The 72,089-nt window shown below is 38.2% G+C and overlaps 3 protein-coding genes across 3 annotated transcripts; 1 reads left to right on the plus strand and 2 right to left on the minus strand.

The window, feature by feature from the left end:
• Positions 1-29,428: 29,428 nt before the first annotated feature.
• On the minus strand, positions 29,429-30,382 carry LOC130861399 (olfactory receptor 8A1). The gene has a single exon (XM_057750237.1). It carries the CDS (start codon positions 30,356-30,358, stop codon positions 29,429-29,431), a length of 930 nt encoding a protein of 309 aa, XP_057606220.1. The 5' UTR covers positions 30,359-30,382.
• A 14,055-nt stretch (positions 30,383-44,437) lies between these two features.
• On the minus strand, positions 44,438-45,391 carry LOC130861606 (olfactory receptor 8A1-like). Its single transcript, XM_057750651.1, has one exon. The coding sequence runs from the start codon at positions 45,365-45,367 to the stop codon at positions 44,438-44,440; it is 930 nt and encodes a 309-aa protein (XP_057606634.1). The 5' UTR covers positions 45,368-45,391.
• Positions 45,392-61,766: 16,375 nt separating this feature from the next.
• LOC130861638 (olfactory receptor 8B12) lies at positions 61,767-62,708 on the plus strand. The gene has a single exon (XM_057750685.1). It carries the CDS (start codon positions 61,776-61,778, stop codon positions 62,706-62,708), a length of 933 nt encoding a protein of 310 aa, XP_057606668.1. The 5' UTR covers positions 61,767-61,775.
• The last annotated feature ends 9,381 nt before the right edge of the window (positions 62,709-72,089 follow it).

Raw genomic sequence — 72,089 nt, forward strand, 5'->3', positions numbered from 1 at the left:
TTTCTGTCTTTGGCCTGTGGTATCCTCTTCAGTTTGTCTCTTGAGTATTTTGGACAGTGCTATTAATCTCTAATATTAATTGCTATCTGAAATGAAATGATATTCTGAGCTCCTCTCATATGTTCCATTTTTCAGACCAGGAATCAACTGTTTCTTCAAGAAACTTGTTTTCTTTTAGTGGTGAAATGGGGTTTCAAGGCCAAAAATTAGGTACTAAAGGACTCATTGCTTCAGAGTTAGTTAATTATTTCAAAATGGATTCAGAACTTTGTACTACATGGTTCTCTAAAATTTTATGAGGACATGTTTTGATATTCATTCTTCAGCACTTTTCTTAGGTGTGATGATTCTTTTCAATATGTTACTTCAAATATCTCTATCTCTATCTCTATCTCTATCTCTATCTATCTCTGTCTATTTCTATCTTTGTTATCTCTATGTACCACTGGGAAAAGTTCCTTGAATTATAATCTTTATTGTTTGTTCTGTCCTGTGCTTTGGTTCTCTCTTTGTGGCTCCTGCTCACCATAGATTAGATCTTCTTTGCTTTGTATCTACATTTGTTACTTCATATAAATTTCTTCATTTCTTTTTTCTATTTCTTTTCACCCCCTTTTTTTCACCTTCTGTTTCTCCTAAAGAATTATATGTTGTGTTTCTGGGCTCTTCTACTACTTCTAATTCAGTTTAATTTCCTAAATTATTTTTTCTTTTATTTCTAGTAATATCCTGAGTTATTATGTAATTATTGTTTTTCAAATTCTGAATTTTGTTGTTCTTTCATAACTTATATCATTTCAAAAATGTGTCAGCTCATTTTGATAGAATGTAATAGTATTCATTCACTTGTGGGCATGTGGTATGGACTGAATTGTTTTCTCTCCATAAGCCATCCACCATATACTATTACAAACTGGAAAAAAAATACAATCGTTTTTAGACACTGGACACAGGGTGGTGCTGAATTATGACCTAAGACAGAAAAGGAACAAATGAGGAGAGCTTTGTATTCACCCTGACTCTGTGTCTGGGGACACTTTCTAGATCATGGCCCAAAGAAGATGTATAGAAACAAAGTACAGCCATCTTGGTGAGTTGAGAAGAGCAGACCAGAATGTTGGGAGGCTGAAGTAGCTAGAATGGGCAGTGAAGCATATGAGGCCACAGACAAAGAAGTCTAGAAATCTCCACATATGTCTCCTTGTGTCTTTGTCTGAGCTTTGTCTAGGTTATGCATTTCTAATATAAAACTCCATGAAGCAGAGCAAATAATAAATACCTGGAAATTTTAAGCTAAATAATTGATTATCAGAGCTACACAGGACTGTGTAATGGTTGTCTTCCAACTAGCCAGTAAGGAGAGCTCCTTGAAAACCTGTAGCATTCTCTAGAGAGACAAGAAACTTTATGTCTTAACATTAATGCTAAATTAGTTCTAGAATAAAAGCTATACTAACAAAATCTAGATAGAGCCTCAAGAACATCAAGACAATCTGCGAGTAGTTTAACTGGCAGCCAGAATAAACTTTAAGGCATTTTAAAGGAACAGGAAACAATTAAGAGAATTGACAAATATCCAGCATCCTATCAAAAATTACTAGACATTCAGATAAGCTGGAAAATGTGTAAGAAAAGCAGGAGAAAATATGTGTAAATAGAAATATCAGTCTGATCATATCAAGACAAGAATTTAAAACCAGGTATTATTAATTTACCCAAGATTTACATGAAGATGTCAACAAAATGATAAGAAAAATGGAAAATATGAAAAATGAAATTGTTCTTTTAGAGATGAAAAATATGAAATAAAAATTTATTGAGTGGACTTAATACCAGATTAGATATTGAAGAAGAAAAGATCAATGATAGAGCAATAGAAACTATTGAAATAAACCACAGAGAAAAATGAACTAACACAATAACTTGTAGAACAGTATCAAGTAGTCTAATAACTGTGTAATTAGAGTCCCAGAAGGAAGAGAGGAAACAAAAAAATATTTGAAGATACAATGGATAAAACATATTATATTTGATGGGTGGAGATAGAGATAATTAAAGAAGTACAAAATGTTGATAATTGTTGAGCTGGGTGTTGGGTACATGGGTGTTTAGCAAACTATTCTCTTTACTTTGTATGTGTTTAAAAATTTTCATATTAAAAAGTTGTAACTAAGCAGATAATAGATTTAAGAGTAAAAGCAGACTTTAACGCTTCTAGAAGAAAAACCAAAATTTGCATGATGTTGGTATAGGCTGAGAGATTTTAGAATAAGCACAAAAGTACCCACCATAAAAGAGAAAACAATGACAACTGGACTTAAGAATAAAAGCTTCTATTCTTTGAAACAGACTCAAAGTAAAGAAAAGAGAAGACACAGACTGGGGGAAGATATTCCATGTTCAAGGACTTGCATTCAGAACATACAAGAGCTTTCATAACTCACTAATTAAGAAGACAAATAACTAATGAAAATTGAACCAATAATTTGGATATACACTTCATAAAAAAAGAATTTCAAATAGTCAGGAAACACATGAGAAAATTTGCTCACTATCATTAGGCATTAGGTAAATGCAAATTGAAAACACAATGACATAACACTATGTACCCACTAGAGATGTTAACCTGACAATATAAAGTTTTGTTAAGAATGTAGAGCAAGTGAACTTCTCATAACTGCTGTTGGAAAATAAAATTAAACCACCTCTTTTAAAATCGTTTGGAAGTTTCATATAAACTTGTCTATCACAAACAATTCCACTCTTAAATATTTATCCAAGGTAAATGAAAACATATTCACAAAGAGTTCTGTACATAAATGCTCACATTACTTTATTTTTAATAACCCAAACTGGAAACAACCAACTGTCCATCAACAGGTGGGAAAACAAATTTGTGGATATATTCAGGCAATGCATTGCTACTAATCAAAAACAAATATATTGGGAGGGGAGATGGCAGCAAAGTAGAAGGATGTGGAATGCATCCCTCTCCACAGATGCATCAGGAATACACCAAAAGATGCAATAATCTGGCTGAACACTAGCAGAAGACCTTGGACACCAGAAAGGACTGCAAAGATCCTGACATAACTGGGTAGGACAGAGTGGGGGAGAAAAGGAGAAAGAGGAGGAGAAGAAAGCAAAGGGATGGGTCCTATACCCTGGAGCGGGGGGAGCTGAAACTTAGGAGAGATTGCTGAATTCTGGGAAACCTCCCTTATCTGACAGGTAAATCCCCTCTCCAATGGGTAATTTGATTGGGTCAGAAGGGAGGTATTTTGGACTGTCCAAAGAGGGTGAAGTGGCTGATCTATGGCAGATGGGAAAGAATGAGAAACACACAGAGGGTCTGTACCATGGCTCTGTGTGTCCTGGACTGAGACGTGGGTTCACAGCTGTACAGGTGGTCTGGGAGCTGGAATGTGGGAACTGGAGAACTGGTTCAGGGTGAGAAACATTGTTGTCTGTGGGGAGGTGGTTTGAGGGGACAGGAGGGAAGAAAACCACAGTGGATAATGCCTACTGTGGAAAGCTGGGTGGCCATGGTGGTGGGGTGCTACTGCTGACTCACAAGCGGGGGGAGGAGCCATTGTTGTAGGCTCTCTTTCAGTACCAGCAATGAACAAAGGGAGGCCCCCTCTGGGCCCATCTGTTGCAGTCAACAAGTGATAGAAAAAGCCCCCGACAGGGTTGGCTGGTGTGCCTGTGGCCGAGAGCCAGAAGAAGTCCGCAGAGTGACCCAGCTCTGGAGATAGTCTGCTTACACTCAAGCCCACCAGCTTCCCTCTGCAATAGGCACCACCACCACTGCCAGGGCTCCTGCAACTCAGGCAGGGCACTACTGCTGACTCAAATGCAGGGGAAAGGGCATTTGAGGATGGCGGCGAAGTAGAGAGACGTGGAGTGCATCCCTCTCCACAGATGCATTGGGAATGCACGGAAGGACGCAGTCATTCCCACAGAGAACCAGCTGAACACCAGCAGACGGCCTCGGACACTGGAAAGGGCTGCGGAGAACCTGACATAGCCGGTAGGGAGGCATCTACGAGGGCTCAAAGAGGGTGAAGCGGCGGAGCTGTGGCAGATGGGAGGGAGTGAGAAACATACGGAGGGTCCGCAGCGCAGCTCAGCGTTCCCGGACCGAGACATCGATCCGCGGCTGAACGGAGGATCCAGGAGCAGGAGCGTGGGAACCGGAGAGCTGGTTCAGGGGGAGAAACACTGTTGCCGGTAGGGTGACGGACCGAGAGGACAGGAGGGAGGAGGTCCGCGGAGAGGAGTGCGGATCCCTGAGAGCTGCCCGGCCATGATGGCGGCTGGAGGCTGCAGGCTCCCGGGCGGGGGGGAGGAGCTGCGCGCATAGCCTCTCTCTCTCTTTCTGCACCTCTGCAACAGGCAGCGGAGAGACGCCCTGCGGGCCACCTAAGGCGCTCAGGGATAACAAGCACCCTCAGGCGCTCGGGCGGGGCTAGATTAAAACTCCTTGCAACGCCAGCAGCAGGGAGGCTGCCGAGAGAAAAAAAAAAAAAAAAAAAAACCAGCATCAAAAAGAAAAAACCCCGAGAGAGGCCCAACTCTAAGACTTTCTGTGTACGCCTGAGCCACCAGCGCTCTCTGCAACAGGCACCTCCAAGCCTGACTGAAGCAACAGTACGCCACTGCTCACTCCCTCCCAGGAGAAGGAGCCACTATTGCACCCTCTCCCTCCCCACACACCGAGGCTTACAGACGAACAATAAAGGAACCTCTGCTGGTCACAGAATAACGCAAAAAAAAAAAAAAACCCAAGGCAAGGAAAAGGACACTTACAGCTGAGACGCTAAGGAAACAGAAATAGTAGTATCAATACCTATTGAACTGGTCCATTCGGGGATCAGTTCTGGATTTTTTTTTTTTTTTCTTTCTCTTTTTTTTTTTTTTTTTTTTTGATTTATTAAATACGATCTTAGCCCTAAGGGATCTACAAGTTTTACAACATAATTTTATAAGGATATTTTTTACTCTTTTTTTTTTTTTTTTTGCCTTTTAAAATACTTCTATATCTAGCTAAGTTTTTGGTAGTACGGACAAAATATCTTTCATACTTTCCTTTCATCCCTTTCTTTTATACACTTCTATTCCTTTCTTTTTCTTTGCATATTTCCAACCACATTACACTCTTCTGTTCCCCTTTCTTCCAGCCATTTTAAGTGTATTTTATCTTAACATACTTATAAGCAACACTATCGGTCTGCTCAGACTCCTTGCTCTATTCTCCAGATGATGCACTGCCTTGGTATTAATATTAGGCTTTTGTCTTTATCTTAGTTCTTAGTACAGTTGTCTAATGACATTCTGAGAATCTCCATTCTCTCTGGTGGTACTCCAGCTCATTTCTATATTTGATCCTAGCTTACAAAATCTCCCTGGATTGATGTTTGTATGTGTAGGGTGTTATTTGTTGTTTGTTTGCTTTTGCTTTAGTCTCTGATTTGTTCTGTTTCAGTTGTCAATTTCTGCTGGGTTTCTTTCTGAATATCTGATAGCACACTGGGGTTCTGTCAGGTCTTTCTAGAGCCTTATGTCCTAACGGATTCAATAATTGTGTGTCTTATACATGTATGTGTTTCCTAGACTGAATATTCGTTTAATCCAATACTTGGACATTAGTCTGAGGCTTGGACAGTCTTCTATAAACACCTCTATCACCAGGACAAGCAACCCCAAAAGCTTGGACAACCATGAGGGAACAAAGAAACACCATGCAGGCAAAGGAGCAGGAAAAAAACCCACAAGACCAAATAAATGAGGAGGAAATAGGAAAAATGCCTGAAAAAGAATTTAGAGTAATGATAGTAAAAATGATACAAAATCTCGATAACAAATTAGAGAAAGTACAAGAAACAGTTCATAAGAACTCAGAAAAACAAACAGCAATGGATAACAAAATAACTGAAATTAAAAATACTCTAGATGCTCTAACCAGCAGAATGACTGAGGCAGAAGAACGAATAAGTGAGTTGGAAGATAGAATGGAAGAAATAAACGCCACAGAGCAGGAAAAAGATAAAAAAATAAAAAGACTAGAAGACAGCCTCAGAGACCTCAGTGATAACCTTAAACGTACCAACATTCGAATTATAGGCATCCCAGAAGAAGAAGAAAACAAGAAAGGGTCTGTGAAAATATTTGAAGAGGTTCTAGTGGAAAACTTCCCCAACATGGGAAAGGAAATAATGAACCAAGTCCAAGAAGCACAGAGAGTCCCATACAGAATAAACAAAAGGAGAAATACACCAAGACACATATTAATCAAACTAACGACAATTAAACACAAAGAAAAAATATTAAAAGCAGCAAGAGAAAAGCAACAAACAACATATAAGGGAAAACCCATCAGGATAACAGCTGACCTTTCTACAGAAACTCTGCAGGCCAGAAGGGAATGGCAGGATATACTGAAAGTCCTGAAAGAGAGAAACCTACAGCCAAGAATACTCTACCCAGCAAGAATCTCATTCAGATTTGAGGGAGAAATCAAAAGCTTTCCAGACAAGCAAAAGTTAAGAGAATTCAGCACCACCAAACCAGCCTTACAACAAGTGCTAAAGGAACTTCTCTAAGTAGGAAACACAAGAAAAGGAAAACACCTACAAATATAAACCCAAACAATTAAGAAAATGGTAATTGGAACACACATGTCAATAATCACTTTAAATGTAAATGGATTAAATGCTCCAACCAAAAGACACAGACTGGCTGAATGGATACAAAAACAAGACCCTTCTATATGCTGCCTACAAGAAACCCACTTCAGACCAAGGGATACATATAGACTGAAAGTGAAGGGATGGAAAAAGATATTCCATGCAAATGGAAGTCAAAAGAAAGCTGGAGTAGCAATACTCATATCAGACAAATTAGACTTGAAAGTAAAGACTATTAAAAGAGACAAGGAAGGGCACTACATAATGATCAAGGGATCCATCCAAGAAGAACATATCACAATGGTAAATATCTATGCCCCCAATATAGGAGCACCTCAATACATAAGGCAAATGCTAACAGCTATAAAAGGGGACATCGACAGTAACACAATTATAGTGGGAGACTTGAACACCCCACTTACATCAATGGACAGATCATCCAAACAGAAAATAAATAAAGACACACAAGCTTTAAATGACACATTAGACCATCTCGACTTAATTGATATTTATAGGACATTCCATCCAAAAACGACAGACTACACTTTCTTCTCAAGTGCACACGGAACATTTTCCAGGATAGATCACATCTTGGGTCACAAATCAAACCTCAGCAAATTCAAGAAAATTGAAATCATATCAAGCATCTTCTCAGACCACAACGCCATGAGACTAGATATCAATTACAGGAAAAAAACTGCAAAAAATACAAACACATGGAGGCTAAACAATTCACTATTAAACAACCAAGGAATCACTACAGAAATCAAAGAGGAAATCAAAAAGTATCTAGAAACAAATGACAATGAAAACACAACAACCCAAAACCTATGGGACGCAGCAAAAGCAGTTCTAAGAGGGAAGTTTATAGCAATACAGTCCTACCTTAAGAAACAAGAAAATGATCGAATAAACAACCTAACCTTACACCTCAAACAACTAGAGAAAGAAGAACAAAGAAACCCCAAAATGAGCAGAAGGAAAGAAATCGTAAAGATCAGAGCAGAAATAAATGAAAAAGAAAGGAAAGAAACCATAAGAAAAATAAATAAAACTAAAAGCTGGTTCTTTGAGAAGATTAACAAAATTGATAAACCATTAGCCAGACACATCAAGAAAAAAAGGGAGAAGATGCAAATCAACAGAATTAGAAATGAAAAAGGAGAAGTCACAACGGACACCTCAGAAATACAAAACATCATGAGAGACTACTACAAGCAACTATATGCCAATCAATTGGATAACCTGGAAGAAATGGATACATTCTTAGAAAAATACAATCTTCCAAGACTGAACCAGGAAGAAATAGAAACCATGAACAGACCAATCACAAGTACAGAAATTGAGGCAGTGATTAAAAATCTCCCAACACACAAAAGCCCAGGACCAGATGGATTCACAGGCGAATTCTATCAAACATTTCGAGAAGAGTTAACACCTATCCTTCTCAAACTCTTCCAAAATATTGCAGAAGGCGGAGCACTCCCAAACTCATTCTATGAGGCTACCATCACCCTGATACCAAAACCAGGCAAAGATGTCACAAAAAAAGAAAACTACAGACCAATATCACTGATGAATATAGATGCAAAAATCCTCAACAAAATACTAGCTAACAGACTGCAACAGCACATTAAAAAAAATCATACACCACGATCAAGTGGGGTTTATCCCTGGGATGCAAGGATTCTTCAATATACGCAAATCAATCAACGTGGTACATCATATCAACAAATTGAAGGATAAAAACCATATGATCATTTCAATAGATGCAGAAAAAGCTTTTGACAAAGTTCAACATCCATTTATGATAAAAGCTCTCCAGAAAATGGGCATAGAAGGAAATTACCCCAACATCATAAAAGCCATATATGACAAACCAAAAGCCAACATTATTCTCAATGGAGAAAAACTGGAAGAATTCCCTCTAAGAACAGGAACAAGAGAAGGGTGTCCACTCTCACCACTGTTATTCAACATAGTTTTGGAAGTGTTAGCCACAGCAATCAGAGAAGAAAAAGAAATTAAAGGAATCCAAATTGGAAAAGAAGAAGTAAAATTATCACTCTTTGCAGATGACATGATACTATATATAGAAAACCCTAAACTCTACCAGAAAACTGCTAGTACTCATTGATGAGTTTAGTAAAGTAGCAGGATACAAAATTAATGCACAGAAATCTCTTGCATTCCTATACACTAACAACGGAAGAGCAGAAAGAGAAATTAAGGAAACTCTCCCATTCACCATTGCAACCAAAAGAATAAAATACCTAGGAATAAACCTGCCTAAGGAGGCAAAAGATCTGTATGCAGAAAACTTTAAGACATTGATGAAAGAAATCAAAGATGACATAAACAGATGGAGGGATATACCATGTTCCTGGATTGGAAGAATCAACATCGTGAAAATGATTGTACTACCCAAAGCAATTTACAGATTTAATGCAATCCCGATCAGATTACCAATGGCATTTTTCACAGAACTAGAGCAAGAAATCTTACGATTTGTATGGAAACGCAAAAGACCCCGAATAGCCAAAGCAATCTTGAGAAGGAAAAATGGAGTTGGTGGAATCAGGCTTCCTGACTTCAAACTATACTACAAGGCCATAGTGATCAAGACAGTATGGTACTGGCACAAAAATAGAAAGGAAGATCAATGGAACAGAATAGAGAACTCAGAAGTAAGCCCAAACACATATGGGCACCTTATCTTTGACAAAGGAGGCACGAGTATACAATGGAAAAAAGACAGCCTCTTCAATAAGTGGTGCTGGGAAAATTGGACAGCAACATGTAAAAGAATGAAATTAGAACACTTCCTAACACCATACACAAAAATAAACTCCAAATGGATTAAAGACCTACATGTAAGGCCAGACACTATCAAACTCCTAGAGGAAAACATAGGCAGAACACTCTTTGACATACATCAAAGCAACATCCTTTTTGACCCACCTCCTAGAATCATGGAAATAAAATCAAGAATAAACGAATGGGACCTCATGAAACTTAAAAGCTTTTGCACAGCAAAAGAAACCATAAACAAGACTAAAAGGCAACCCTCAGAATGGGAAAAAATAATTGCCTATGAAACAACGGACAAAGGATTAACCTCCAAAATATACAAGCAGCTCATGCAGCTTCATACCAAAAAAGCAAATAACCCAATCCACAAATGGGCGGAAGACCTAAATAGACATTTCTCCAAAGAAGACATACAGATGGCCAACAAACACATGAAAAGATGCTCAACATCACTCATCATCAGAGAAATGCAAGTCAAAGCCACAATGAGGTATCACCTCACACCAATCAGAATGGCCATCATCACAAAGTCTGGAAACAACAAATGTTGGAGAGGGTGTGGAGAAAAGGGAACTCTCCTGCACTGTTGGTGGGACTGTAAGTTGGTACAGCCACTATGGAAAACAATTTGGAGGTTCCTTAAAAAACTACAAATAGAACTACCATATGATCCAGTAATCCCACTCCTGGGCATATACCCAAAGAAAACCATAATCCCAAAAGAAACTTGTACCATAATGTTTATTGCAGCACTATTTACAATAGCCAGGACATGGAAGCAACCTAAATGCCCATCAACAAATGAATGGATACAGAAGATGTGGCATATATATACAATGGAATATTACTCAGCTATAAAAAGGGATGAGATGGAGCTATATGTAATGAGGTGGATAGAACTACAATCTGTCATACAGAGTGAAGTAAGTCAGAAAGAGAAGGACAAATATTGTATGCTAACTCACATATACGGAATCTAAAAATGGTACTGATGAACTCAGTGACAAGAACAGGGAAGCAGATACAGAGAATGGACTGGAGAACTCGAGGTATGGGAGGGGGCGGGGGGTGAAGGGGAAACTGAGAAGAAGCGGGAGAGTAGCATAGACATATATATACTACCAACTGTAAAATAGTCAGTGGGAAGTTGTTGTATAACAAAGGGAGTCCAACTCGAGGATGGAAGATGCCTTAGAGGACTGGGGCAGGGAGGGTGGGGGGGAATCGAGGGGGGGGCGTCAAGGAAGGGAGGGAATATGGGGATATGTGTATAAAAACAGTTGATTGAACCTGGTGTACCCCCAAAAAAATAAAATAAAATAATAAAAAAAAAATGCAGGGGAAGGAGCCACTATTGTATCCTCTCACTCCCCACACACTGGCACAGGTAAACAATAAAGGAAGCTCTGCTCATTGCAGAGTACTACAAAAAGCCCCCAAGGGCTGTCTCTCAGGCGCCTTGTGCCAGACACCAATAAAGAACCACACTAAGGCCAGATTTCCTATACCTGCAGCTGCTGGCATCCCTGTGCATTTGGTGTTACTACTGGGGCTCCCACAATCCATGAAGGGTGCTACTGTTGAGTCACACGCAGGTAGAGGAGCCACTATCAAAACCTCTCCCTCCCCACACACCTGCATCTGGCAATGAACTATAAAGGCAGACCCAAAGAGCTCCACTGAGGCAGACCCAAAGAGCTCCAAGGCAGCCTCACAACCAGATTCTGGCAGTTAGTCCACATGCAAAAGCAGGGACAAAACCAAAGCTGAACACCAGGGACAGGAGGACTAAGGAAAAGGTTCTAAAATCTTTCCATCAGATTTACATGCTGCAGACTAAATCCTCACGATCAGCTAGGTAGACCCTATGTCTTTGGAATATCTGAGTAAGCAATGAATGTTCCCACAAATGAAAAAGGTCTAGCTCTGGCAGCTGTGGACCATGGGAGCAAGCACACACAGGAACTGGGCCAGATCAGAGCCTAAGTGGACCCCATAGGACCCACAGCAGGTACAGAGTCCAACCCAGAAGCAGAGGAGGGCCTCTTGGGGAGGCAAAGGTGGCCTGAGGCAGGTACAAGGACACTTACAGATAAAAATTATTATTATTAATTCTATTGATCTGATCCATTCTGTGGTCAGTTCTAGTTTTTTTTTTTTTTTTTAATTACGATCTTAGTTCTAAGGGATCTCCATGTTTTATAACATATTTTTCATACTATTTTTTACTTCTATTTTTATTTGTAGCCTTTTTATATATTTCTATTTCTAGCTATCTTTATTGTAGTGCTGAGTTTATCTCCCCTATCTTCTTTTCTTCTTTATCTTTTTTGTTTGTTTTTTTTATTTTTTATTTTTTTGGGGGTACACCAAGTTCAGTCATCTGTTTTTACACACATATCCCCGTATTCCCTCCCTTCCTTGACTCCCCCTGCCTTGAGTCCCCCCCATCCTCCCCGCCCCAGTCCTCTAAGGCATCTTCCATCCTCGAGTTGGACTCCCTTCGTTATACAACAACTTCCCACTGACTATCTATTTTACAGTTGGTAGTATATATATGTCTGTGCTACTCTCTTGCTTCGTTTCAGTTTCCCCTTCACCCCCCGCCCCCTCCCATACCTCGAGTTCTCCAGTCCATTCTCTGTATCTGCGTCCTTGTTCTTGTCACTGAGTTCATCAGTACCATTTTTAGATTCCATATATGTGAGTTAGCATACAATATTTGTCTTTCTCTTTCTGACTTACTTCACTCTGTATGACAGATTGTAGTTCTATCCACCTCATTATATATAGCTCCATCTCATCCCTTTTTATAGCTGAGTAATATTCCATTGTGTATATATGCCACATCTTCTTTATCCATTCATTTGTTGATGAGCATTTAGGTTGCTTCCATGTCCTGGCTATTGTAAATAGTGCTGCAATAAATATTATGGTACAAGTTTCTTTTGGGATTATGGTTTTCTTTGGGTATATGCCCAGGAGTGGGATTACTGGATCATATGGAAGTTCTATTTGTAGTTTTTTAAGGAACATCCAAACTGTTTTCCATAGTGGCTGTACCAACTTATCTTTAATACATTTCTATTTTTTCTTTTTGTATTTCCAGTCATACTATGCTCATTTGTTGCTCTGTGGTCTACCCTTTTTTATGTTATTTTACCTTATACTTTTAATCAATATTATTTGTCTGCTCTGTTTCCTTGCTTTATTCTTCAGATGAAACACTGCTTTGGTATTTGTTATTAGGTTTTGTCTTTATCTTAGTTCTAATTATAATAGTTTGATTTCATTTTGGGGATCTTCAGTCTGTCTGGTTGTTCTCTTGCTCTTTGTTATATTTGGTCCCCATTTTCACAATTTGCCTGGTTTTGTGTTTTTGTGTTTTTTTTCTTTGTGTGTGTGTGGTTTTGAATTTTTGTTAGTTTTCTCTTCGATTGTCTAATTGCATTCTGGGGTTCTTCTGTCAGGTTGTTCTAGTGCTTCATGTTCAGTTGGGTCTGGTTTTTGTGTTTCTTGTGCATGAACATGTTTCCTTGATTCATTATTTGTTTGACTTAACCTTTTGCCATTAGTCTGAGACTTGGATAGTCTTTTTTAATCCCCTTTATTGCTTGGACAAGCAACCTCTGAAGTCTGGATTCCTCAATCAGAAGTCAAGTTGGAGACTCTGGGAAGGGAGCACCAAGTCCAAGGTGCTAGACCACTAGAGAGTCCTCAGCCACAAGGAAGATTAACTGCAGAAAATTCTCATGGAGGCCTCTATCAGACTCTAAGACCTGGCTTCACCTGACTGCCTGCAACTGCCAGTGCTGGATACCTCACATGAAACTACAAACAAGACAGGAACACAAACTCATCCATCAGCACACAGACTACCTAAAGCCATATTAAGCTCTCAGATATCCTAAAATACACCAACTGACATGGCGTTGCTCATCAGAGGGAAAAGACTAAGATCCACACACCAGAAAGCAAGCACCAGACCTTCCCACCAGGAAGCCTACTCAAGACATGGGACTAACCCTACCACAGGGGGATAAGAACAGAAATAAGAGGAATTACTACTAGGTAGCACAGGGAAAGGAGACAGCAAATACTATAAATTAGATAAAATGAGAAAACAAAGAAACACCTTGCAGGCAAAGGAGCAAGATAAAAACCCACGACCAAATAAATGAGGAAATAGGCAAATTGCCTGAAAAAGCATTCAAAGTAATGATAGTAAAGATGATCTAAATCTCCATAACAAAATATAGAAAATAAAAGAAACATTAATAATGTTTCCTAGAAGAACTAAAGAGCAAACAAATAGTAATGAACAATATAATAACTGATATTAAAAATACTTTAGATGGTATAAACAGCAGAATAACTGAGGCAGAAGAATAAGTAAGTGAGTTGGAATATAGAATGGTGGAAATAACTGCCACAGAGTAGGAAGAAGAAAAAAGAAAAAAGGAATGCAGGACAGTCTCAGAGACATTAGTGACAACATTAAGTACACTGACATTCAAATTATAGGTGTCCCAGAAGAGGAAGAAAAAAAGAAAGGGTCTGAGAAAATATTTGAAGAGGTTATAGTGGAAAACTTCCCCAACATGGGAAAGGAAATAGTTAATCAAGTCCAAGAAGTGCGGAGAGTCCCATACAGAATAAATTCAAGGAGAAATACACCAAGGCACATATAAGTCAAACCAGTGAAAATTAAACACAAAGAAAAAATACTAAAAGCAGCAAGAGAAAAGCAACAAATAACATATAAGGGAAAACCTATAAAGATAACAGCTGGTCTTTCTGCAGAAACTCTGCAGGCCAGAAGTCAGTGCCAGGATATACTTAGAGTCTTGAAAGAGAAAAACCTACAGCCAACAATACTCTACCCAGCAAGGATCTCATTCAGATTTGACAGAGAAATCAAGAGCTTTACAGACAAGCAAAAGTTAAAAGAATTCAGCATCACCAAATGAGCCCTACAACAACTGCTAAAGGAACTTCGCTATGCAGGAAACACAAGAGAAGGAAAAGACCTACAGAAGCAAACCCAAAAAAATTAAGAAAATGGTAATTGGAACACACATGTCAATAATCACCTTAAATGTAAATGGATTAAATGCTCCAACCAAAAGATACATATTGGCTGAATGGATACAAAAACAAGACCCTTCTATATGCTGTCTACAAGAAACCCACTTCAGACCTAGGGACACATATAGACTGAAAATAAGGGGATGGAAAAAGATATTTCATACAAATGGAAGTCAAAAGACAGTCAGAGTAGCAATACTCATATCAGAGAAAAGAGACTTTAAAGTAAAGACAATTACATGAGACAAGAAAGGACACTACATAATGATCAAAAGGAATCAATACAAGAAGAAGATATAGCAATTGTGAATATATATGCACCCAACATAGGAGCAGCTCAGTACATAAGGCAAATGCTAACTAACAGCCATAAAAGAGGAAACTGACAGTAACACAATAATAGTAGGAGACTTTAACACCCCACTTACATCAATGCACAGATCAAAAAACTACAGAATACACTCTCTTCTCAAGTGCACATGGGACATTCTCCAGGATAGACCACATCTTGGGTCACAAATCAAGCCTCAGTAAACTCAAGAAAAGTGAAATCATATCAACCATCTTCTCTGACCCCAACACCGTGAGACTAGATATCAATTACAGGAAAAAAACTGTAAAAAATACAAACACATGGAGGCTAAGGAATACGTTATTAACCAAGAAATCACTGAAGAAATCAAGGAGGAAATAAAAAAATACCTAGAAACAAATGACAATGAAAACACAATGACCCAAAACCTATGGGATGCAGCAAAAGAAGTTCTAGGAGGGAAGTTTATAGCAATAAAATCCTACCTCAAGAAACAAGAAAAATCTGGAATAAACAACCTAACCTTACACCTAAAACGATTAGAGAAAGAACAAAAAATACCCCAAAGTGAGCAGAGGGAAAGAAATCATAAAGATCAGATCAGAAATAAATGAAAAAGAAATAAAAGAAACAATAGCAAAGATCAATAAAACTAAAAGCTGGTTCTTTGAGAAGATACAGAAAATTGATAAACCATTAGCCAGACTCATCAGGAAAAAGAGGGAGAAGATGCAAATCAACAGAATTAGAAAAGAAAAAGGAGGCACTGAACAAACAGATGGCAAAGTAGAAGGACGTGGAATGTATCCCTCTCCACAGATGCATTAGGAATACACCAAAGGATGCAACAGTTCCCACAGAGAACCAGCTGAACACCAGCAAATGACCTCAGACACCAGAAAGGACTGCAAAGATCCCAACATGACTGGGTAGGATAGAGGGAGAAAAAAAAGGAGAAGGAGGAGGAGAGAAAAGGAGAGGGATGGGTCCCACACCCTAGGGTGGGGGGATCTGAAACAGAGGGCAGATTGCCGAATTTGGGGAAAAGTCCCTTATCTGATGGGGAAACCCCTTCTCCAACAGGGAATTTCCTTGGGTCAGTAGGGAGGCATTTACGACTGTTCAGGGAGGGTGAAACGGCTGAGCTGTGGCAGACGGGAGGGAGTGAGAGGCACACAGAGGGTCCTCACCACGGCTCAGCATGCCTGGACTGAGATGTCAGTTCACAGCTGAACAATTTGATTTGGCTTTATAGTTTCTTACTTTTATATAACAAAGATATTTTCCTTCATTTTCTTCTAATTAGAGGGGATCTGTAGTGGTAGAGATCCTATCTCTTGCTGGAAAAAAGGCCAGGAAATAATAGGTAGACAGTTGGGAATGGTTCCCTCACTATCCATTCTACCCTCCTTCTGGTCAGGTTAAAAAGCTAAAAATTACATATTCCATACTGCCGTGTAGCTAGAGCCATGGGTGTGAATTAGTTACCACTAATTAAAAGCTTTTTTGTGAGATTTGAAGGGATGAAGTGAGATGGTTCTCACTCCTTAGTGTATATCAGAATCACCAGGAGGCTGATTACACAGAGATTGCTGGGCCCCATACAGTAATTCTCTAGGTGTAGAGCAAGAACCCCAAATGTGTACCTCTAAAAAGCTTCCTGGTGGTGCTCAATCCCAGGGTTCAGTTGTTTACTGATTTTGTGAGTACAAGAGGCATTGTTCATGGTGGCAGTGGTCACAGTGGTAGCTGGAGCTTCTTGACCTGTGGGTCATATCAATTGTGAAGTCACTTAAGGGCATATTCTCACCCTTTCTCTAGTCATTCAATGAACTGTAACCAAGTTACACTATGTATTAATTCCCTTTCTGCTTGAGAAAACAAGAGTTATACCTGTTTCTCATAATAAACCACTGATTAATACAATAGAATACCAAAACTAGCTAGAAATGATAAGATGTCTATAAATCTTTTGCACTATATCAGGCTGCTGAGTCTAAAATGTATCCTTGATATTGGTATAAAGCAATGAAAGTGGGGAGAAACTTTGTCCCTTTGCCACTGGATTTCCTGAGTGAGTTTGGCAGTAATTCCCTCATTTACTTAAGCAGGACAAGAGATTTCTCAGCAATATGTAATCTGGGTGATCAATCATCTCGGTTTGTCTGGGACCAAGGTGGTTCCCAGGATGTGGGGCTTCCAGTGCTAAAAGTGGTAAAGTACCAGGCAAACAAGGTAAGCTGGTCACTCTAGTGTAATCTTTCATTATTTATGTAGAAGTTGCCTATAAATGTGAAGAGACTAGGGCAGATGATAAAAGGTGGGGGTCTGAGGAATTGATTTCAGGAAGCATCTGAAATTGGAAGAGCACTATTAGGGGAGGCTTAATAGGCTGTTCAAAGGGACCCCCAGTCTAAAGCAAAGGGGACATTTGACAACCAAGGGTGTGGGCTCTGGAGTCCCTTAGACTTAGGTTTTCTCTTTTTAAGCTCTTTATTGGACTATAATTGCTTTATACCACTGTGCCAATTTTTGAGATACACCAAAGTGAATCAGCTGTATTTATACATATATCCTCATATCCCCTCTCTCCTGTGACTCACTAACATCCTCCCTATCCTGGCCCTCTAGGTCATCACCCATCATCGAGTTTATCTCCCTATGTTATGCAGCAGCTTCCCACTAGTGATCTATTTTACATTTGGTATTGTATATATGTCAATGCTATTCTCTTACTTTGTCCCAGCTTCCCCTCCCCTGCCCGCCATCCTGTGTCCTCAAGTCCATTCTCTGCATCTGCATCTTTATTCTTGCCCTGCCCCTGGGTTCATCAGTATCATTTTTTTTTAGATTCCATATATATGAGTTAGCATATGGTATTTGTTTTTCTCTTTCTGGCTTAATTTGCTCTGTATGACAGTCTCTAGGTCTATCCACCTCATTACAAATAACTAAATTTCATTCTTTTTTATGGCTAAGTAATATTCCATTGTATATATGTGCTACATCTTTATTCATCTGTTGATGGGCATTTAGGATGCTTCCATGCCCTGGCTATTTTAAAGAGTGCTGCAATGAACATTATGGTATATGTTTCTTTTTGGATTATGGTTTTCTCTGGGTATATGCCCAGGAGGGGGATTACTGGGTCATATGCTAGTTCTATTTTTATTTTTTTAAAGAAGCTCCATAATGTTTTCCATGGTGGCTGTACCAATTTACATTCCCACCAACAGTGCAGGAGGGTTCCCTTTTCTCCACACCCTCTCCAGAATTTATTGTTTCTAGATTTTTTGATGATGGCCATCCTGACTGGTGTGAGGTGGAACCTCGTTGTGGCTCTGACGTGCATTTCTCTAATGATTAGTTATGTTGAGCATCTTTTCATGTGTTTGTTAGACATCTGCATGTCTTCCTTGGAGAAATGTCTCTTTAGGTGTTCTGTCCATTTTTGGATTAGATTATTTCCTTTTTCAGTATCGAGCTGCATGAGTTGCATGTATATTTTGGAGATTAATCCTTTGTCCATTGCTTTGTTGGCAAATATTTCCTCCCATTCTGAGGGTTGTCTTCTTGTCTTGTTTATGGTTTCTTTTACTGTGCAAAAGCTCCTTAATCCCTTTTGAGTTTATTTTTGTGTATGGTGTTAGGAAGTGTTCTAATTTCATTCTTTTACATGTAGCTGTCCAATTTTCCCAGCACCACTTATTAAAGAGGCTGTCTTTTCTCTATCGTATATTCTTGCCTCCTTTGTCAAAGCTAAGGTGCCCATATGTGTGTGACTTTATCTCTGGGCTCTGTATTCTGTTCCATTGATCTATGTTTCTGTTTTTGCACCAGTACCATTCTGTCTTGATCACTGTAGCCTTGCAGTATAGTTTGAAGTCAGGGAGCCTGCTTCCACCAGCTCCGTCTTTCCTTCTCAAGATTGCTTTGGCTATTGGGGTCTTTTGCGTTTCCATACAAATCGTAAGATTTCTTGTTCTAGTTCTGTGACAAATGCCACTGGTAATTTGATAGGGATTGCATTGAATCTGTAAATTGCTTTGGGTAGGATAGTCATTTTCACAATGTTGATTCTTCTAATCCAAGAACATGGTATGTCTCTCCATCTGTTTGTATTGTCTTTGATTTCTTTCATCAGTGTGTTATAGTTTTCTGCATGCAGGTCTTTTGCCTCCTTAGGCACGTTTATTCCTAGGTATTTTATTCTTTTTGTTCCAGTAGTAAATGGGAGTGTTTCCTTAATTTCTCTTTCTGCTCTTTCGTTGTTAGTGTATAGGAATGCAAGAGATTTCTGCACATTAATTTTGTATCCTGCAACTTTACTAAATTCGTCGATTAGTGCTAGCAGTTTTCTGGTAGAATCTTTAGGGTTTTCTATGTATAATATCATGTCATCTGCAAAGAGTGACAATTTTATTTCTTTTTCAATTTGGATTCCTTTTATTTCGTTTTCTTCTCTGATTGCTGTGGCTAACACTTCCAAAACTATGTTGAATAATAGTGGTGAGAGTGGGCACCCTTGTCTTGTTCCCGTGCTTAGAAGGAATGCTTTCAATTTTTCACCATTTAGAATGATGTTGGCTGTTGGTTTGTCATATATGGCTTTTGTTATGTTGAGGTAACTTTCTTCTATGCCCATTTTCTGGAGAGTATTTTTTATCATAAATGGATATTGAACTTTGTCAAAAGCTTTTTCTACATCTGTTGAGAAGATCATATGGTTTTTATCCTTCAGTTTGTTAATACAATGTATCACATTGATTGATTTGCATATATTGAAGAATCCTTGCATCCCAGGGATAAACCCCACTTGATCATGGTGTATGATCTTTTTAAGGTGCTGTTGGATTCTGTTAGCTAGTAGTTTGTTGAGGATTTTTGCATTTATATTCAGCAGTGACATTGGCCTGTAATGTTCTTTTTTTGTGACCTCTTTTTCTGGCTTTGGGATCAGGGTGATGGTGGCCTCGTAGAATGAGTTTGGGAGTGTTCCTCCTTCTGCTCTATTTTGGAAGAGTTTGAGAAGGATAGGTGTTAGTTCTTCTCTAAATGTTTGATAGAATTCGCCTGTGAAGCCCTCTGGCCCTGGGCTTTTTTTTGTTGGGAGATTGTTAATCTCAGTCTCAATTTCAGTGCTTGTAATTGGTCTCTTCATATGTTCTATTTCTTCCTGGTTCGGTCTTGGAAGATTGTACATTTCTAAGATTTTTTTCCATTCCTCCCAGGTTATCCAATTTATTGGCATATAGTTGCTTGCAGTAGTCTCTCATGATCTTTTATATTTCTGTGGTGTTGGTTGCTACTTCTTTTTCATTTCTAATTTTCTTGATTTGCATCTTCTCCCTCTTTTTCCTGATGAGTCTGGCTAATGGTTTATCAATTTTCCTTATCTTCTCAAAGAACCAGCTTTTAGTTTTATTAATCTTTGCTATTGTTTCTTTCATTTCTTTTTCATTTATTTCTGCTCTGATCTTTATGATTTCTTTCCTTCTGCTCACTTTGGGGTTTCTTTGTTCTTCTTTCTCTAATTGTTTTAGGTGTAAGGTTAGGTTGTTTATTCCAGATTTTTCTTGTTTCTTGAGGTAGGACTGTATTGCTATAAACTTCCCTCTTAGACCTGCTTTTGCTGCATCCCATAGGTTTTGGGTTGTTGTGTTTTCATTGTCATTTGTATCTAGATATTTTTGGATTTCCTCTTTGATTTCTTTAATGGTTTCTTGGTTGGTTAATAGTGTATTGTTTAGCCTCCATGTGTTTGTATTTTTTACAGTTTTTTCCCCATAATTGATATCTAGACTCATGGCGTTGGGGTCAGAGAAGATGCTTGATATGATTTCACTTTTCTTGAGTTTACTGAGGCTTGATTTGTGACCCAAGATGTGATCCATCCTGGAGAATGTTCTATGTGCACTTGAGAAGAAAGTGTATTCTGTCGTTTTTGGATGGAAAGTCCTATAAATATCAATTAAGTTGAGATGGTCTAATATGTCATTTAAAGCTTGTGTGTCCTTATTTATTTTCTGTTTGGATGATCTGTCCATTGATGTAAGTGGGGTGTTCAAGTCTCCTACTACTATTGTATTGCTGTCGATGTCCCCTTTTATGGCTGTTAGTATTTGCCTTATGTATTGAGGTGTTCCTATGTTGGGTGCATATATATTGACAATTGTTATATCTTCTTTTAGGATGGATCCCTTGATCATTATGTAGTGTCCTTCCTTGTCTCTTGTAATAGTCTTTACTTTAAAGTCTAATGTGTCTGATATGAGTATTGCTACTCCAGCTTTCTTTTGACTTCCATTTGCATGGAATATCTTTTTCCATCCCTTTCCTTTCAGTCTATATGTATCCCTTGGTCTGAAGTGGGTTTCTTGTAAGCCTCATATAGCAGGCACTTGATTTTGTATCCTTTCATCCAGTCTGTGTCTTTTGGTTGGAGCATTTAATGCATTTACATTTAAGGTGATTATTGACATGCATGTTCCTCTTACCATTTTCTTAACTGTTTTATGTTTGTTTCTGTAGGTCTTTTCCTTCTCTTGTGTTTGCTACTTAGAAAAGTTCCTTTAGCAATTGTTGTAAGGCTGGCTTGGTGGTTGCTGAATTCTCTTAGCTGTTGCTTGTCTGTAAAGCTTTTGATATTTCTGTCAAATCTCAGTGAGATCCTTGCTGGGTAGAGTATTCTTGGCTGTAGGTTTTTCTCTTTCAGGACTTTCAGTATATCCTGCCATTCCCTTCTGGCCTGAGAGTTTCTGCAGAAAGGTCAGCTGTTATCCTTATGGGTTTTCCCTTATATGTTGTTTGTTGCTTTTCTCTTGCTGTTTTTCATATTTTTCTTTGCATTTAATTTTCATTAGTTTGATTAATATGTGCCTTGGTGTATTTTTCCTTGGGTTTATTCTGTATTGGACTTTCTGCACTTCTTGGACTTGGTTAATTATTTCCTTTCCCATGTTAGGGAAGTTTTCCACTATAACCTCTTCAAATATCTTCTCAGACCCTTTCTTTTTTGCTTCTTCTTCTGGGATGCCTATGATTTGAATGTTGGTGCACTTACAGTTATCACCAAGGTCTCTGAGACTGTCTTCCATTCTTTGTATTCTTTTTTCTTTTTCCTGCTCTGTGGCAGTTATTTCTCCCACTCTATCTTCCAACTCACTTATTCGTTCTTCTGCCTCAGTTATTCTGCTGTTTCTACCATCTGGAGTATTTTTAATTTCAGTTATTTTGTTGTCCATTGCTGTTTGTTCTTTAGTTCTTCTGCGTCCTTATTAAATGTTTCTTGTATTTTCTGTATTTTGTTATCGATATTTTGTATCATTTTTACTATCATTACTCTGAATTCTTTTTCAGGCATTTTTCCTATTTCCTCTTCATTTATTTGGTCTTGTGGGTTTTTTCCTGCTCCTTTGCCTGCGTGGTTTCTTTTCTTTCTCATGGTAGTCCAAACTTCAGAGGTTGCTTTCCCCAGCAATAAAGTGGTTTAAAGAAGACTGTCCAAGCCCCAGACTAATGTCACAGTGCTGAGTGAAACAAATACTAAGTCAGGGAAACACATACATGTATAAGAAACTCAAATACTGAATCAAATAGAACATAAGGCACTAGAAAGACCTGACAGAAGAACCCCAGTATGCTATCAGACATTCAAAGGGACAACCAACAGGAATTCAAAACCAAATCAGAACAAAACAGAAACAAAAGCAAAAACAAACAGACAAACAAACAAATAACACCACACACATGCAAACACAAATCCAGGGAGATATTGAAAGCTAGGATCAAATATAGTAAAGAGCTAGAGTACCATCAGAGAGACTGAAGATTCTCAGAATGAAATCAGACAATTATACTAAGAAGTAAGATAAAGACAAAAACCTAATAATAAATACCAAAGCAGTGTGTCATCTGGAGAATAAAGCAAGGAGACAGAGCAGACTGATAATATTGCTTATAAGTATATTAAAATAAAATAAGCTAAAAAAGGATAGAAGACAGGGCAACAGAAGAGTGTAGCATGACTGGAAATATGAAAATAAAAAGAAAGAAATAGAAATGCATAAAAGAGATGAAAAGAAGGTAGGAGAAATATATAGTCAGCACTGCAAAAAAACTTAGCTAGAATAGAAATTTATAAAAAGGTTAAAATAAAAATAGAATAAAAAATAGAATACAAAAATATGTTATAAAACGTGTAGATCCCTTAGCACTAAGACTATAATTAATTTAAAAAAAAAAAAAAAAAACTAGAACTGACCCCAGAATGGACCAATTCAATAGAATTAATACTAATATTTCTCTTTCCTTGGGGTCTCAGCTCTAAGTGTCCTTCTACCCGCCTTGGGTTTTTTGTATTATTCTGTGAGCAGCAGAGCTTCCTTTATTGTTCATCTGTAAGCACTGGTGTGTGAGGAGAGAGAGGGTACAATAGTGGCTTCTTCCCCTGGGAGTGAGTGAGCAGTGGTGCCCTGTCTGGGTCACGGCAGCTCAGTTGGTCGTGGAGGTGCCTGTTGCAGAGGGACATCGGCAGCTCAGGTGTAAACAGAATGTCTCAGAGTTGGGCCTCTCCCTGGGCTTTTTGCTCTCAGCTGCAGGCACTCTAAGCCAGCCCTGCCCAAGGGCCTTTCTTATCCCTGAGTGCCTTAGCTTGGCCCACAGGGGTCCTTCCTCTGTCCTTCGCAGGCACTGAGAGAGAGGCTATGCCCGTGGCTCCACCCCGCTACTTGTGAGTCAGCAGTATCCAGCTGCCTCCATGGCCTTGCAGCCCTCTGCGGTAGGCACTCTTCACTGTGGAATTTTTCCCTCCTGTCCTCTTGGTCCGTCTCCCCACTGTCAACAATATTTCTCACCCTGAACCAGTTCTCCAGTTCCCACGCTCCCACTCCCATACTCCCTGTTCAGCTGTGAATGTCTCAGTCCGGGCATGCTGAGCCGTGGTGCGGACCCTCTGTGTGTCTCTCCCTCCCTCCCATCTGCCACAGCTCAGCCATTTCACCCTCCCTGAACAGTCGTAAATGCCTCCCTACTGACCCAAGGAAATTCCCTGTTGGAGAAGGGGTTTCCCCATCAGATAAGGGACTTTTCCCCAAATTCGGCAATCTGCCCTCTGTTTCAGATCCCCCCACCCTAGGGTGTGGGACCCATCCCTCTCCTTTTCTCTCCTCCTCCTTCTCCTTTTTTTTCTCCCTCTGTCCTACCCAGTCATGTTGGGATCTTTGCAGTCCTTTCTGGTGTCTGAGGTCATTTGCTGGTGTTCAGCTGGTTCTCTGTGGGAACTGTTGCATCCTTTGGTGTATTCCTAATGCATCTGTGGAGAGGGATACATTCCACGTCCTTCTACTTTGCCATCTGTTTGTTCAGTGCCTCCTTTTTCTTTTCTAATTCTGTTGATTTGCATCTTCTCCCTCTTTTTCCTGATGAGTCTGGCTAATGGTTTATCAATTTTCTGTATCTTCTCAAAGAACCAGCTTTTAGTTTTATTGATCTTTGCTATTGTTTCTTTTATTTCTTTTTCATTTATTTCTGATCTGATCTTTATGATTTCTTTCCCTCTGCTCACTTTGGGGTATTTTTTGTTCTTTCTCTAATCGTTTTAGGTGTAAGGTTAGGTTGTTTATTCCAGATTTTTCTTGTTTCTTGAGGTAGGATTTTATTGCTATAAACTTCCCTCCTAGAACTTCTTTTGCTGCATCCCATAGGTTTTGGGTCATTGTGTTTTCATTGTCATTTGTTTCTAGGTATTTTTTTATTTCCTCCTTGATTTCTTCAGTGATTTCTTGGTTAATAACGTATTCCTTAGCCTCCATGTGTTTGTATTTTTTACAGTTTTTTTCCTGTAATTGATATCTAGTCTCACGGTGTTGGGGTCAGAGAAGATGGTTGATATGATTTCACTTTTCTTGAGTTTACTGAGGCTTGATTTGTGACCCAAGATGTGGTCTATCCTGGAGAATGTCCCATGTGCACTTGAGAAGAAAGTGTATTCTCTATTTTTTGGATAGAATGTCCTATAAATATCAATTAAGTCAAGATGGTCTATTGTGTTATTTAGAGCTTGTCTTTCCTTATTTATTTTCTGTTTGGGTGATCTGTGCATTGATGTAAGTGGGGTGTTAAAGTCTCCTACTACTATTGTGTTACTGTTGATGTTCCCTTTTATGGCTGTTAGCATTTGCCTTATGTATTGAGCTGCTCCTATGTTGGGTGCATATATATTGACAATTGTTATATCTTCTTCTTGTATTGATCCCTTGATCTTTATGTAGTGTCCTTCCTTGTCTCTTGTAATAGTCTTAAGTCTAATGTGTCTGATATGAGTATTGCTACTTCGACTGTCTTTTGACTTCCATTTGTATGAAATATCTTTTTCCATCCCCTTATTTTCAGTCTATATGTATCCCTTGGTCTGAAGTGGGTTTCTTCCAGACAGCATATATAAAGGCCTTGTTTTTGTATCCATTCAGCCAGTCTGCTTCTTTTCATTGGAGCCTATAATCCATTTACATTTAAGGTAATTATTGACATGTATGTTCCTATTACCTTTTTATTAATTGTTTTGGCTGTGTTTTTGTAGGTCTTTTCCTTGTCTTCTTTTTCCTGCCTAGAGGAGTTCCTTTAGTATTTGTTTAAGGCTGTTTTTGTGTTGCTGATTTCTCTTAACTTTTGCTTGTCTGTAAATCTTTTGATTTCTCTGTCAAATCTGAATGAGATTCTTGCTGGGTAGAGTATTGTTGGCTGTAGGTTTTTCTCTTTCAAGACTTTAATTATCTCCTGCCACTCCCTTCTTGCCTGCTGAGTTTCTGCAGAGAGATCAGCTGTTATCATTAAGGGTTTCCCCTTATATGTTATTTGTTGCTTTTCTCTTGCTGCTTTTCATATTTTTTCTTTGTGTTTAATTTTCATTTGTTTGATTAATATGTGCCTTTGTGTGTTTCTCTTTGGGTTTATTCTGTATGGGACTGACTCTCTGCACTTCTTGGACTGGTTTACAATTTCCTTTCCCATGTGGGGGAAGTTTTCCACCATGATGTCCTCAAATATTTTCTCAGAGCCTTTCTTTTTTTCTTCTTCTCCTGGGATGCCTATGATTCAAATGCTGGTATGCTTAATGTTATCCCTGAGGTCTCTGAGACTGTCTTACATTCTTTTTATTCTTTTATTTTTTGTGCTCTGTGGCAGTTATTTCCCCCATTCCATCTTTCAACTCATTTAGTCATTCTTCTGCCTCAGTTATTTTTCTGTTTATACCATCTAGAATATTTTTAATTTCAGTTATTATGTTGTTTATTACTGTTTGTTTGGTCTTCAGTTCTTCTAGGTCCTTATTAACTGTTTCTTGTAATTTCTCTATTTGTTTTTGAGATTTTGGATCATCTTTACTATCATTACTCTGAATTCTTTTTCAGGCAGTTTTCCAATTTCTTTTTCATTTATTTTGTCTTTGGGTTTTTATCTTGTTCCTTTGCCTGCATGGTGTTTCTTTGTTTTTCTCATTTTGTCTAATTTTTGTGTTTGCTGTCTCCTTTCCCTTTGCTGCCTAGTAGAAATTCCCCTTATCTCTGTTCTTTTTGGCTTGAGGTGTCAAGCACTGGAGCTTGCTGGCCTTTGCTTGGATTTGGAGCTTGGTGTTGAGAATGAGAACTCTGGGGGAGTACTTGCTGATTAATATTCCATGGGGTCAGGAGTCCTTTGGCAGTGCAACGTCCTGGACTCTGTTCTGCTGTCTCAGAGGTCCAGGTTTGACTGCTAGCCAGGGCACCAAGACCGTGGGAGCTGCATGGCATGGAGGAAAAGGAGGTAGAAGGAGAGCAAAGAAAAAATGGAAGAAAAAAGGGAAGAATGGGGAAGGGCAGACAGATTCCCAAGGCTGGCAGTAAAAGCAACTCTAATCAGTCAAAATCACACAGGGACACGTGAACACTTGCACTTGCAAAAAGAGAAGAAAAGAAACCAAAGAGAAGAGAAAAAGAGAGAGCAAAGAAAAGAAAGAAGAGAGTACTCATATCAATTACAAGGAAATCCACATACACATACATACAGTAAAAATTTAACCAACAAATACCTAAAACCAGAAACAAGAAAAACATACCAGGAAATCCTCCAGTATTTCTAGGTATGGCTCTGCACCTGCTGTGGAGAGGACTGTGGAAATCTCAGATTGTGATCTGGTGTTAGTCCTGTATGTATTTGTCCCCACCTTTCCCCGTTGTCCCCTATATCTCCAGTCTATTGTAGAAACACTATTGTATTCAGGTGATCCATAGATGTAGGTTCTTTTAAGCCTTTTTTGGGCATTAAATCTGCTCCTCCTGAAGCTGTTTCCCTTTCTCTTCTTTGGTCCTGCAGTCCTCAGGGATCAGTTTTGGTTTTGGTCCCTACTTTGTGTGTGGGTTGCTCTCAGGAGCTGGTTCCCCGCCCAGGCAAGAGGGGGCGGAAGAGGGTGATTGGGGCTCACCTGCAACTTCAGGTCAGGTGGTAGGGAGGCATATGGCAGTCTAACTGGAATCTGTGGGAGTGCTTGTAGCAGCTGGGGTCAGACTGAGGCTGAGGTGTGCTGTGCATTCTCCCAGGGAAGTTGGTTCTGATTGTGGGACCCTTGGTGTTGGTGGGCTTCCGCTGCTCCTGGGAGGGTGTGGCCAATAACTTGCCTTACACACAGGACCCTTGGTGGCTGTAGGTGAGTGGGCTGTGGGCCAGGGGTGCGGTGGCAGGGTGGGGTAGCAGGATGGTGGGCAGGTGGGTGGGCATTCGTGGGACCCAGCAGCGTGTGTGGCGGGAGGGGGCATGGTACCTTGGGCTTTTTGATCCAGCAGCTGCTGGCCGGGGGAGCTGGGCGGGAGGTAGACTTTTTGATCTGGCAGCCATGGGTCACGCCGCTTCACAGCCTGTGAGCTCATGGAGAGGGAAGCTCCTCCCAAGCACTCTGAAACAAAAGTCCCTTGCTTCTCCGTCTGGCCCAGGATTTTTCCCAGACTCCCCCCCTAGGTTGCTGGCGCACCTGCCTCTCAGGCTGTTCTCATGAAGCCAGCCCCAACTCTCTCTCTGGTGTCTTTTCTCCAAATCCCAAACCTCAGTGCCAGCCCCCACCACCGCAGCGGGTGAGCAGATAAGCTTCTCAGGCTGAGGAGTGCTGCCTGACTGCTCCGTGTGCAGATCTCTCCACTCTGCCCTTGGCAGACTTGCCGCTGCTCTCTTTTCTGGGGGCTCTGAGCCTCCCCCTGTCCTTCCTCACCAGTGAGGGGGCTTCCGTATGTGTGGGAGCCTTCCCCCCTCACAGCTCCCTCCCAGAGGGGCTGGTCTCCTCAGGATTCTTTGTCTCTCTTTTCCCCTTCTTTCCTTTGCTCTACCCGATTATGTGAGAATTACGTGGAAATTCTCTTGCCTTTTTGGCAGTCTGAGGTCTCCTGCCGGCATTCGGAAGGTGTTCTCCAGGAGCCACTCCCCAAGTAGATGTAATTTTGATGTATTTGTGTGGAGGATGGTGATCGCCATGTCTTACTCCTCTGCCATCTTTTTCCAGTCTCCTATACTTGGGTTTGAATCCTAGTGTCTTTGTTTACCAGCTGTGTGACCTTGAGCAAGTTAATACACCAAATCCCACTGTGAAATGGGGAAAACAATAGTCCCTAACTGTTGTAAGGATAATTGAAATAAGGCATATAATGCATTTATAAGAGTTGAATGCTCAGAGTAAGCTTCCCCTAACATGTTAGTGGCTGGCATTAATTATTATTACTGTTACTAAGGTAGCCACATAAAGAGATCAAGTAGAATCCCTTTGGTAGGCATCAGTAGAGAGGAGTGAAGATGAGAAGACAGAGAAGTCCAGATGAGAAAGGCTGTGGGTATCACTCTTGGTGACTTTCAGTCTGCCTCTCTCTGCTTTATGTCCTCCCAAGTGCAAAAAGTAGGAAATGCGTTGAACAATATTTTCAACATAGGAAGTAATTAAACTGTGAATGGACTCTCAAACTCAATGCTGAAAGTTTAATTTTTTACTGAAGTGTAGTTGATTACAATATTATATTATTTTCAGACATACAACACAGTCATTCAGTATTTTTATAGTTTACTCTACCTAAAGTTACTGTATACTTTTGGCTATATTTCCTTGTGTTGTACAATATATCCTTGTTGCTAATTTTATACATAGTAGTTGTGTCTCTTAATCCCCTGCCTCTCTGGTCCCTCCCCCATAGTAACCACTGTTTGTTCTCTATATCTGTGAGTATGTGAAAGTTTAATATTTATGTTAAATTCCAATTAAGATAGTAGAGTTTACCTAAGGGCTCAGGATAGAGAAAATGTTTCCCAATGAGAGAAAACATGAACTTGAAATTAGTTGGCTTCAAACAGAAATGAGAGGAGAGAGAGGGCAGGAAGGAAGAGGGAAGGAAGCGGTCACTCAGTCATGCAGGGACAGGATTGTTTCCCATCACGGGTGGCCAAGCATTCAGAGGGCTTCCTTCTGGTATTCATAACAACTTATTTTTAAACTTGAGAAAGATGAATAACATTTGCCTCAAAACAATTTTCCCTTGAGAGTTTTCTGCATGGCAGCCTTTACCTCCTTATTCCTCAAGCTGTAGATGAGGGGGTTCAGCATGGGGATCACTGTGGTGTAGAACATGGAGGCCACGTTCTCCTGGGCCAGGGAACTGGCCGTGGAGGGTTTCAAGTACATGAACGCGGTTGTTCCATAGAACATCCCCACTGCAGCAAGGTGGGAGCTGCAGGTGCTGAAGGCTTTGGACCTTCCCTCTGTGGTACTGATGTGGAGGATGCTGGACAGGATGAAGGTGTATGAAATAAGGACTGTTAAGCTGGTGACTATGATGTTGAATCCAGCCAAAAAGAAGACTGTCATCTCAATATGATAGGTGCTAGAGCAAGAGAGCTTCATGAGGGGGAGGATGTCACAGAAGTAATGACTGATGAGGAGCTCACAATAGGACAGTTTCATCACGAGGACAGTCTCTGTAGTTGAGCCAATGAGCCCCATGACATAGACCCCAGCCACCAGCAGGGAGCACACTCGATGTGACATGATGACGTTGTAAAGCAAAGGGCTGCAGATGGCCACATAGCGGTCATAGGCCATCACTGTCAGCATGTAGCACTCAGCAATAACAAACATCAGGAAGAAGTAGAGCTGGGACATGCACCCTGCATAGGAGATGATGTTCTTCTCTGACACAAAGTTCACCAGCATCTTAGGGGTAATGACAGAGGAGTAGCAGACATCCACAAGAGACAGGTTGCCGAGGAAGTAGTACATGGGGATGTGAAGCTGAGTGTTCAGACAAATCAGTGTTATCATGCCCAGATTCCCTATCACAGTGACCGAGTAGATCCCAAAGAAGAGGAGGAAGAGAGGGAGCTGGAGCTCTGGCCGATTTGTTAAACCTCCAAGAATGAACTCTGTCACTGTAGAGTGATTTTCTCCAACCATTCTTCTCTGGTTGGGACCCCTGTGTGGATGGGAGAGAAGAAGTTCATGAAAGGCCTCATCCGTATTGCTGGGTGAAGCTAGTTTTGAGCATCTGGGGTCAGCTGAGTGATCCTGGGGTCTTTCCTGATGAATGTTCCCTCATCTTGCTGTTTATTTTGGGAGGAAGACCAGACCTTGTGTATTTCAAAAGTCATGGAGATGAGAGGAAAAAGGGGAAAAGATCTGAACCTTTTACCACTTTCAGGTTTCTCGCATAGCCTAGAACAGTAGTTCTTACACTGTAGTCCCTGCAGCAGCACCACTGGCATCACCTGAAGATGTTAGAGATGCCAATTCCCAGGCCTCACCCCAGACCTAGCAAGTCAGAAACTCTGGGGATGGGGCCCAGCAATCTGTTTCCTATTGTCTCCAGGTGATGCTGATGCACACTCAAGTCTGAGAACCTCAATCCTGTAAGTTGAGCAGTAAACTTCATATTTTGTAGTTGGAGATATATTTTGATTTAGAGATGAAATTCCCCTGTCCTCTATGGAAGTCCTAAATATTCGCTGAATGTGAACATATGAATACCTATCTCATACTGATGCAGTGTCAGGGTGATAGGGTAGTTACAACAGTATCATTGGGTTACAAATCAATATCTGTATCTGAAAGATGAAGACTACAGTTTACTAATTCCAAAGGTAGTTTTAAAAATAATATGGCATAATGCATATTAAAAAAATTTTTTTTAAAGAAGTCCGTACTTATAAAAAGTGAGTTGTAGTTAGGTGTCTGTAATTAGTTTTTTACTGGACTTCAGACCCTCAGGCAGTGGTTCTCAACATTACTTGTATATTATAATCACCTGGAGCATTTAAAAAGTATTAATGGCTGTGTTCCACCCACTGGGGTTCTTACTTAATCAATCTGTCATGAAGCCTGGTCTTTGACACTTAGTATTGTCCAGAGTAAGTTCTCAGTAGCTACTTTTACTATTGTTTTTATTTTCAGATCATAATATCAAACAATTACCTCCTTAATGACAAAGTACTCACATTACAGACATGGCCATAAGAACCATGGATCATCACTGCTGGATATGATACCTATAGGTATTTCTTTTCTGACACATATTTCTTAAGAACTTTAAATTTGCCCTATTTTAATTGCTTCCTTATATACTTACTAACTTTTGTAAAAGTGCTCCTCAAAGGTCAATCTCATTAACTCCCCTCAATAGTTTTTGGTATGAGGAAATATGTCTAGAGTAGAATTTTGATTCCCATGTTCATATTGAGAAACTGAAACGCCAGACACTAAGTGACTTTCTCCAGGATTCCTAATTATCAAGGACCTGAAACTGAAAGTGCTTTCTTCTGATCATGAGCTTCTTGCCTTGGCCTAAGTATGTAGCCTTATAAATCTGCACACCTACGGCTCTAAGCAATGTTGTGGTTGAACATGCTTTATACATGATGTCTTAGCTTGTGCATAGCATATAAAAAAAGGAATGCTGTATTATTTTCCTATTTTCTAGGAAACTGAATCTTAAAAATTTAAATAAGTTACTCAAAGGCATAAAACCAGTAAGACACAGAACTGGGTATGAAACCCAGGACTTCTGACCAACAATTTGTTTTGTTTCCACCAAACTATGTTTCTTTGCTTAGGTCATATTGTGTGTAGCACTTTATTACTTAGTGAACTTATTGAATCTTTGGATATAGAAGATAGATTTTATTTTCAATTTCAGATGCATTAAAAAAATCACCAAGGCAGTATATGTGCATTGTAGCAAATCAGAAATTCAAATAAGCAAAAAACAAAATACCATTTTCCTGCTCCTTGGAGACTAACAACAGTCTGGACTATCCTTTATATTTTTCAATGCATATATGCATTTCCATGTGTAGAAGCATATATGTATTTAAAAAAACATTTTGTAACCTTCTTTTTCAACTGCAGCATTTTAAAATAACTTGTGTCATTTTATTCCTATAATAATAATAACTCTGGCACTGACTATATTTCTTTTTCTAGTCTTGAGCCTTTAAATCCTTAGGATATAGTGAGAGGACAAGAAAACCCGCATTGCATTGTAAACTTTACATATTAAATTATTGATGGTAAAATTGTCAACCTCATAATCAGAGGTAGCTAAGATTTTTGAATATTATTTCCATTTATTACAAAGGAGAAAAAGCTCTTCTAGGTAGCAACTGCAGATTAAAAATATCTTACATATCCCCTCTTTCACTCAATTTCTGTCTCTTAAAACAACAAGAAACATAGAAAAATCCACCATTACCAGAAATCAAAGTGCTTTACAGAGCAGTACAGAGTGAACATCATTTACTTAGTGCACACAGATGGGAAAATCCTAGACAGCACTGATTTAATTATTTACTCCCATAATCATCTAATAATATATAATAGGAAAACATGACCCCATATTTGATATCAGTCACTACAATTATTACCTCCAGTTAGACCATCAGAGGCTCAGGATTGCTGCCAATGAGAACACAGCAGAACACAAAGAAAAAACCCTTAGAGATGAAGGTTGAAATATGGTTGAAATATGGTTGACAACAGCCTGCATTAGAAACAGGAGTTCATGGAAGAAATATTTTTTTCTCATACAATTGCTTTAAATCATAATTAAGTACCTGTGCTAAGGAAAAATGGAACAGGTTCTCCTGGAAATTTTACAGGTTGCCTTGGTTTCGACAGTCAGAAATAAATATCAGGAAATAAATATCTAGTCCTAAATTTACTCAAAGGGGCCAGCACTGTCATGAACAATGGGTCCCTGAGATTGCGAGATTTGGGAGTCCATTTATATATATATATAAGCAGAACTTCTCCTGGGATGCAGTCACTTCAGAGACTGGAGTTCTTAGTAAAGGAGTAATTAGAGTCCTGGTTTACACCTGTGCTGGGAATCATGTTTTTTTTTTTTTTTTTTTTTTTTTTTTTTTGTCTCCCAGGTGTGTTAATTTTCCTTTTATTGGGAGAGTCATCTTGCTGCTTGAGAAACTATAGTCTAATGTCTCCTTTCAAATATTTTACAGCCAACAACCTTATCATCACCACGACCACCACCACGATCATTACCATCAACATCATCATCAGTCACTACCATTACGGTTGTCACACATCGTTAGTTATTCACTATCAGGCATAATCAGCTAGGCTTAAAATGTTTATTTTAAAGGGTTTTAAAACAGATTCACGTTTTTAAATAAAACTGTATAATTTCAGTAAAGGAATGTTAATTTATAAGGATGCTGCATTTGTCACCCTGTAGACCAACAGTGTTAGAATGGCAGGAAGTTGAGGAGCATAAGAAGGTGGACATAAGAACACTTCCCTCATATATTCTCATTCATAAGGGAAATACATTTATAAGAATGTGTACTTTTGAAGAATACATTCAGTAATATATCATCTATGAAAATGTTGTTAATGCAGATTTTAAGTTAAACTTTTTCTTTTAAGATAACTGTAGATTCATATGTAGGCATAAGAAATAATATGGAGAGATCCTGTTTACCCTTATGTAGTTTCCCCCAATGGTAACATTTTGCAAAATTATAGTACAATGTCATATGCAGAATACTGCATGTTGCCATAGACAATCACTGATCTTATTCAGATTTCCCCAGTGTTATTTACACTTATTTGTATGTGTGTGTACATTTATGTCAATACAAATTTATCACATGCGTAGGTTTGTGTATCCACCACTACAGTTCATATAACAACACTTACATCACCTTCATTTCCTAATTTTCAAAATAATAACTTGGTTTCTTATTATCTACCAAAGATGACTAGTTATATTTTAGTATCTTTATACTCTCACTAATTTAATCATATTTTATGTGTTTCAGTCCATATCAATTACTATCCTTTTGTTGCTCAAAATTTTTTATCCTGTGGAATCTTTGGCCTGTGGAATTCTTTTCAGTTTGTGTCTTGAGTTTCCTGGATACAGTGCTATTAGTCTCTAATAGTGATTACTATCTGATACGACAAATGTTCTGAACTCGTCTCATACATTTCATTATTTAGACCAGAAATCAACCTTTTCTCCAAGAAACTTGGTTACTTTTAGTGGTGCTATGGTGTTTCAAGGTTAAAAATTAGGCGCTACAGGGGCTCATTACTTGTTGGTTAGTTACTGTTTCTAGGTCTCACAAAAAGAACTCAAAAATTTGTACTACATGGTTCTCAGTAATTTTATGAGGACATAAAATTATTTTGATAATTTTTTGATATTGTTTTGATATTCATTCTTCAGCAGTTTTCTTAGGTGCGACATTTCTTTTCAATATGTCACTTCATATATCTATGTGCACACTTATCTCTCAATCTCTATCTCTGTCTCTATCTATCTCTATCTCTGTCTCTATCTATCTCTATCTCTATCTCTATCTATCTCTATCATCTCTATCTCTATATAATGATATCTATTTACTACTGGGAAAAGTTCCTTGAATTATAGCTCTTGTTTGTTCTGTCCCTTGCTTTGCTTTTCTCCCTAGTGGCTCCTACTCACAATGGGTTAGATCTTCTTTGCCTGGTATCTACATTTGTTACTTCCCATAAATGTCCTCATTTCTTTTTTCTTTTTCTTTTAATTCCCTTTTCCCATCTTCTGTTTCTCCTAAAGTATTATCTGTTGCATTTATTTGCTTTTACTTCTATTTCAGTTTAATTTTCTAAATTATTTTTTCTTTTATTGTTAGTAATTTCCTGAGTTATTTTGTAATTATTATGTTTTTCTAATTCTGACTGTTGTTGCTCTTTCACATCATATCATGTTGAAGATGTATCAGCTCATTTTGATAGAATGTAATAGTATTCATTCACTTGCGGGCATGTGGTATGGATTGAATGGTGTTTTCTCCATAAAGCATCCACCATAAGCAATTAAAAACTGGACAAAATATATAAAATAATTGTTTTTAGACACTAGACAACAGTTGATGCTGAATTATGACTTAAGACAGAAGAGGAACAAATGAGGTGAGCTTTATATTCATCCTAACTGTCTGGGGACACTTTCTAGATCATGGCCCAAAGAGGTATATGGAAACAAAGTACAGCATTTTTGGTGAGTTGAGAAGAGCAAACCTGAATGTTGGGAGGCTGAAGTAGCTGGAATAGGTAGTGAAATATACTGAAGCCACAGTGAAAGAACCCCAGAAATTTGTATATGGGTCCTTGTGCTTTGCCTGAGCTTTGTCTAGGCTATGTGTTTCTAATATAGAACTCCATGAAGTTGGGCAAAGGATAAATACATGGAATCTTTAAGCTAAATTATTGATTACCAGAGCTACACAGGGCTGTGGATGTTTGTGTTCTAACCAGTCAGTAAGGAGATCTCCTTGAATACCTGTAGCATTCCCTAGAGAGCCGAGAAGTTTTCTGTCTTAACATTAGGGCTAAATTGGTTCTAGAATAAAAGCTATACTTGATACGTACTAACAAAACATAAAGCCTCAAAAACATCAAGACAATCTACAGGTAGTTTTAACTGGCTGCCAAAATAAACTTTAAGACATTTTAAAGAAGCAGAAAACAATTAGGAGAGACTTCCCTGGTGGTGCAGTGGTTAAGAATCAGCCTGCTAATGCAGGAGACACAGGTTTAAACCCTGGTGCAAGAAGATCCCACATGCTATGGAGTAACTAAACCCATGTGCCACAACTACTGAGCCTATGCTCTAAAGCCTGTGAGTCACAGCTACTGAAGCCCACGAGCTCTAGGGCCGTGTGCCACAAGTGAGCCCGAGTGCTGCAACTACTGAAGCCTGAGTGCCTAGAGCCCATGCTCTGCAACAAGAAAAGCCACTGCAATGAGCAACCCGTGCACCGCAACAAAGAGTAGCCCCTGCTCACCACAAGTAGAGAAAGACTGTGCGCAGCCACGAAGACCAGATGCAGCCAAAAAACAAACAAACAAACAAGCAAAAATTAGGAGAGTCAGAAAAGTCCAGCATCCTATCAAAAATTACCAGGCTTTCAGTTAAGCAGGAAAATGTGTAAGAAAAGCCAGAGAAAATATGTGTAAATAGAAATATCAGATCTGATGAAATTAAGACAGTATTTTTTAAACAGCTATTATTTATTAATTTATCCAAGGATTTACATGAAGATGTAAACATAATGAAAAGAAAAATGGAAGATATAAAATAGAATTAAATAATACTTTTAGAGATGAAAATATGAAATAAAAATTTATTGAATGGACTTAATAGCAGATTAGACATTGAAGAAGAAAAGATCAATGACAGAGCAATAGAAACTATTGAAATAAACCACAGAAAAAATGAACTAATCCAATAATTTGTAGGACAATATCAAGTAGTCTAAAAACTGTGTAGAGACCCAGAAGGAAGAGCAAAAACAAAAAATATTTGAAGATACAATGGCTAAAACATTTTATACTTGATGGGTAGAGACAGATGATAAAAGAAGTACAAATTGTTGATAATTGTTTGCTGGGTGTTGGGTATATGGGTGTTTACCAAACTATTCCTTTACTTTGTACGTATTTACTTTTTTTCATATGAAAAATCTGTAACTTAAAATACATAATAGATCTAAGAGTAAAAGCAAGGACTTTAAAACTTCTAGAAGAAAACCCAAAATTTGCGTGATGCTGGTATAGGCTAAGAGATTTTAGAATAAGCACAAAAGCACTTACTATAAAAGACAAAAAAGGACAACTGGGCTTAAGAATAAAAACTTCTATTCTTTGAAATAGACTATTAAAGAAGTAAAAAGACAAGACAGACTGGGGAAGACATTCAATGTCAAAGGACTTGTATTCAGAACATATGAAGAGCTCTTACAACTCACTAATCAAGAAAACAAATAACTAATTAAAAGTGAACCAAGAATTTGGATAGATACGTCATAAAAAAAGAATTTTGAATAGTCAGGAAACATGAAAATCTGCTCACTATCATTAGGCACAGGCAAATGCAAACTGAAAATATATTTACAGAACACCATGTACCCACTAGCAATGTTAGAACTGTTAACATTTATAAACCTGACAGTACCAAGTTTTGTATAGAATGTAGTGCAAGTGAACCTATTATACACTGCTGTTGGATAATACATTTAAACCTCTCTGTAAAATTGCAGTTTCTTATAAGCTTGGTATCACCAAACAATTCCGCTCAGATATTTATACAAGGTAAATAAAAGCATATTTTCACAAGGAGTTCTGTACATGAATATTTACATCTGGTTTATTCATAAAAGCCCAAACTGGAAACAACCAACTGTCCATCAACAGGTGGGCAAACAAATTTGTGGATATGCTCAAGCAACAGATCGCTAGTAATCAATAAAATGAGGTGTATTACTGCCATATGCAAAAAATATGAATGAATTAAAAAGCACTGTGCTGGGCAAAAGACATCAGACAAAAAAGAGTACACTGTGGGAAGACATTCTGGAACCTTTTTGAAACATTGAAAATGTTGAAGTATGTGGGCCGAGCGATGGGATTCAGAATGTCCTGCTTGAGCAGTGGAGGAGCTGAGGGTGCGAGGCGTGGCGACTAATATCACCCTGTTTGGTCCTGAGGGATGGCTGGTTAGCCAAAGACGGGTAAGATTCCTCAGAGGAGGAACAACCTAAGACAGGCACAGCCGCAGAGGGGCCAACAGGGGTGGTGCATAGAGTCTTCCTTATATCACCGTGTTTGGCCCTGGAGGATGACTGGTTAGCCAGAGACGGGTAAGATTCCTCAAGGGAGGAACAACCTAAGACAGGCACAGTCCCAGAGGGGCCAACACGGGTGGGGCACAGACCCTTAATCCTTTTGAGAGAGGTCTCCTGCCCCCAGGGCTGCTTTGCTCTCCACGCCCAGCTCAAATCAGGACCCAGGTGGCAAACAAAGATCATTGCCCCCAGTCATGTGAGGCCTTTGATTGTTTATGGGATTAACCTGGGAGTGTTAGACCCTTAGGCTATGCCGAGAACTCAATAAAAGCAACGTGGGATCAATCAGCAAGGCTCTTGATCCTAGAGGTCTTGAGTCCCCCGGTCCCATCTTTCTCTTCAGTCTGTGTCTGTGTCTTCTTCAAGCTTGCGGCACCCGTCACTCACCTCGAGTCGCCGAGTTGATCCCGGCAGTACACTTCATAGGATTCTATTTATATGCAACTCTAAGATATCAGGCAAAACTAATCAATTGTTATAGAAGGTAAGTCAGTGGTTGCTTGAGTTCAGGCATAGAGGGGAGACATTACAAACGTGTATAAGGGAGCTTCTTGTGGTAATGCAAATTGCTCATGTACAATAGTTATATTTAATAATTGTATATGAATCAATAAAGTTGATTTATAACAGAAAAATAGAAAAGGCTGATAAACAAAAATGCCCAATGCCCACATCCCTACTAATAAAAAGAGGTAAATTAAATAATGATATGCCAATGTCTGAATGATTTTCCGAATCCAATTGGATTCAGAAGTTTTTGAATGATAATAGCTACAGTTAGGTAGGATGTGGGGAAACGACCCTCTCCTATATTGCTTGTAGAGATATATACTGGGAAAACATTTTGTAATTACAATTCAGCAAAAATTGAAAAGTCTTAATAAAGAGTACGTCATTAGATACAATGATTGTCCTATCAGGAATTTATCCTAAGAAAATGGTAAGTTATGTTTGCAAAAATGCACCTTCTATTCAGCATCGTTTATTATAGTGAAAAATTGGACATAAAAATTGCCAAACGATGAAGAACTGGTAAAAAATTGCTCTTCTCCATGGATCATGTGTACTAAACCCGCTTCTTCCTGTCCCAGCAGCACAGGGCAGGGAAGGACAGGACACAGGGAAGCTAAGATTAAGATTGGCAGGGACATACCTCTCTGCTCCTCCCGCCCCCCCAAAGAGTGGTAGAGTAACGTGCCCCATCCTTTCTCTGAACTTTGGGATCTCGTAGAAGCAGGACATGCTGGTGAACTGTTCCAGGGCAGCCTCCACTCTTTGTCTTCTAGAAGATACTCAAGCTGCGGGAGAGCAGCCTCCCTAAAGAGCTCGCAAACTGGGTTGGGAGTCGTCTGGGTTGCTCTTGACATGAGACATGCTTTGTATATTTACCCCAAATTGCACATGGGCTCCCAGAAGCAGATGCAAACTCTGACCAGTGGGGAGAAACAGCTAGGCTAAAATGGAAATAAGACGTTTATTTCAGGACTTCCCTGGTGGCGCAGCGGTTAAGAATGTGCCTGCCAATGCAGGGGACATGAGCTTGATCCCTGGTACAGGAAGATCCCACATGATGCGGAGCAACTAAGCCCGTGTGCTGCAACTACTGAGCCTCTAGAGTCTGCGAGCCACAACTATTGAGCCCACATGCCACAACTAATGAAGTCTGCATGCCTAGAGCCTATGCTCTGCAACAAGAGAATCCACCACAATGAGAAGCCCAAGCGCACTGCAACAAAGAGCAGGCCCCGCTCACCACAACTAGAGAAAGCCCGTGTGCAGCAACAAAGACCCAATGCACCCAATAAATAAATAAATATTTAAAAAAGTTTATTTAAGAAGTTGTGTTTTATATTTCATAATTATTTCTTGGGGGTAGTTTAAAAATTAAAGGTATATCTCAGTAGTAAAATAGTATTGAACTCTATTTAGTGGAACTTTACAAGAAAGTCTTTAAGACGTGAGAAGAAGAAAGCCTGCTGTGGGCAAATGACTGCCTCATCTGTGAATGAGCCCATCAGCTCTGCCACTAGCAGACAAGTCCTGTACAATTGGGTACCTATTCTCTCTGTGCCCCAGGATGGCAAAGAGTGGGAGGAACCTTTTCTCTTTGTCCACATCCCCTCCTGACTCATCCCCAAGAGAGAACAGTGACTCCTGAGTGTTGAGACCAGGAGACAGTACTGATGAAGTGTGGTCCAGCCCTCTGAACCATCTCCTTTCAGGACAGACCTGTCCTCAGGAGTTTCCTCCTCTTCAGAGTGCACCCCTCCTGCTCCCTTGGTCAGGAAGAGCTACTGCTGCCTACTCTGCTTGTGTCAAGGTTTCTAAAATTAATCTGGGGAAGCAGTGAGGGAATTATTGTGGCTGTAGCTCTAAATTGTATCCTCCTATCAATTTTGTCAGTATTTAGGCTGATCTTCTCTACCTCTTTCTGGTCTGATCTACTTTCTCAATTAGTTCACTACTCCCCTCCAATGTGAAGGGGAGGATATTGTGACTTATAATCACTGTGTTAGTCAGGGTTCTCCAGGCAAACAGAACCAACAGGATATCTATGTATCTATGTATCTAGCTCCATAGAGAGGTTTGTTTTAAACAATTGGCTCATGTAATTGACGAGCCTGGCAAGTTTAAAATTTGTCAGACAGGCTGGCTGCTTGGAAATTCAGGTAAGAGTTGATGTTAGTTTTGAATCAGGCAGGCAGGCAGGCTGAATACTCAGGCAGGATTCTGTAACATAAAATTGGGGCAAAATTCCTTCCTCTCCTGGAAATTTCTTTGCATTTAAGGCCTTCAACTGTTTCAATCAGGCCTACTCACATTATGGAGAATAAGCCGCTTTACTTAAAGTCAGCTGGACATGATGTTAATCACACCTACAAAATACATTCACAGCAACATCTAGACTAGTGTTTGATCAAACAATGGGACACCATAGCCTAGCCAAGCTGAAACATAAAATTAACATTCATGGTTTACCCTTTGTCAACTAGGCATCCATATACATCTCTTGGAACTCTACTAATCTCCATGTAAAGACAATAATGAATACATACTTCCACCCAGAATGAGATGGCCAAGCTGACATATAAAATGAGTCATCACACCACTCTTCCCCAAAGCTCTCCTACTTCACTCTTCAGTAGACTCAGTGATCTAGCCATAGTATCCCCTACCTTTCCCGAAATATACTTGGGTTTTCTGTATCTCCATGTCTTTTCTCATGTTTTCTCTGCCTGGAAACCCCTGTCCCATCCTCCCCTGGTCACCTACTTATTCAGGACTCAGAGCAATGAGTTCTCAGCACATCATAAATCTGATTGTGTATTTCCATAGCAACAATGGTAAAAAATAGGACTTGGTTTCTGAGTGAAGACTGAATATAAAATAAAGGTATGACCAATTATCTGTCATACCACATAGTATAAGCTATAATCATTTAACAACAAAAGCATAAAATGAATTTTATAAAATAGGCAATGAGCTTTTCCTTGTATTGGTTACATAAGACACCTCAACAGACAACAAAAGAGTGTGTGTGTGTGTGAGTTTGTGTTCATGTGTGTGTAATACGAAACATAGGCCTCTGCTACAACAGTGAGTGTTTAAAATATAAATGCTAACTATGCCACATGTTAAACATTTGAACAATAATAATGTCATCTATATCTCAAGCAAAAATGTTTATAGTTTTGTTTTGCTGACATTAGAGCATTAATGTTTGGTTTATCTTTTTAAAATGTCGCTCTTGTTGGGATGAACACATGCACAGTACTATATATAAGATAGATAACCAACAAGGACCTACTGTATAGCACAGGGAACTCTACCCAATATTCTGTGATAACCTATATGAGAAAAGAATCTATAAAAGAATGAATATATGTATATGTTTAACTGAATCACTTTGCTGTACACCTGAAACATAGCACATCGTAAATCAACTATACTCCAATAAAATTAAAATATTAAAAGAAAATACAATGTAGCTCTTGTGAAACAAACGGCCTACAGACTTCCCCTTCCCTCTATTCCAAGGATGTTACTCTCTGGAAGAATAATGATCTGGAATTGGGTCTATTTGTACATTTCCCTCCTTAATACACCAACAAAAAGAGCCTGGAAGAATAAACAGGTTTAAATACATGAGTATTGTGGAGGAGGAAGAGGGAAGGGCAGTTTCCACTTTACCAGGAAGATGCGCAGGGGCCTATGACTCGTCACAGGTGTGGGAACACTGCTCCCAGCCTGGGGTGCCCTCCTCCCCAGGAAAAATACGTGGAGACACTTGGGAATGGCTCTCTCAAATCCATTCTACCTTCATTCTAGTCAGGTTAAAAAGCTAAAAATTACATATCCCAGATAGCCCTGTAACTAGAGCCATGGATGTGAATTAGTTCCCACTAATTAAATGCTTTGTTGTGAGATTTGAAGGGTGGGAGTAAGGGTGGTTCTCACTCCTTAGTGTATATCAGAATCTCCAGGAGGCCTATTACACACAGGTTGCTGGGCCCCACACAGTAGTTCTGTAGGTGTGGAGCAGGAACCCCAAATGTGTATCTCTGACAAGCTTCCTGGTGGTGCTCAATCCCAGGGTTCAGTTGTTGACCGATTTTGTGAGTATGAGAGTCATTGTTCATGGTGGCAGTGGTCACAGTGGTAGCTGGAGCTTCTTAACCTGTGGGTCATGTCTATTGTGAAGTCACTTTGGGGGCATCCTCAACCTTCTCTAGTCATTCAATGAACTGTATTAATTCCCTTTCTGCTTGAGAAAACAAGAGTTATACCTGTTTCCCATAATAAAACAATGATTAATAACTAGAAATGACAAGAAGATGTCTATAAATCCATTGCAGTATATAAGGCTGCTGAGTCTAAAACATGTATCCTTGATATTGGCATAAAGCAAGGGGAGTGGGGAGAAACTTTGTCCCTCTGCCACTGGATTTCCTGAGTGAGTTTGGCAGTAGATCACTCAGTTAATTAAGCAGGACAAGAGATTTTGCAGCAATGTAATCTGGGTGACCAATCATCTTGGTTTGTCTGGGACCAAGAGGATTCCCAGGATGTGGGGCTTCCACTGATGAAAGTGGTAAAGTGACAGGCCAACTGGGTGAGCTGGTCACTCTAGTGTAATCTTTCCTTAGTTACGTTGAAGAAGTTGCCTACAAATGGGAAGAGACTAGGGCAGGTGATAAAAGGTAGGGATATGAGGAACTGATTTCAGAAGGCATCTGAAATTGGAAGAGCACAGTTACGGGAGGCATAATAGGGTGTTCAAAGGCAGCCCCAGCCTAAAGCAAAGGGGATGTTTGAGAGCCAGCAGTGTGGGCTCAGGAGTCACTCAGACTTGGGTTTGAAGCCCAGTGTCTTTGTTTACCAGCTGTGTGACGTTAAGCAAGTTATTACACCAAATTCCACAGTGAAATGGGGAAGATAGTATATAACTGTGGTAAGGATAACTGAAATAAGGCATATAAAGCATTTAGAAGAGTTGTGTGGCTCAGGGTAAGCAACACCAAACATGTTAGTGGTTGGCATTGTTATTATGCTACTAAGGTGGTCACATAAAGGGATCAAGTAGATGTCCGTCGGTAGGGATCGGTAGAGAAGAGTGAAAGAAAAGAGAGGGAAAAGTCTAGATGAGAAAGGCTCTGGGCATCACTTCTTGGTGACTTTTAATTCACCCTTCTCTGCCTTGTGTCTTCCCAAGTGCAAAAAGTGGGAACTAAGTTGAGTAATATTTTCTACATAGAAGGCAATAAAAAAGTGAATGACTTTCAAACTCACTGCTGAAAGCTTAATTTTTATTGAAGTGTAGTTGATACACATTACATTAGTTTAGGTATACAATATACTCATTCAATGTCTTTATAGTTTACCTCATTTAAAGTTAGTATAAAAATGGCCATATTTCCCTGTACTGTACAATACATCCTGTTGTCTATTCACTTTATACATAGTAGTTTGTGTTTCTTAATCCCCCACCCTTATCTTGCCTTCTCTCCTTCCCTATCCCCAGTGGTAATCACTAGTTTGTTTTCTATATCTGTAAGTCTGTGACAGGCTAAAATTTATGTTAAATTCCAATTAAGATAGTAGAGTTTACCTAAGGGCTCAGGATAGAGAAAATGTTTCCCAATGAGAGAAAACATGAACTTGAAATCAGCTGGTTTCAAACAGAAATGAGAGGAGAGGGAGGGCAGGAAGGAAGAGGGAAGGAGGCGGTCACCCAGCCACGCAGGGACGGGATTGTTTCCCATCACGGGTGGGCGAGCATTCAGAGGGCTTCCTTCTGGTATTCATAACAACTCATTTTTAAACTTGAGAAAGATGAATAACATTTGCCTCAAAACAATTTTCCCTTGAGAGTTTTCTGCATGGCAGCCTTTACCTCCTTATTCCTCAAGCTGTAGATGAGGGGGTTCAGCATGGGGATCACTGTGGTGTAGACCACGGAGGCCACGTTCTCCTGGGCCAGGGAATTGGCTGTGGAGGGTTTCAAGTACATGAACGCGGTCGTTCCATAGAACATCCCCACAGCGGCAAGGTGGGAGCTGCAGGTGCTGAAAGCTTTGGACCTTCCCCCTGTGGTGCTTACGCGGAGGATGCTGGACAGGATGAAGGCATAGGAAATAAGGACTGTTAAGCTGGTGACTATGATGTCGAATCCAGCCAAAAAGAAGACTGTCATCTCAGTGTCATCGGTGCTAGAGCAGGAGAGCTTCATGAGGGCGATGATGTCACAGAAGTAATGACTGATGAGGGTGTCACAGTAGGGCAGCTTCAACATGAGGCCAGTCTCTATGGTTGCACCAATGAGTCCTATGGCATAGACCCCAGCCACCAGCCGGGAGCACACTCGATGTGACATGATAACGTTGTAAAGCAAAGGGCTGCAGATGGCCACATAGCGGTCATAGGCCATCACTGTCAGCATGTAGCACTCAGCAATAACAAACATCAGGAAGAAGTAGAGCTGGGACATACACCCTGCATAGGAGATGATGTTCTTCTCTGACACAAAGTTCACCAGCATCTTAGGGGTAATGACAGAGGAGTAGCAGACATCCACAAGAGACAGGTTGCCGAGGAAGTAGTACATGGGGATGTGAAGCTGAGTGTTCAGACAAATCAGTGTTATCATGCCCAGATTCCCTATCACAGTGACCGAGTAGATCCCAAGGAAGAGGAGGAAGAGAGGGAGCTGGAGCTCTGGCCGATTTGTTAAACCTCCAAGAATGAACTCTGTCCCTGTAGAGTGATTTTCTCCAACCATTCTTCTCTGGTTGGGACCCCTGTGTGGATGGGAGAGAAGAAGTTCATGAAAGGCCTCATCTGTATTGCTGGGTGAAGCTAGTTTTGAGCATCTGGGGTCAGCTGAGTGATCCTGGGGTCTTTCCTGATGAATGTTCCCTCATCTTGCTGTTTATTTTGGGAGGAAGACCAGACCTTGTATATTTCAAAAGTCATGGAGATGAGAGGAAAAAGGGGAAAAGATCTGAACCTTTTACCACTTTCAGGTTTCTCGCATAGCCTAGAGCAGTGGTTCTTACACTGTAGTCCCTGCAGCAGCACCACTGGCATCACCTGAAGATGTTAGAGATGCCAATTCCCAGGCCTCACCCCAGACCTAGCAAGTCAGAAACTCTGGGGATGGGGCCCAGCAACCTGTGTTTCCTATTGTCTCCAGGTGATGCTGATGCACACTCAAGTCTGAGAACCTCAATCTTGTAAGTTGAGCAGTAAACTTCATATTTTGTAGTTGGAGATATGTTTTGATTTAGAGATGAAATTCCCTTGTCCTCTACAGAAGTCCTAAATATTCGCTGAATGTGAACATATGAATACCTATCTCATACTGATGCAGAGTCAGGGTGATAGGGTTGTTACAGCAGTACCATTGAGGTACAAGTCAATTTCTCTATATGTAAGATGAAAAATTAATGATATCAATCCCTAAGGTGGTTGTAAAATTAATAAGGGATAATGCATATCTAGAAATTTGTTTCCAAGAAGTCAGCTCCTATAAAAATGTGAGTTGTCATTAGGTGTCTGGAATTTATTCTTAGTTTTTGTAAATTGTACTTCAGGCCCTACGGTGATTGTTCTCAACATTACTTGTACATTATAATCACCTGGAATCATTTAAAAAGTACTGATGGCCACGTTCCCCCGCAGACGTTCTGATTGATTCATCTGTGGTGAAGCCTGGGCCCTGGCACCTAGTGTAGTCCAGAGAAAGTGCTCAATAGCTACTTTTACTATTATTATTCTTAGTTCTATTTTCAGATCATATTATCAAACCATGGCCCCATTATCTCCTTCACGACAAAGTACTCAAGTTACACACCTGTGGTAAGAATCATGGATCATCATTGCTGTATATGATACCTATAGATATTCCTTTCTAACATGTATTTCTTAAGCTAAAACCCTAAATTTGCATTGTTTTAATTGCTTACTTATACAATTATTAACTTTTGCATAATGCTCTTCAAAGGTCAATCTCAACTCCTCCCACAAGTTTTGGGTATGTAGATAAATGTATCTAAGAGCAGATTTTTTATTCCCGTGTTCATATTGAGAAAACTGAAGTGCCAGACACTAAGTGACTTTCCCCAGGATTCCTAATTATCAAGTATTTGGAACTGCTTTCTTCTGATTACGAGCTTCTTCCTTTGGCTCAAGTGTGTAGCCTTATAAATCTGCACACCTACAGCTCTAAGCAATGTTGTGGTTGAATGTGCTTTATACATGATGCCTTAGCTTGTACATAGCATATAAAAAAGAGGAATGCTGTATTTTCCTATTTTTTAGGAAATTGAATCTTTAAAATTTAAATAAGTTACTCAAAGGCATGAAACCAGTAAGACACAGAACTGAGTATGAAACCCAGGACTTCTGACCAACAATCTGTTTTGTTTTCACCAAACTATGCTACTTTGCTGTAGGCTATCTTATGTGTAGCACTTTTTTTTTGGTCAGTAAACTTAGTTTATTAAATTTCTTTGACATAGAGGATTCATTTGATTGCCAATTTCACATGCAAGCAAAAATTTACCAAGGCATTATATGTGCCTTGTTAGAAAATCAGAAATACACATAAGCAAAAATAAAATACCATTTTCTTGCTCCTTGGAGGCAGTCATCATGAGTATCATTTTAGATTTTTTCAATGCATATATGTATTTACATGTGTATAAGCATGTATGTATCTTTTTAAAAAACATTTTGTAAACTGCTTTTAATGTAAGTATTATTTTTTTCATCTTTATTGGAGTATAATTGCTTTAGAGTATTGTGTTAGTTTCTGCTGTACAACAAAGTGAATCAGCTATATGTATACATATATCCCCATATCCCCTCCCTCTTGAGCCTCCCTCTCAGCTTCCCTATCCCACCCCTTTAGGTCTTCACAAAGCATCAAGCTGAGCTCCCTGTGCTTTGTAGCAGCTTCCCACTAGCTATCTATTTTACATTTAGTAGTATGTATATGTCAATACTTAATGTAAGTACTTTAAAATACACTGTCTCATTTGATTCTTATAATAGCAATAACCCTGGCACTAGCTATATATGTTTTTCTAGGTGTAAGAGTCCTTAAATCCTTAGGATGTGGTATGAAGACAAAAAAATCTGCATTGCATTGTAAACTGTACATGTTAAGTTATTGGTGGTAAAATTGTTAACTTCATAATAACTGCTATCATATAATAGCTACAATTTTTTGAATAGCATTTTCATTTATTACAAAGGAGAAAAAGTTCATCTAGGTAGCAACAATGGATTAAAAATACCTTACATATCCCCTTCAACTCAATTTCCACCTCTTAAAACAATAAGAAACATAGAAAACCCACCTAGAATATACCATTACCAGAAATTAAAGTACTTTACAGAGCGGCACACAGTGAAAACCATTCATTTAGTGCATGCGGGTGGGAAAATCCTAGACAGCACTGACTTAATTATTGACTCCCACAATCATCTAATAATATAAAATAGGAAAACATGACCCCATATTTGATATCAGTTACTATAATTATTACCTCTAGTTCTACCAGACCATCAGTGTCTCAGGATTGCTGCCCATAAGAACACAGCACATAAAGAAAAAACACTTAGAGATGAAGGTAAACATATGGTTGAAGATAGCCTGCATTAGAAACAGGAATTCATGGAAGAAATATTTTTCTCATATAATTGCTTTAAATCTGTAATTAAATACCTGTGCTGAGGAAAAGTGGAACACAGTCTCCTGGAAATTTTAGAGGATGCCTTAGTTTTAAAAGTCAGGAAATACATATCAGGAAGTGATAGGATCATAAGATTTATATCTAGTCCTAAGTTTACTAAAAGGGGCTAGCACCATCATGAATAACAGGTCTCTGAGATTGGGAGATTTGGGGGTCTGTTTATATGTATATGGGCAGAACTGCTCTTGGGGTTCAGTTACTTTCAGACACTGGAGTCCTTAGTAAAGGAGCAATTAGAATCTTTGTTTACACCTGTGCTGTGAATTATGTTTTTTTTGTCTCCCAGGTGTGTTAATCTTCCTTTTATTGGGAGAGTCAGCCTGCAGCTTGGGAAACTTAGAGTCTAATGCCTCTTTTCAAATAATTTACCACCGATAAGTCCATCAACATCACCATCATCATCACTACCATCATCACCACCATCAGATCACCATTATCACCATCACCACCACTACAACCACTTCAGTCATAACCATTAACCCATATCCCCTGCATTGTGGAAATATGAGTAATTTAAATTTTCTGCTTATCTCTATTTCTTAATTTTTTTTTGAAATCAACACATACTGCATAAAAAAATCTGAAAGTAAAGGTAAATGTAGCAAATCGGCCATTTTACAAATTGGCTAATCAATGAATTAGTTTTCAGCAAATTGTCCTGTTGGTAATTTAGTTTTCAGTAACTGATTTTCAGTCAACTGGCATGAATCATTTAAAAGATAAAATCAATATAATTTAATTACTGATGGAGAGGAGGAAACAAGTAGGAAAATGGTGCCATATTCTGAGGTAGGTTAATGCAGGAGGAGCCATTTTAGAGGGAAAATAATAAGTTTTCAGTGTGTTGAGTTTTAGGTGTCTGTGGAACATTCCGGTGGAGACATGCAGTGGGCTGCGGTATTTCAGATGCAAAATCCCACCTAGAAATACAGATTTGAGTTTAAATTGTCAAATCACTCAATGTAAGGAAGTGGATGAGATGGTTCAGAAAAAGCAAGTAGGACAAGAGGAAAAAAGTTGAGGATCTGTTGTCATCAACATTTACGGGCAGGTGAACAAGGAGCCTTGAAGAAAAAGAAAACAAGTGGCCAGAAGTTGGAGGAAAACCAGAAAGTTCAGGTGTCTTGAAAATGAAGTTGTTAACAGTATCAAGTAAAATGGGACTGAAAAACATCCACTCGGTTTAAAACATCTGACTGAATTCATTCGACAACATTGTGACACAGACAAATCAAGTTTAATTATTGCTATTCTGTAGAGGGGGAAATACCAGGCGAAGAAAATTTAGCATCTTATTTATTTAAGGCAGTAAAAATCACAGCAGATCTTTAGAGTTGGCTCCTTCCACAGTAATACATTGCTTCGTGGTTTGAGCTAGTCACCAGAGTAAAGTTGCTGGGGAAAGGCTTTGTAAAATTCTGAAGCACTTTATAGAGAAAGTATGGGACTTTCATTTTTAGTAAAGGTCTATAAATTGCAGATAATCCCATCAATCTTTGTTTTCTGTTTGTCTAATACTTTTGTTTTTAGAAACATTTATTCCTTGTTCATGGAGGTGTCTTCATTGTGTTTAGAATCATCTCCCTGCTCCTACATATTAAGCCACACACTTTGCACCTGAAGACCATCTTAGTTTTTCCTGATTAATCCTCTTTTTTACTTAGATCCACCTCACAATCTTGATTTATCTTTCATCCTTGGGAAATTATAGATTTTATAGTATTGTTCAGGCAGATTTTCTTTATGAAATAGTACACATATTCCTGAAATGTAATGCTTAAGATAAGAATTTGTTTTGAAGAGCTTTGAGGAGCTACTTGTAACAAAGATGAGCCCTGAGAGAACTCCATAACCTAATTCTTTTTCTTTATTTCTGTGCTAAGTTTCCACATATAGTTTCTTCCACAAATACCTTGACTTTGGAAATCTCACCCAGTATTCACACATCATCTAATATCTTTCAGTAAAACATCAACACTAGCACATTAAGGCCTCAGTCTAACTTGTAAAATAGTTATATTTCTATTTTGGGGGCAGAAGGGAACTGAGGGAGTTCAGCAAAAAAGTCCATAGGTACTCCTGATGCATTCCTTCTGAAAATAAAAGACCACCCCTGAAATTGAGTTTGCAATATAAATTTTTGTTGAAATATATTCACATGCAACTCTATTCATTAAGATTTTCCAGTACATCTAAAATATATTAATCACTGTTTTAGATACTGGGTATGTACTGTAAGCAAAAGTTATGAGATACAGATTTTTTCTGGAACTTTTTTATACAGTAGGGGCTTGTAGAATATATCCTTGAAATAATCAGTGAATAGCAGAAGGCTCTTTTACACTAAGTCCTTATAGAGAGTTATGTAAGAATGAGTGAACCAGAGTGCCTTGTCAGGAAAATAGCTGTTCCTCACCCTTCAACTGTTCTCTTCCCTGGCATCCCTGACTTCATTTATTCCACGATTATTTATTAAGTTGAATCTTTATGAAGGCCACCTTTAATCCTCACAAACACCTGCAAGTTTGGTATTATTATCTCTGATTTTTCAGATGGGGACACTGAATCTAGACAGGGTTAAGTAATCTGACCAAGTTCACACAGCTAATAAGGAAGAGAATTAGGATTTGATTTTAGGTGTGGTTGACTCCAAAGCCTGTTTAGATGCTATGCGTGCCTTTTCAAACACTTCCATTGATCAACTTATTTTTCCCATTTGTGGGCCTTTTGGGGGAAAGTTTCAGTCCTTAACCATCAAGTAGTCTCTTTAAACACACTTGTTTGGAGCAATTCACCATTCCCCTGCTTTTTGTGATCACCTTCTCTTCCTATAATTCTCCAATTTGCATTTCTATTCCTTCTCTTCTGCTGCCAACTTTTTTCCGATCTTTGTCTTTCGAAGGTTCTGCCAGCACTTTATAGACTTGTCTAAAATTCAGTTCATTACCCACTTCACTCTTTGTTTATTTATGTCGTCCTACTCCTGAGTCTCTGAGCTTGAAATCTTAGTCTAATTTGATTTGTTCCTCTCTCCTGTAGCACTGAGACACTAAATCATGTTAATTATTCCATGGCAATGTCTCCTATACTGTTTGTGTCTGTATTTACTTCTTGTGGAAAGTCTTCTAACTGATCTCTTTGCTTGCTGTTATTTCTGTTTTGGTCTATTCTGGCACCACTGGCTATATTAAACAATATTGTTATTAAGAGAGATCATTTTGAACACTAATAGAATTAGTATTTAATACTTTATTCATTTTAAGTATTTAAAATTAAATGCTTTAATTAAAAATTTAAATTTATGATATATATTTATAGTTTACTACTTCATCTTGCACATTCTAAGGGCTGTAATCAGCACCATTTATTCATCACAGTAGCCCTTTGAGGTGTGGTTATTACCTTCATTTAGGATAAGAGACCTGAATTTCAGAGAGAGGTCACATATCTAGTAAGAAGCAGAGCCAAGATTTGTACTGAAGTTAGTTTGACTCCAAAGTTCAATGCTCTGAAGATTTAGGGAGATATAACTTTTCATTCACCAGTATATATCTGAGACGGAAAGAAGGTGTTACTAACAGTTCTTCTGGAACAACAGGCATAAACTAGGCCTGTTTTAGGTAAATTGACAGGTGGTCACCTTATTGATACTCCACTGTCATTCCTTTTCAATGTTATACCCACTCCATTGAGCAGGTGTAGGAGGTTACCTGCTTGTGCAGAAGAGAAGACGAACTCAGCTTTGAAATTGGTGTTTGGATTGACCACAGGACAGGCTATTGGGCACATCCAGTAAAGTGACTGGATACCAGTTTAGCGGCTTGATAGAAAGATGAGAACTAACGTCACAAGTGTGAGAGTTACCCTTACAGAGGAGCTTGCTGAACAGATGCGTTCACAAAGCACTTAAGAAAAAGAAGTGCGTTGGACGCTGGGAAAGGTGAAACATGAGGGGAGAGGAAAAGGAACAAGAGGCAAAAATATTAGACTGCAAAGTCCTGCAAGTCATGAACCATGTCTTTTTCTCCCTAAACCTAGAGTTTTAAAATATGAAATAATGTACAGATTAGAGATTAATTGGACATTAAATAGAATGCTGTCTCATCTGACTTCTGTTTAATGACCTAAATTTTATTCACTTTCTTAGGAGTTGAGGCCATTTCAAATGAAGACATCAGTACCTTCTTTTCTCTCTAGCCGGGCTCTATGGTTCTTCTTGTTGGAATTTGTGCTCTTGTGGTTTCTCTGGTGTGTAGTGATGAACAGCTCAGTGCCATATCAGTGGTATTTGATGAGCCACCAAAACTCTGAGACGTATATGTAAAGACATTGTATACATGCTCATGTATCAAACATCCATTTACATTATATATTATATATATATAATGTAAATATAAATAAAATATAAATAAATAGTATATGTGTGTGTATATGTATGTATGTATGTATGTATGTTAGACATGTGCTAGAAGTAACTGAAGCAAAGAAACCAGGAGGAAGAGATAAGGGTTTTGGAAAGGGGAAGGTTCTGTACCAAAATAAACATGGTCAAAAATATTTCTTTCTGTACTGTTTCTTGTTTGTGCTGGAACAAGTCATCAGTAAACTTGATTTTGGAGAAGCCATGGGTGAAATTCATTTCAAATAAAGTTCTCACAGCAATAGTCTCTGAAGTGACATCAGCTCAGAGAAAGTTTCCCTGGTGTTGCATCACATAGACAAGAAATCTCTAAGGCTCCTAGAGAAAAGTCAAGTTTTAATGAACCCCTGAGATCTTCTTTACCTGTGGGTCCCTAGGGGAGTTTATGACAGTTAATTGTTTTTCTCCATTTATAACTTATTTGTAGTGGGATTAAGATCAGGCTTTGGGATTCATTAGAGTCATTGTAGGACACAGCAAGATTCTAAGTGTAAATCCACAAATAAAACATCACTATTGTGGAGCACTGACTGAAAATGTCTCACAGAGGTGGACAGGCAAGCAGACATTGATGTGCACATACACAAAAATGTAGTAATAGGTGTGGTGATTGTAGTTGGACTTGACAAGGTTTCTGCCTTTGTGGTATGACTGCGTAAACTTCTCATGAGAAGCCCTGATCAAAAGCATAGCTTACCCACTTGTTCACTGAGGCTTGAGTTTCTCCAAATAGAGATTTTTTTCCCCCCTTTGGTAAAAACATCACAAATGACCTATGAAAGGATTTTTGAGTATAGGTGACCATGCACCAACTCAGTGTGTATAAAGGAGTTTATCAGATCTCTTTCTGTGAGCTGATTTGAAAAGGGAATTTGAAGCAGCTTGGTGCTGGCTGTATAAAGACCAGAAATGTGTGTGGACAGTGACCTTCACTGTGATTTTATAAAAAGCTCAGAAAGGTCTTTTGGTCTCTTTAACTTGTCACTATGTACAAAACTCCCTACCTTAAAGCCAGTGCTTACAGTGATGCTATACATCTGAAGCACATGACAATAATGTATTGGTCCATTAGAACAGCTGATATATTAAAGAGCACACCATAGGCTTTCAAGTCTTTGCTTAAATGTCACCTTCACCTAATCTACCATACTCTTTAAACTTACAACCCACATTCCTTGCTTTGTTTTTTATATCTCCTATTACCTTCTGAAGTATCACATAAGTAACATTTCTTTTATCTATTGTCTGTCTTCCCCTCGTAGAGTAAAAGTTCAATGAGTTTTGTGCTTAATCTGCAGTTTCTAGAATAGTGCTAGACAGGTAGTTTCTCAATTAATATTTGTTGAATGAATCAATGAATGTCACTCTCTTATTCAAAGACTGTTAGAGGTTACTCATTGGTTAATAACTGCAGTAGGTGTAGCATTCTAAACTCTCCTTTGTGCATTCCTGGTGCACTTTTCCAGTCTGGTTTCTTATTTCTTTTCAACATTCACCCAGGTATTGCATGCATCAATAGTCTGTTCCTTTTTATTGCTGAGTTGTCTTCAGTTGTGTGAATATACCATGGCTTATTTATCTGTTTTCCTGTTGATCCTTATTTGGGTCATTTCCCAATAAGGGAAATGTTTCTGGCTCTTATGAATAAAGCTGTTATGAACATTTGTGTGTGAGACACTTTGTGGGCATATGTATTAATATTTTGGGGTATATGACTAGGAGTGAAATTGCTGGGTCACAGGCTAGGTGTATGTTTCACTTTATCAGATACTGCCAATTTTATAAGTAGTTGTACCATTTTACATCCCCACTAGCAATATAAGGGTATTTTATTTGCTCCACATTCTTCCCAATATTTGTCAGTCTTTTAAATTTTAGCTTATTGTGGTTTTAACTTGCATTTCTCTAAATAAGTAAAAATTTGAGCAACTTCCCATATGCTTATTGTCCATTTGAATATTTTCTAAAGTATATATTTAAATATTTGTTCCATTAAAATTTTTTTTAGCCTTTTATTAATTTATTTGTAGTTCTTTAAATAGTGTAGATATGAGTCCTTTGACAGATACTTATATTGTGAATGTCTTCTCCCTGTCTGTGGTTTGCCTTTATACTTTTTTAATGATGTTTTTCAAAGAGCAGAAATTTTAAATATTGATCAAATTGAATTTACGGTATTTTTCTTTTATGGTTTGTACCTTTTAAGAAATTCTTCTTACTTTAAGGTCTTGAAGATATTCTCTTATTTTTTTCTACAGGCTGAACTTTTACATTTAATTCTCTGGTCCATCATGAATTAATTGTGGTGTGAGACAGGAGTCGAGGATCATTTTTGTTTGTACGTTAACATCTAGGTGTTTCAGTATCATTCACTAAGAACTTTCTTTTTTCCCACGGAATTGCTTTAGCACCTTTGTAAAAAAAAAGAAAAATCAACCAACCTTATACATATGGGTCTATTTCTAAACACTCTACTTCGCTTCATTAATCTATTTACCTCTCTTTATTTCACTACTACATGGCTTTAGTATTTGTAACTTTATATAATTCTTGGAGTATTAGTCCAAGGAGTATAAGTCCTCCAACTTTCTTCTTTTTCAAAATTGTTTTGGTTATTCTGGGACTATTGCATTTTCATATTAATTTAAGAATCATCTTATCAATTGCTACCAACATGTCTGCTGGTATTTTGACTGGTAGTGAATTGAATCCACAGATTAATTAAGATGGACTTAACAATATAACAATACTTAGTTTTCCAATCCATGAACATGATATATCTTTCCATTTATTTATATAGATTTTTTAAAATGTTCTGTCGTATTTTGTAGTTTTCAGCACAGAGATCATACACAAATTTTGTTAAATTAATTCCTAGATATTTCATTCCTTTGGCTAGTATAAATGGTATTTTAAAATTTCATTTTGTAATTATTTTTTGCTAGCATGTAGAAATACAATTAATTTTATATTGTATATTGACTGTGTTCCATGACCATATAAATTTACTTTTAAATTCTAGTAGTTTGTTTAAAAATTTATTTGTATTTTCTGTGTACACTTATGTCATCTGTAAATAAGTATGGTTTTATATATTCCATTCCAATCTTTAGGCCTCTTTCAAACAGGGAAAAGAAACCTGTACCTGGAATCTTATCTATGAGGATTTAGTTTGAAAGCACTGAGCAGATGGAAATTCATTTAGGAGCCATGTTCAGAGAGGTGTGAGTGGAGGGCAGAGGCAGTCAATGGGAATTCTGGGTCATATGCTTGACATAGTAACTGATACACTGTAGAGACTAAATTATGCTATCCTTCTTTGAGAGTTGAGAAACTCAACACTCTTTTATTATTGAATTGACTAGAAATTCCCATACAACGTTGACTAAAACTTGTAAAGTGGATGTTCTTGACTTGGTTTTGATCTTCTTGCTTGTTATTGGCCTTAAGATGAAGGCATTCAGTATTTTTATTGAGTACGATGTTAGTCATAGGTTTTCCATAGACATCCTTTATCAGATTTAGGATATTCCTTTCTATTCTCCCTTTGCTGAGAGTTATTTTTTTTTTCATCATAAATAGGTATTGACTTTTATCAAATACTCTTTCTGCATCTATTGAGATGATTACATGGTTGTATTTTTTTGTTCTACTAATATGGTGAATAATATTGATTGATATTGCCAATGTTAATACATATTTATTTCTTTTTTCCTAGCATCCCTTGATTGTCTTAAAAATTCCATTTTAAGGCTTCTACTGTAATTTGCTATACTCTTTATATTATTTTTATTGTATTGTTTATATTATTTTATTGTGTTGTTTGTATTCCTTTATTTGCATTATTGTATTTTGTTTTATTGTGCTGTCATTTTACACAGTTTACTAATACATATATCATAAATTGTCTATTGCTTTAAGTATTTGAAGTAATCTGACTTCTCAAAACAAAGAAATTTGAAAAATAGCTTTTTATATGTACCACATATTTATCATTTCCAGTGTTCTGCATTTGTTCCCACAGATCTGAGCTTTCATTTGGAACGATGTATCCCTCCTCCCCTTCATTTTTTTTTTTTTTTTGTAGTATAGACTTACTGGTGACAAATTCTTTCACCTTTTGTCTGAAATTTTCTTTCTTTTTTATTTGAAGAATATTTTGGCTACATATAGAATATGAAATTGACTTTTTTCTTTCAGTTTTAAAGATGTAATTTCATTGTCCTTTGACTTCCATTTTTTAGTAACAGGTCAGTTATCATATTTTTGCTCTTTTGAATCAACGTGCCTTTTATCTTGGTTATTTTAAGACTTTTTTCTTTTCTTTGGTTTTCATTAGTAAAAGTATGATATGCCTAGATGTGGTATATTTTGTAGTCATATCGCTCATGGTTTCCTGGGCTTTTTTATTCTGTGGGTTCATTATTTTATCAAATTAGGAAAATTTTCATCTGTAATCTTTAAAAATATTCTGTCTTCCCCCCAATTCTCACTTAACTCACCTTTTGAAACTGATTACACATATGTTGGCATTGTTCTAAAGATTGTGATTGCTATGTTCCTTATTATTTTTTATTTGCATTTTAGTATGATAATTTCTGTCGATCTGTTTTGCTTTCAACAATCCTTTCATTGGCTGTGCTGAGTCTGCTATTAAGTCAACCTAAGGATTTCTTTATTTCCAATATATTTTTCAGTTTTGAATTTTTTACAAAATTTCCTTTATTTTTATTGTTTTTATAAATCTGTTGAAATTTGCCATCTGTTAGTCAATTTTGTATTTCTTTTATATAAATTAAAATAAATAATTATAGTAGTTACTTTAAAGTCTTTGCTAATTGCAACATTCAGGTCACATGTGGATCTGCTTTTATTGAATATTTTTTCATCTTGATAAAGGGTCATATTTTTCTGTTTCTTTGTATTTACAGTAATTTTTCATTTTATGATGCTGGACATTGTGAATATATTGTATAGACAGTGGATTATGTTATTCTCTATAGAGTGTTGGATATTTAAAAAAATTAATTCATTTTTAGGCTGTATTGGGTTCTTGTTGCTGCATGCAGGCTTTTTCTCTAGTTTCAGCGAGTGAGGACTACTCTTTGTTGTGGTGCACGGGCTTCTTATTGTGGTGGCTTCTCTTGTTGCAGAGCACGGGCTCTAGGTGCACAGGCTTCAGTAGTTGTGGCATGTGAGCTCAGTAGTTGTGGCTCATGGGCTCTAGAGCACAGGCTCAGTAGTTGTGGTGCACAGCCTTAGTTGCTCTGCAGCACATGGGATCTTCCTGGACCCGTGTCCCCTGCATTGGCAGGTGGATTCTTAACCACTGCGCCACCAGGGAAGTCCCCCTAGAGTGTTGGATTTTGTTATGGGATCCAGTTAATTTACTAGCAGATCACCTTGATCCTGTTGATATTTGGATTCAGCCTTTGCTAAGATGGGTCTAGGTCAGTTTTGCCCTTAGCCTGAATGCTTAGTTCTTATTTCGAAAGTATGGGTTTCAGGGGTCATCTTAATTCCTGGTTTGCAGATGCCTGGGGGTCTTTATCATTGGCTTCTTCCTCTCCATACCTTGCTCCACAAATTTTAGCTGTCTTAGCATCCTTGAACATTGATCTTTATTTATTCTACTAGTAGAAGCTGTTATCATTTGCCTGGGTTCCACTTCACTCTGCTGTGTTTGAAAATTGCCCTTAGGGAGAAAGTTAGGGTGAATGTGTTAGTCACCTCACTTTTTGGCCTTCTCTCAAGAATTTCATCCGTGTGAGGTCTGCTTCCCCAAACTTGCAGATAGTTGCTTTATATTATTTTCCAGTCTTATAGTTGTTTATGGTCACAGGCTAAGTGTGAGAACAGCTACTCTGCTACACTTGAAATCAGAAGTCCGATTTCTTATTTTTTAATTATTTGTTCTTTGTGTGCCAGCCAAGCTGAAAGTCAGACGGGAACATGGACCAGTAGAGATTGGAAACCTGGAGACATAAACTAGATCTGTGACCCTGGGCAAGTGGCTTTACTCCCTTGGATCTCCTTTGTGTCTTTGTTTATAAAATGTGGATCTGTAAGTTGTTGGCATTGGAATCTCCAGGGATTATTTAAAAATATGGCTACCATATTTATACCCATAGAGATGCTGATTCAGAGGGTCTGGGTGGAGCTCAGAATTTATTTTCTTTTTTTCCTTCTATCAGTTTTATTGAGATATAATTGACATAGCACTGTATAAATTTAAGGTATACAGCATAATTATTTGACATATACATTATGAAATGATTATCACAAGGAGTTTAGTGATAACATCACTTATAGATACTTATCATCTCATATAGATATGACATTAAAGAAATAGGAAAGACATTTTTGTGACGAGAACTCAGGGTTTAGACTCAACAACTGTCAGATATAACATACAGCTGTGTTAATTATATATATCATGTTGTACATGACATCCTAGTACTTATTCATCTTATAAATGAAAGTTTGTACTTTTTGACTGCCTTCATCCAACTCCACCCCCACCCCCTGCCCCAGCCCCTGCCTCTGGTAACCACAAATCTGATCTATTTTTCTGTGAGTTTGCTGGTTTTGGACGTGTAATTGACCTCTAACACTATGTTAGTTCCTGTTATACAGCATAGTGATTTGATATCTTTATACATTTCAAAATGATCACTATGATAAGTCCGGCTACATCACCATACAAAGATATTACAGAAGTGTTGACTACGTTCCCCACACTGTACATTTCACATCCATGACGTTTACTTTGCAACTGGAAGTTTGTACCTCTTAATCTCCCTCACTTGTTTCAGAATTTCTTTTAAATAAACACTCTAGGTAACTGAGGTGCTCAGCCAGGTTTGTGAAATGCTGGATTTGATCATTTCCTGAGTCTTTTCAGGTCAAAATTCTATGAGTTTGTGGGGTTGCTCTTAAAGAAAGTAAGGAAATGTTGAAAAATCAAGACGCAGGATAGACAGTTTTTGACAAGGCATAAGTTTGTGTTGGGGAGTAGAAGACAAAAAAAAGACAAAAACAAACCAAAGAGGAAGAACAAATTTGGATGTATCCCTGCAGCACTGGGAATCTGATCTACCAGGATTCAGTCTGAGAGCATTGAGAAGCTAGAAATTTAGCAGAGAGGAGCGCTCGATGAAAAGTGGGTGGAAGGCAGGAACAAAGAGAGTTTTAAATTATAGAAAGGCTGTTCCTGGCAGAAGTTGAGAGCAGGTACCTCATAGAGATTCTTTGTTACCATTAGAAGATTCTTTGTTACCATTAGAAGATTCTTTGTTACCCCATGAGAAGATAAGGGCAGGCAATCACAGAAATCTCCTTTCTTGTTAGAGTTGGATATAGTGCAATTCTTCCTGGAATGAATTGGAATATGAATAAATTATTGAGTGCCCTACCCTAAATTGTAATAGATAGCCCTTTGTGTTAATCTTTCCTTGATATACTCACTTCTTATTTTTATTAAAGACATTGAATATTTATTTGTTATTTTCCAAGAGACTGACAAATTTGAGAAGGCAGGGACCCTGCTTTATGGATTTCAGTGGCTCTCACCATGAGAAAATTTAGTCTAGTGATTACAAAACAGAGGCCTGGAATCAGACAGACTAGGCTCTGAAATACATTATCTCTGTGAGCCACTTACCTTTAAAATGAATATCATTATTGTGAGAAATACATAAGAATATATTTGTATGGTGCTCTGGATCTTGGAAGCAAGAAGTCAGTGTAAAGGACCTGTGTCAGGCACATTATTGGGTAATCAAGAAATAGTAATGATAATAATTTTTTTAAATTATTTTTCTTTTAATTGTACCAGATAAAAGTTTGCTGAAAAATCTGTCTCTAAAAGCCAAATCAAGTAATATCAAGGGTATAAAAAACATTTCTTCCTCTAGGAAAGAAATCTCTCAGGAAATGGTCTTGAGGGAGTCTCTGTCATAATAATGAAGTCACCGAGATCTGTAATCCTAATAAAACTCTTTATTCTCCTGTTATCCACTGGTCAGGAAAAGGAACTGTGTCCTTCCTTGTAGCTAGAGGGGCTTTGGGCAAATCAATAATTGGAAATCATGCTTTTCAATGCAGAAAGAGACCAAAGATAAATTAGAGGCTCTGATTTTTTGGACCAGACTGGGAGGAGAGAGTTCTGAACTCAAAGCTTGTCATCTTCTATAAACTATGGTCATTTTCTTTCCCAGGACAATTGTGGACAAGAGCCAGCTCTAAACTAAAGGAAGGTGAGTGCGTGCCTAGCCCTGGTCAGTCATGTAACATGGTGGTTACCAGTGCAAACTGAGAGTGAGGCTGCCCAAGTCACCTTCTGGAAGCTACTCAGTAGTTTTGGGACTAGGGTGAGTTACTTAACTCAGTTGTCTCATCTGAAAAATGGGGATAAGAATATTGTCACATAGCTCATAGTGCACAGCCTCATATAGTAACCATTTAAGTAAGGGCTAGCTTAAAATAATTATCACTAAACCTAAAGCCATTACAGCTCGGGAATCTTAGAAAAATGTGAGCTCACTTTCTTGATATGACAGCAGTGACCCAGAGGTGGGAGCTCTGAGAAGTCACAGTGTCTTCTGCCAGTCAGGACTCTCTCCAGGGAAGAGGCCCCAGTTGCAACAACTGAAGCAGAGGCAGGAGAGAGAGGACATGGAGAATGGACTGCTTTAAAGATCTAAAAGACATCTATCTTTTTTTTTTTGAATGAATTGGAATATGAATAAATTACTGCTTTCTCTAGACGCGCCAGTTCTCACTCTGGAGGCAAAGTCTAGCCTCTTCCTTGCTCTCTGGAAGTTAAAGGCACTGAGGTTATGCAGATAGATCCATAGCAAACAGTAAAAACCTTTTTCCCATATTAAAGCTCTATCTCTGTGGATTCCATTCTCAGGAGTGGAGGGTGGGTACTGGGAGGATAGTGGTATTTCTCTCTGAGTGGTTCTCTTTTCTTTTCCCCATGGAATGCCCTTCCCCAGAGGACAATGGCAGCCGAGAACGCTTCTGTGACAGAATTCATCCTCGCAGGCTTAACAGACCAGCCAGGACTCCAGATCCCCCTCTTCTTCCTGTTTCTAGGTTTCTACATGGTCACCACAGTGGGGAACCTGGGCTTGATAACGCTGATTGGGCTGAACTCTCGCCTGCACACCCCCATGTACTTTCTCCTCTTCAACCTCTCCTTAATAGACTTCTGTTACTCCACTACCATCACTCCCAAAATGCTGATGAGTTTTGTCTCAAAGAAGAACATCATCTTGCATGCAGGATGTATGACTCAACTCTTTTTCTTCTGCTTCTTTGTCATCTCTGAGTCCTTCATCCTGTCAGCGATGGCATATGACCGCTATGTTGCCATCTGTAACCCACTAGTGTACACAGTCACCATATCTCCTAAGGTCTGTTTTCTCCTTTTGTTGGGTGTCTATGTGATGGGGTTTTCAGGTGCCATGGCCCATACGGGAAGCATAGCAAGTCTGACCTTCTGTGCCGACAACCTTGTCAATCATTTCATGTGTGACATCCTTCCTCTCCTCGAGCTCTCCTGCAATAGCACTTATGTGCATGAGCTGGTGCTCTTCATACTTGTGGCCATTGACATCGGAATGCCCATTGTCACCATCTTCATCTCTTATGCTCTAATTCTCTCCTGCATTCTCCACATTCACTCCACTGAGGGCAGGTCCAAAGCTTTCAGTACGTGCAGCTCCCACATAGCTGTGGTTTCTCTTTTCTTTGGTTCTGGGGCTTTCATGTATCTCAAACCACCTTCTATTTTGCCTCTTGACCAAGGGGAAGTGTCCTCACTGTTCTATGACATTGTGGTGCCCATGTTAAACCCACTGATCTATAGTTTGAGGAACAAGGATGTGAAAGTTGCTGTGAGGAAAGCCTTGCGAAGAAAAATATTTTCTTGAGGAGGAGGTAGTATTTGAAGAAGGAGAATACAATGTTTTGTTTATTAGTGTGTGTTTTTTCAATGAAGCATGCAAGTTCCAGCTTTTTCCTCTCTTGTAGACAGAGAACATTAAGTCCTTATGTTTGGATGAGTGTTTAGTGCAGATCTATTTTCCCTATTCCTGACTCACCTCAACAATTCCAAGATTATTTTATGCAAAATTTTCTACAATCATAGATCATTTAATCTTGAATGGGCCTTATAAATCACTTAATCTCATCTCCTCATTTAATAGAAATTGGAGACTTAGAAATATTTTATATGCTTTCTGGGGCCACACAACTAACTGGTGCCACAACTGGGACTTGAAACAAGCCCCATGAATTCCAATCTACTTTATTTTCCTTTACACCATGTAATTGTGCTCTGTTTCATTGCTGCCCTTGCAGATTTCATTTTGACAGTATGATATATTAGTATATTAAAGTCTGATTCTATTTATACTAACTTAATGTAAATTTACAATAAATAATTTTTGAATATTACATTTTTATCAAGAGGGTAGGAGTAAAAAAATTTACTGAATTTGATCGTGGCCAAATGACAAGAGTTGTGTTAAAATTGTGGTGTATGGGAGGCAAGTATGTACATTCCAGATGGCAGGTAAAGCATGGTAATTCCCAAGGTTATGTGTGGAAGCTGAGGGACCAGCCAAGTGAATTAGAACTTCTGTAGGTTTAAGAGTTAGAAAGATGCTGAGTGAAAAGTTTCACATATTATTTCAAGACTGAGAGAGTCAGAATTCAGAATTTTTTCCTAAGGGTTATTTTGAGTGTTTTAGCTATGATGGAGAAATCTGTGGCTCAGGATAATCAACTAAGAGTTTGTAAGTTCTAAAGGGGAATTAAATAATTTGGGGGATCTAATAAGTTATCAAGGTAGTACCAAGCAGCTGATTACTAGAATTTTAAGTGAATTATTAGAATTCATTTCCATAGAATTTTAAGGGACTGCAGATTGCACTGATCTTCTCATGCAGGCCTATCTGGGAAAGAGAGAATTCACCTCAACTGGTTTATAAATCTAAAACATTCAGTAAAGATGTTTAGAATACATCAGAATGCTTTATTTCTATTTTTATTTTTTTTGCAGGGCCCCATTGCCTCTTTTTTTTCAAGCTCTTTATTGGAATATAATTACTTTACACTGTTGTGTCAATTTTTGATGTACAACAAAGTAAATCAGCTGTATTTATACATATATCTCCATATCCCCTCCCTGCCGCGACTCCTTCCCACATTCCCTATCCCAGCCCTCTAAGTCATCACCCATCCTCGAGTTGATCTCCCTATGTTATGCAGCAGCTTCCCACTAGCTATCTATTTTACATTTGATAGTGTATATATATCAATGCTACTCTTTTATTTCGTTCCGGCTTCTCCTTTGCCTCACCCCTCCCACCCCCCTCCCCCCACCCCGTGCTCCGTGTCCTCAAGTCCTTTCTCTACATCTGCATCTTTATTCATGCCCTGTCACTGGGTTCATCAGTACCATTTTTTTAGATTCCCTATATATGGGTTAGCATACAATATTTTTTATTCTCTTTCTGACTTACTTCACTCTGTATGACAGACTCTAGGTCCATCCACCTCACTACATATAACTCAATTTCATTCCTTCCATTGTACATATGTGCCACATCAGAATGCTTTGATCTCAATGACTTATTAGTAATAAAGAAAGGTTCTTTGGAAAAGCACTAACATGTTAAGTGCTGGGAGACACTTTGTCTTATGAGCTTTGCTTTGGGAAGATTCTCTTCTTTTGGGGAAAAAGGGAACTTTGGATGAGTGACTAGTTTTGCCCTTTAGTATGACACAGATCAAAGGGGGTGACGTTATAAAACTGAGAGTGTCGAAAGGCCACTTATGGGACTTGAGCACCTGCAGATTTTGGTATCCGAGGTGGATCCTGGGACCAATCCCCTGGGGATACCGAGGGATGACTATACCTCAATGTGGCATTTTGCATTATTGGTCAAATGTGTCACTCACTTAGTCTATTATGCATCTATACCCTTGCCATGGTTTCATTAAAGGTAGGGTATATTTCCTTGCCTCACTGATGATCAGTTAGGCCATATGACCTAATTTGGCCAATCAGATATTAGCCGATGTGAGGTAAGCTGGTGCTTGGGATGTGTCTGCATGGTTGGACCTGCCCTCTGTGCTTCTGCCATAATGTTGAGTAGAGCTTCTCATCATTAACTGCTGCTGTTTCCAGCTGATTCTCACAAAAAATGCATGTAGAACAGATCTTGAGGCAAAGCTTCCCACCTGTGACCAGACAAGACGCAGCACCTCAATGATCTTGTAGACATGTGAGGAACAGATATTCATTGTTGTATACTAAAGAGGTTTTCTAAGAGTGTTATACAGCAATAGCTAACCGATATACTCCACCATTCAGAGATCACGAAAGGAGAATCTCATCTGGTGTATAACATTTTCCTCCAGTGCAACAGTGCTCTATGTGTCATGTTATAAAATGTTGTTTAACTTATCATTATAATGTAAGCACTTAGTTATCAATAAATATTTTTTGAATTATCCTTTTCATGGATTTCATTATATGTTTGTCATTTTTAAAAAGCTTTTTCCTATTGTTGAAAATTAAAATTGTGTCAAGCTCCCCAATGTCTTATTACCTTAAGTAATGATATAATTATCATTCTGTATTAAAATTTTTGTCTAGATTTCTGATTATTTCCTCAAGAGAGATTCCTATTTTATTTTCATTACTTTTTTCACCTCAAAATATTTCCAGATTTCCCAATGATTCCTTCTTCTTTGAGCCATTTGATATTTAGAAATATATTGTTTAATCATTCTTTTCTCAGATATATTTTTGCTAAATTGACAGGTGGTTCAGAGCTCCAGCTCTCTGTCTTCTCTTTGTTCTTTGATCATCCTAACTTGGGTAATTCTAGTTTTAATACCTGCACACTTTTTACTCTTTATCTTTTCCATCATAGGTTTCTTTAGTTCTAACGTTTTGCCCCAAATCATGTGATATCAAAGATTCAGCTTTTCTCTTCTGTTGTATGAGATAATCCAGTTTGCAGCACCATTTATTGAAGATACTATCCTACTTCCATTTAGTATTCTTGGCTCCCTTGTCAAATATTTGTTGACTGTATATGAAAAGGTTATTTGTGGCCTCTCTATTCTGTTTATTGGTGTATCTATTTTTATGCCTGCACCATTCTAGTTTGAGATGAAAAAGTGTGACATGTCCAGCTTTGTCTTTTCTCAGGATTGCTTTGGTTATTAGAGTCTTTTGTGGCTCTATACACACTTTAGAAGTGTATTTTGTATTTCTGTGAAAAATGCCACTGTAATTTTGATAGGATTGCATTAAATGTATAGATGGTTTGTGTAGCATGGACATTTTAACAATATTAATCCTTCCAATCCATGAATATGGGATATCTTTCCACTTCTTGGTGTCATTTTCAGTTTCTTTCATTAAATTTTTACAGTTTTGGTGTCCAGATCTTTCACTTCCTTGGTTAAATTTATCCCTAAGTATTTTTTTGATGCAATTGTAAATGGGATTATTTTCTTTATTTCTTTTTCAGATATTTTATTGTTAGTGTATACAAATACAATTTATTTCTGTATGTTGGTTTTGTATCCTGCAACTTTACTGAAGTTGTTGATTAGCTCTAACTTTACTGAACCAGTTTATTAATTTAACTGATTCATTGGCTAGTTTTGGGGTGGAGTCTTGAGGATTTTCTATACAAGACAATATCATCTGCAAACAGATAATTTTGCCCCTTTCTGATTTGAATGCCTTTTTTTCTTTTTCTTTCCTGATTGTTTTGGCTAGGACTTCCATGCTATGATAAATAGGAGGGGTGAGGGTGGGCACCTTGGCCTTTTTCCTAATCTTAGAAGAAAAGTTTTCAGATTTTCACTGTTGAGTATGATGTTGGCTGTGGGCTTGTCATATATGGCCTTATCATGTTGAGGTCATTCTTTCTGTACCCAATTTGTTGAGCATTATTATGAAAGGATGTAGTATTTTGTCAGATGCTTTTTCTGCATCTATTGAGATGATCATATGATTTTTATCTTTCATTTTATTAACATGGCATATCACATTTATTGATTTGTGTATGTTGAACCATTCTTCCATCCAGTGATGAATTCCAGTTAATCATGGTGTATGATTTTTTAAAATGTGCTGTTGAATTCAGTTTGCTAAAATTTTGTTGGTAATTTTTGCATCTATATTCATCAGGGATATTGACATGTAGTTTTCTTTTTTTGTAGTGTCCTTATCTGAATTTGATATCAGGGTAACAATGGCCTGGTAAAGTGAGTTTGAGAGTGTTCCCTCCTCTTTAAATTTTTGGAAAAGTTTGAGAAGGCGTGGAGTTAATTCTTTAAAAAAATATTTCATAGAAACCACCAGGGAAATCACCTAGCCCTCAGCTTTTCTTTGTTAGGAGATTTCTTTGTTAGACCAATACATTCCACATACTTGTTATTGATCTGGTCAGATTTTCTATTTCATCATGATTTAGTTTTGGTAAGTTGTATATTTCTATGAATTTGTCCATTTCTTCTAGGTTATCTAATTTGTTGGTTTATAATTGTTTATAGTATATCATCTTTTCTAATTCTGTGTTATCAGTTGTAATTGTCTGTTTTTTCATTTTTGATTTTATCTTTTCAAAACAATATTTTGGTTTTGTTGCTCTTTACTACTGATTTGCTGGTTTCCATTTCATTTATTTCTACTCTTATCTTTATTCTTTCTTTCCTTCTGGTAACTCTGGACTTAATTGTTTTTCTTTACTTTACAGCTCTTTTTCTTAATGTAGCTATTTATTACTATAAATTTCCCTCTTAGGACTGCTTTTGCTGTAGCCCATAAGTTTTGGTATTGTGTGTTTCCATTTTGTCTCAATATTTAAAAATATTTCTTCTTTAACCCATTGGTTTTTCAGGAGTGTGTTGTTTAATTTCCATGTATTTGTGAGTTTTCCAGCTTTCTTCCTGATATTGATTTCTAGTTTCACACTGATGCAGATGGAAAAGATGCTTGGTATTATTTCAGTCTTTTTAAATTTCCTAATAGTTGTTTATGACCTGTCATATGATATATCCCAGAAAATGTTCTGTGTGCACTGAGAAGAATGTGTATTCTGCTGCTACAGGATGGTACATTCTGTATATGTCTGTTAGGGCGATTTGGTCTAAAGCATACTTCAAGTTTAACATTTCCTTATTGATTTTCTGTCTGGGTGATCCATCCATTGTTGGAAGTAGGGTATCATACTCCTGTATTCTTTTTGGATTATTGTCAATGACTCCTTTCAGGTTTGTTAACAGTTGATTAATATATTTATGTGCTTCAATGTTTTTTTAACTTATTATTTTAAAATTAATTTTTATTGGAGTATAGCTGATGTACAATGTTGTGTTAGTTTTTGTTGTACAGCAAAGTGCATCAGTTGTACATATACATATATCCACTCTCTTTTAGATTCTTTTCCCTGTGCTATACAGTAGGTTTTTATTAGTTACCTATTTTATATATATTATTGTGTATATGTCAATCCCAGTCTACTAAGTTATTGCTCCCCAACCTGCCCCACCCCCCCTTTCCTCCTTGGTAACCATAAGCTTGAAGAACTCCCTTTAGAATTTCTATAAGGCAGGGTTAGTTGTGATGAACGCCTTCAGCCTGTGAGTGTAGCTTCAAATGCAAATCAACCACTCCAGGGTCCATAGCCCCAACAACCCTGTTTATTGAGCTTTCAAACTCTGGGCCACTATCCACCTGCCCTAATCATCCCAAAGCCAGTTTCTAGACAACTGGGTACAAACTCTGTGCCCCAGAACCAGCTGAAATTATTCATACTGACCAGTCCTAAACCTGTGGAAAACACAATAAAGTCTTTTTTCCAATTTCCCCCTCCCCTTTCTGCCTCATGACCAATCCCGGTGCTTTCTTGTGTGGCCCTCATGGTGTGGCATACTCCCTTCTCTTGGGAACTGTGAATATAAAAAACTATCTAAAAAAAGACATTATATTTCTTTGGAGCAGTTTTAGGCTCACAGCAAAATTGAGCTGAAGGTACAGAGATTTCCCACATATCTTTTGTGTTCTCTGATGCATAGCCTCCCCCATTATCAACATTCCCCATCAAAGTGGTACATTTGTTGCAAATAACGAACCTACACTGATACATCATCACCACCCAAATTACATAGATTCCATTAGGGTTCAGTTTTGATGTTGTGCATTCTGTAGGTTTGGACAAATATATAATGACATATATACACCCTTCTAGTGTCATATAGAGTAGTTTCACTGTCCTAAAAATCCTCTGTGCTCCACGTGTCCCTTCCTCCCTTCCCTAGAACCCTGGCAACCATTGATCTCTCTGCTGATCCATAGTTTTGCCTTTTCCAGATTGTCATAGAGTTGGCATCTTTCACTTATGCAATGAGGTTTCCTCTATGTCTTTTCATGACATGATAGATCTTTTTTTAAGTACTGAATAATATTCCGTTCTCTGGATGTACTACAGTTTGTTTATACATTCACCAACTGAAGGACATCATGGTTGCTTCAAAGTTTGGGCAATTATGAATAAAATTGCTATAAACATCTGTGTGCAGGTTTTTCTGTGCATGTAGGTTTCAAATGCTTTGGGTAAATACCAAGGAAAACAATTGGTGGATTGTATGGTAAGAGTAGGTTCAGTTTTATAAGAAACGGCCTATCTTCCAAAGTGTCTGTACCAGCAACGAATAAGAGTTCCTGTTGCTCCACATCCTCACCAGCATACAGTGTTGTCTGTGTTCTTGATTTTGATCATTCAAATAGGTGTGTAGTAGTATCTTACTGTTGTTTAAAATTCTCATTTCCTGATGACAAATGATGTAGAATATCTTTTCATCTGCTTATTTGCCATCTGTATATCTTCTTTGGTGAGATGCCTGCTAAGGTTTTTGAACTGTTTTGTAATCAAGTTGTTCATTATTTTTTGTTTGTTTAGTTGTTTTTTTATTTTTTTAATTATTTAAAAATTTATTTATTTATTTATTTTTAAATTTATTTATTTATTTATTTATTTATTTATTTATTTATTTATTGTCTATGTTGGGTCTCCATTGCTGCACATGGGCTTTCTCTAATTGTGGCAAGTGGGGGCTACTCTTCATTGTGGTGCACAGGCTGCTCATTGTGGTGGCTTCTCTTGTTGTGGAGCATGGGCTCTAGGTGCACAGGCTTCAGTAGTTGTGGCACACAGGCTCAATAGTTGTGGCTCAAGGGCTGTAGAGTGCAGGCTCAATAGTTGTGGTGCATGGGCTTAGTTGTCTTCTGAGGGTTGTCTTTTAATCTTACTTGTAGTTTCCTTTGCTATGCAAAAGCTTTCAAGTTTCATTAGGTCCCACTTATTTTTGTTTTTATTTCCATTACTCTAGGAGGTGGGTCAAAAAAGATCTTGCTGTGATTTACGTCAAAGAGTGTTCTTTCTATGTTTTCCTCTAAGAGTTCTATAGTGTCTGGCCTTACAGTTAAATCTTGAACCCATTTTGAGTTTATTTTTGTGTATGGTGTCAGGCAGTGTTCTAATTTCATTCTTTTACATGTAGCTCTCCAATTTTCCCAGCACCACTTATTGAAGAGGCTATCTTTTCTCCATTGTAGACCTTGCCTCCTCTATCATAGACTAGTTGATCATAGTTTATCTCTGGGCTTTCTATCCTCTTCCACTGATCTATATTTCTGTTTTTGTGCCAGGAGCATATTGTCTTGATTACTGTAGCTGTGTAGTGTAGTCTGAAGTCAGGAAGTCTGATTCCTCCAGCTCCTTTTCTTCCCCCTCAAGATTGCTTTGGTTATTTGGGGTCTTTTGTGTCTCTGTACAAATTTTAGGATTTTTTGTTCTAGTTCTGTAAAAAATGCCATTGGTAATTTGGTAGGGATTGCATTGAACCTGTAGATTGCTTTGGGTAGTATAGTCATTTTAACAATGTTGATTCTTCCAATCTAAGAGCATGGTATATCTCTCCATCTGTTTGTGTCATCTTTGATTTCTTTCTTTAGTGTCTTATAGCTTTCTGAGTACAGGTCTTTTACCTCCTTGGTTAGGTTTATTCCTAGGTATTTTATTCCTTTTGTTGCAATGGTGAATGGGATTGTTTCCATAATTTCTCTTTCTGATCTTTCTTTGTTAGTGTATAGAAATGCAAGAGATTTCTGTGTGTTGATTTTGTAGCCTGCAACTTTACCAAATTCATTGATTAGCTCAAGTAGTTCTCTGGTGGCATCTTTAGGATTTTCTATGTATAGTATCATGTCATCTGCAAACAGTGACAGTTTTACTTCTTCTTTTCCAATTTGGATTTCTTTTATTTCTTTTTCCTCTCTGATTTCTGTGGCAAGCACTTCCAAAACTATGTTGAATAGTAGTGGAGAGAGTGGACTTGTCTAGTTCTGGATCTTAGAGGGAATGCTTTCAGTTTTTCACCATTGAGAATGATGTTTTCTGTGGGTTTGTCATATATAGCCTTTATTATGTTGAGGTAGGTTCCCTCTATCCCACTTTCTGGAGAGCTTTTTATCATAAATGGGTGCTGAATTTTGTCAAAAGCTTTTTCTGCATCTATTGAGATGATCATGTGGTTTTTATCCTTCAATTTTTAATATGGTGCATCGCATTGATTGATTTGCATATTTTGAAGAATCCTTGCATTCCAGGGATAAACCCCACTTGGTTATGGTGTATGATCCTTTTAATGTGTTGTTGGATTCTGTTGGATAGTATTTTGTTGAGGATTTTTGCATCTAAATTTATCAGTGATATTGGCCTGTAACTTTCTTTTTTTGTAGTATCTTTGTCTCGTTTTGGTATCAGGGTGATGGTGACCTCATAAAATGAGTTTGGGAGTGTTCCTTCCTCTGCAATTTTTTGGAAGAGCGTGATAAGGATGGGTGTTAGCTCTTCTCTAAATGTCTGATAAAATTCACCTGTGAATCCATCTGGTCCTGGGCTTTTGTTTGTTGGAAGATTTTTAATCACAGTTTCAATTTCATTACTTGTGATTGCTCTGTTCATATTTTCTATGTCTTCCTGATTCAGTCTTGGAAGATTTTATCTTTCTAAGAATTTGTCCATTTCTTCCAGATTGTCCATTTTATTGGCATATAGTTGCTTGTAGTAGTCTTGTATGGTGCTTTTTATTTCTGTGGTGTCCATTGTAACTTCTCCTGTTTCATTTCTGATTTTATTGACCCTTATATGTTATTTGATGCCTTTCCCTTGTTGCTTTTACTATTTTATCTCTGTTTTATTTTTCTTTTATCAATT

The sequence above is a fragment of the Hippopotamus amphibius genome, chromosome 9 (assembly GCF_030028045.1).
Source record: "Hippopotamus amphibius kiboko isolate mHipAmp2 chromosome 9, mHipAmp2.hap2, whole genome shotgun sequence".
Taxonomy (NCBI): Eukaryota; Metazoa; Chordata; class Mammalia; order Artiodactyla; family Hippopotamidae; genus Hippopotamus; species Hippopotamus amphibius.

What these genes read in the sequence shown, in the direction of transcription:
- LOC130861399 (XM_057750237.1), bottom strand. Translation starts at nt 30,358, where the DNA reads ATGGTTGGAGAAAATCACTCTACAGTGACAGAGTTCATTCTTGGAGGT.
- LOC130861606 (XM_057750651.1), bottom strand. Translation starts at nt 45,367, where the DNA reads ATGGTTGGAGAAAATCACTCTACAGGGACAGAGTTCATTCTTGGAGGT.
- LOC130861638 (XM_057750685.1), top strand. Translation starts at nt 61,776, where the DNA reads ATGGCAGCCGAGAACGCTTCTGTGACAGAATTCATCCTCGCAGGCTTA.